Raw genomic sequence first — 72,089 nt, forward strand, 5'->3', positions numbered from 1 at the left:
GCTTATAGCTCCATCACTGCAGTTTCACCATTTTGCTGCACTATTTACTTTGCCTGTTGTCTTTCCGTTCCAGTAGATATTGAACTCATCCTTGTTACAGTTGTCAAGTGCACCATTACAGTGTCATCTCTGCATCACGGGGCTCAACCCCGCTCCGAACCCTAGCTACACCACAGAGCCCAACCCTGCTACAATCTTCTCCGCATCACGGGGCTCAACCCACTACAATCTTCTCGGCATCACGGGCCTCAACCCCGCTGCAGTCCTCTCTGCATCACGAAGCTCAACCTCGCTTCGAACTCTAGCCTCACTGCAGGGCTCAGGGCTCAACCCTGTCCTGGGATCTCATTGCCTTACAGGGCTTAACCCTGCTCTGACTACACTACCCCACAAGGCTCAAGTTTGCTTCATCTCTCACTGCACTACAGGGCTCGGTCCTGTTCCGGAACTATATTATTCTGCAGGGCCCGCTCTTCTCTGGATTTCCATTACTACAGGGTTCTACCCTGGCAAAGGTCCTCAGTGTCACCCTGAGGTGTTGGCCTCATTCTGGACTCGGGCTTCACTACCACGTTAGTTCTTATATGTTAAAGACTGCATATATATATATATATTTGGGGATTCTCTCCTATACTTATTATTGCATATGTGAACCTCTGTGCTGTTTGAGACTTTATTTGAGACCTTGCTGATTATCATTCTTTTGTAAATAAATTATATTTTACTTATATCCTGTGCTACTGAGTTTTATGGAAAGGTCATTCCTAAGACCACCCCAGTTTATTGTGCCTAGTAGGCCTGCCTCCTTCCAGGAGTCTCAAGTGTCGGCAGCCATGACAGTTTGCACAGACCTAAAAATGAATCCAGATCTGGAACAGGCTACTGGGGTACAGGTCCTTCAGGGTTTGACTGCCCGTTTGGAAGTACAGGAAAATACTCAAGTTCAAGTTTTGCAATGTCTACAGGATCGTTCTACACGTCTTGATAAATTTAAAATTCCTGTTACAAGTACATCAGGGGTTTCTGCTTCTCATTTACGCCTACCGACTCCCACCTCTTATGATGGTAATCCAAAAACATGTAGAGGATTTCTCAACCAATGTGAAATTCATTTTAAATTGTTACCTCAGAGTTTTACCACCCCTCGTGTTAAAGTGGCTTATATTATGTCATTACTGTCTGGTACTGCTTTTGAGTGGGCCTCTCCTTTATGGGAGAGAAATGATGCCTTAATGTCTAATTACCAAGCGTTTGTTTCTACTTTTAAAAGGATATTTGACGAACCTGGAAGATCAGTGGCTGTGTCTGTGGACATCTTACGAGTAAAGCAGGGAGCAGCTCCAGTTGGTCAGTATGTGGTTCGTTTTCAAACTATAGCCACAGACCTTAAGTGGAACAATGAGGCATTAAGAGCAGCGTATTGGAATGGTCTCTCTGAGAGACTTAAAGATGAGTTGGTGACTCGGGATCTTCCTGAGAGTTTGGATGAGTTAATTTCATTGACCATTAAAATTGATCTGCGTATGCGAGAACGAGGGGTTCAGAGGAATCGCACTGAGTGTTCTAAAAATTCTCTTCCCCAGTCTCGCTATGTTCATGGTACATCTGATGAGCCTATGCAAATTAATAAAGCCAAATTGTCTGAAGTGGAGAAGCAACGTAGAAGGCATTCTAATCTGTGCTTGTATTGTGCATCCTCGGAACATTTTTTGGCTAAATGTCCAATAAGGCCAGGAAACGGTCGTCCCTAGTTGATGGAGGGGAAGTCAAACTAGAGGTTCTCTCAAGTTTTCCCCCAAAAAGATTGTTTAATTTCTGTAAGCATTCCTGACTTTGGGTCTTCATGTCAAGAGTTTTCTGCATTGCTAGATTCTGGAGCAGCTGGCAATTTTATTTCATTGTCTTTGGTTGAAAAGTTGAAAATTCCCGTTGTCAAATTAACTCGTTCTTTTTCCCTTTCTGCAGTAAATGGGACAAGAATTTCTAATGGATATGTTACACATCAAACAAAGTCTATGAAGTTGAGGGTAGGAGGTAGAGTTTTTGGTATTACCTATTTCTATGTATGATATAGTTCTTGGTTTACCATGGTTAACTCTTCATAACCCTCATATTGATTGGACTTGTTCTCAAATTCTTTCTTGGAGTCCTAAATGCAAATTAAATAGTTTGATTCCTGTGGTATGATTGGCTGAAGTGAAAGTAAATGTTCCACCATCTCTCCCACAGCCTTATCATGAATTTGGTGATGTCTTTTCTGAGCAGGCGGCAGACGAACTCCCACCGCATCATCCCTGGGACTGTCCTATTGAACTTATTCCTGGTAAAATGCCACCCAAAGGTCGAGTATACCCTCTCTCTGTTCCCGAGACTCAAGCCATGTCGGAATATGTGCAAGATAACCTACGAAAGGGGTTTATCAGGCCTTCATCTCCCGCTGGAGCGGGCTTCTTTTTTGTAAAGAAAAAAGATGGCGGTCTTCGTCTTTAGAGGTCGACTTTAGAGGTCTAAATGAGATCACGGTAAAAAATAAATATCCTATACCTCTCATTACGGAATTGTTTGATAGAGTTAAGGGTTCTCGACTATTTACTAAACTTAATCTACAGGGATCTTATAACCTGATCAGAGTTAAAGAGGGTGATGAGTGGAAAACTGCGTTTAATACGTGAGATGGCCAATACTGCGGTGTTCCAGGAGTTTGTGAATGAAATTTTCCGAGATATACTTTACCAGTTTGTTATTGTTTATATTGATGATATTTTGATTTTCTTCCAGGAATCTTTCTGATCATCGTACCCATGTTAAAGAGGTATTAAGTTGTCTTCGAGCTAATAAGCTTTATGGTAAGATCTCCAAGTGTGTTTTTGAAGTTTCAGTTATACTCTTTTTGGGGTATATCATCTCCGGTTCTGAGCTTCAGATGGACCCTGAAAAGTTAAAGGCTATTCAAGATTGGGTTTTGCCCACTTCGTTAAAGTCTATTCAGAGATTTTTAGGCTTTGCCAATTATTACAGAAAGTTTATCAAAGCATTTTCAACGATTGTAGCCCCAATTACTGCTATGACAAAAAAGGGGCTAATCCCAAAGTATGGTCCCCAGAGGCATTGAAAAGGGGGGGGGGTACTGTCAGGACTGCGACTATTTCAGTACATAAAGATAGACTACCTTTGCCAAAATTCCATTGTGGTCGTTGGAGTAGCTATCCTGCTTGCTGGTATGTTCTCATTCAGGGGATAGAGTGTTAAAGTAATCATCTGTTTCCCAGGTGTCATCAGGTTGTGGGATTCCTAGATTGCTCATTATTTCAAACCTGATTCCATTTGGGTCACATTTTCTGAAATTTCCTATGGATCACAGACCTCTAGTATAAAGCCTGTTACTAACTGTGTCTCAGTGTCTGTGCAACGTTGCTTTCAGGTCTTTTCTTGGACTCCTGCCAGATCCCTGCTGTGCCTGTGGATTGCTGTGGACTTTGTCATATTCCAGATGAACTTCTGATGTCAGTCACCTACTGCACTACAGGGCCCAGCATTCCTATTGCCTAAGTATTGCTTATTGCTCCATCACTGCAGTTTCACCATTTTGCTGTACTATTTACTTTGCCTGCTGTCTTTCCATTCCTGTGGATATTGAACTCATCCTTGTTACAGTTGCCAACTGCCCCGTTACAATGTCATCTCTGCATCACGGGGCTCAACCCTGCTCCGAACCCTAGCTACACCACAGGGCCCAGCCCTCCAAAAATTTCTCTGCATCACGGGGCTCAACCCCACTACAATCTTCTCCGCATCACGGGGCTCAACCCTGCTATAATCTTCTCCGCATCACGGGGCTCAACCCCGCTACAATCCTCTTTGCATCACAGGGCTCAACCTCGCTCCGAACTCTAGCCTTGCTGGAGCGCTCAACCCTGTCCTGGAATCTCATTGCCTTACAGGGCTTAACCCTGCTCTGACTTCACTACCCCACAAGGCTCAAGTTTGCTTCATCTCTCACTGCACTACATGGCTCGGCCCTGTCCTGGAACTATATTATTCTGCAGGGCCCGCTCTGCTCCGTATTTCCATTACTACAGGGTTCTACCCTGGCAAAGGTCCTCAGTGTCACCCTGAGGTGTTGGCCTCATTCTGGACTCAGGGTTCCCTACCATGTTAGTTCTTATATGTTAAAGACTGCATATATATATATTTGGGGATTCTCTCCTATACTTATTATTGCATATGTGAACCTCTGTGCTGTTTGAGACTTTATTTGAGACCTTGCTGATTATCATTCTTTTGTGAATAAATTCTATTTTACTTTTATCCTGTGCTACTGAGTTTTATGGAAAGGTCATTCCTAAGACCACCCCAGTTTATTGTGCCTAGAAGGCCAGCCACCTTCCAGGAGTCTCAAGTGTCGGCAGCCATGACAATTTTGTTTCTCCGTCATCCACCACCCTCAATTTGGATGGATAAATCATAGCATATGGTATGTTGAGATCTCTCAGGCGCCTTTTTATAGTTGAGAACTGTGCCCTCTCCTTCTGAATCTCTATGGCAAAGTCTGGAAACATGGAAATCTGAGACCCATTCCACTGCAGGGGGCCATTCGTACGGGCCAAATGAAGGATAGCATACCGATCTCTGTAGTGAAGGAGCTTTGCAATAAGCATGCGAGGTGGGGCCCCCAGTGGCAAGGGCCTAAAGGGAATACGATGGGCTCTCTCCACTGAAAATTATGGTGAAAACGAGTCTTTACCAAAAGTATCGGTCAGCCATTTTTCAATAAATTGCTCTGGATTACTGCCCTCTTCCTTTTCCGGCAGTCCCACAAATCTCACATTATTTCTTCTCAACCGACCCTCCATGTCTGACAGCTTTTTCTGGACCGCTGACATCTGTGCATTTAGGGATCCAACTCTGACACCTAGGGGTGTTATTTGATCTTCTAAAGTGGATGTACGGGTTTCAAGCTCACCCACTTGTTCTCTGACACATTGCAGACACTCTCTAAAGATTCCTCAGTTACTATTAAACCTGCGGACAAGGGTGGGGGGTTGTAGTGCAGGACTCTATCACTTATATTTTAGTAGCACAGAGACAGCTGTCAGATGAACGGTTTTATAAGATTCTCGCTTCAGATCCCACCAAAAACTTTCATGGTGATCTGAAAGTATTACTAAGTGATGCTGTTGCTAAGGGTGCTATATGTAGAGACGAGGTTGATTTCCTGTATCCTCTCCACCCAATCACTCCTGTTTATTATCACCTCCCTAAAATACACAAAACACTACACGATCCACCGGGTCGTCCCCTCATTTCTGGGAGAGGGGGTCTCACTTCTAATTTAATATCATATGTTGATTATTTTTTGCAGCCACATGCTGCCTCCCTGAGATCACATACTCGGGATAGCACACATTTTATCGCTAAAATTGAAGGGTTTAAATGGAAGCCCAGTTTACGATTAGTTACTTGCAATGTGCAAGCGCTCTATACTACCATACCGCATAAGCTGGGGATTGAAACTATAGAGATGTATCTATGTCAAGATGAGGGAGTCTCAGGGGCAGCGTGAATTAATTCTGTCTTCCATTGCATTTATTCTTTCTCACAATTATTTTCTGTTTGATAACGTGCATTATTTACAGGTCCTCAGTACAGCGATGGGGAGCCGATTCGCACCGAGTTTTGCAAATTTGTATATGGGCCACCTGGAACAATATCACATTTGGGACAGCCCATTCGATGCGAATATCGTGCTCTACTGTCACTATATCGATGACCTGTTTTTTATTTGGGATGGTGATGGTGATTCTGTCACTGCTTTTGTCGAATTTTTGAACACTAACCCTCTTGGTTTGTCCTTTACTTGAACACACGACCCCATTCACATACATTTTTTAGATATTTCAGTGGAGGTGATACAGGATGTCATTTGCGTTTCCTCTTTTAGAAAACAGGTTGTTGTATGCAATTAAATCCCTTTCTCCAGTAACCATAATAAGAGCTGGTTAAAAAATGTACCCAAGAGTCAGTTACATCGTATACATAGAAACTGTACATCTGATGAAACATTTAAGATACAAGCATTGGGTATTATTGAGGATTTTAATGAAAAAGAATATCCAAAGGAGATTTTAGATGAGGCAATGGAATAGTCCAGTATGTTGGAAGGTCATCCATATTGAAGGGGTCTATTAAAACTAAGATAGGAACAATGGTTTCACATGATTCAGGGTATATTATTCCCAATTCCTTTAATGAACCATCACGTTCTGGTTCCCAAGGTGTAGTGGATAGGAATAAAAATTATCATGCAGTAACTATAGGGGCTGAGGGAAATAGAGCCCAGTCCACTGTAGGAAACTCTGGAAATTCAGAATATGGTCTATCGTTTATTTCTAAATATAATATAGCAGCTAATAAGATTACAAATATAGTTAAGACTAACTACAAACTGTTATTCACTGACCCAGTGTTGGCAAAAAGCCTAGAAAATAAACCTAAAGTAGTCTTTAAAAGAGCAAAAAAATGTAAAAATATCTTAGCTCCCAGCTTCTTTGTTAATCCTTTGAACAAGAAGTCTGGTCCTAAACAAAGTACCATACCTGGTGAAGTGATACAGGGCTTCTTCAGATGTAATCACAATAAATGTACTACCTGCCTACACTACATGTGGTCAATAAGACAAAATCAGTGTTTTCAAGTGTCTCAAGAAAAGAATATCCAATAGAGTCATATATTAATTGTATTCTGAGTTATGTTATTTACATGCTTTGCTGCCCATGTAACATGTATTATGTGGGTCGCACCATGAGGAAACTTAAATATAGATTTATGGAGCATAGGAGAAATGTTCTAAATAAATGTACTAACCACAGTGTCCCCACACACTTTTTAGAGTTTCATGGAGGGGAGCCTACGAGCTTACATTTGATTGGATTAGAACACATATCCACCACGGTTACGGGAGGGGATATGTATAGAACACTGTGCCGCCAGGAGGCTGCTTGGATCTTAAAAATCCAATCCTTGCAGCCTCAGGGACTCAATGAGACAACTGATTTAGAATTTATCTGATGTGGGTCTAGAAGGGTGAGCATTGTTCTATATGTGATATGTCTTGTATATAATTATATGTTTGCTCCTAAAAGTGAGTTATAGAGGAGCAAATTAATAATGTATAATATGACTGAACTAACAGTTCATGTGCAGTGTACTTAGGTGACTTCTCTCATATACATCTTGATTGTCGTCTTCATGTTTATAATATCTGAGGGTCTCTTTCTCATATATGGTATGAGAGTTATAGCCTGTCTTTATCTGTCAGAACAGTGTGACATAGTATGGGGTTTCCCTATTGTCAAGTATCTCTCCGTCTACTTTGCATTTTTTAATTTTTAATGTATTAGGGGCCCTTTGGACTCTTTTGGTATATTCATATGTTTATTACTAATTTTATTATTAGTTTTATGCATTCTGGATAAATCTAGCACGTTAAGTTATGTTTATGCTTAAATGTTTGCATTTTTTATGGGAGTTAGCAGTAAAAGATGATCATAAATAAATAATATAAATAAACAAATAACATGTGTATGTTTAGCATAGATTAATATGTATACCTTGCTGATTGTTTATGGCTGTAGGGATGTGACCAGATAGGTCCTTGTTATGTACATATATGGTTAAGAACCATTTCTATATTGTTCTTATGGGCCAGAGTCTCACTAATTACAGACATCTGGAGTCAATCTATTAAGCTGATTATTTGAGCTATTTAGCTCTGACCTGACCCATAGATTCATACTTCCGCCTCTTGAAAAAGCCGCTGGTGTGCGGAGAAATTAGTTGAGTACACGGACCACTTGTGAGAGCTGAACCCAATTGCTGCCACAGACTCATCCCCTGTGACTATTTCCATATATATCTCCCGCTCATACATCATACACACAGCTGAAGCCCTGTGTGACCCACGCAGCCTCCTGTGAGTGAGACACTCGGAGGACTGCGGACGGATTTCTCCATCAGAATAGACGGTGGTTTTGTGTGCTATATATTTTTCATGCTGCTGGAGTCGGAGCTACCATCATCTGTAAGCCGCTGGAGAGGCGGGACCGTCAAGAGGGGAGTGAGTACAGCGGAGAACTGAGTTCTCTCATTCCGCATTATTACATTGGAAGCGCATATTCACAGCGCATTGTGGAACATTGTCAGCTATTTAGTTTTATTGGGCCATTCAGCTCTCAATTTACTGCTGTCTAGCAGCTTTTTTCTCAGTTACTGGACACGCTGTTGCTAATTGCTGTGGAACACTGGGCCTGATTCAGACCCGCTCGCGAGCGCTCGATGTTGGCCCAGTGCGCAAGTGCACGATGGAGCCGGCTCCATCATACGCATGCGCGAGACCCGGATAGCAACGGGCAAACCGTCGCTCCGGGCCTCGTACCAAAGGGGGAGTGCTGTCGATGTTGAGTGGACATGCCGGGGGCATGGCTGCCCAGACGGAGGCATTCCCATGGGAACGGCTACCATCTGGGGCCGGCCCCACTGACATCACAAGTGATGTCAGTGGGAGTGCTTTCGGCTCTGTTTGAGCCGAAAGCTCTCTAGGGCTTTCGGCAACGAGACCCTACCACAAGGGTCTCATCGCAAGCCCGATGGTCGCGATGGTCTTGACCATTGCAACCATATTCCTGGCCGCTCGCTATAGCTGTGGGTGGTCACCCACAGCTATACGGGCGGCCAGGAGGCCGCTCTAAAAATCAAGGACGGCCCTGATTCAGAGCGAGTGCTCTGTCAGAGCGTCCGGCTCTGAATCAGGCCCACTGTCAGCTACTTAGTTATATTGGGCCATTCAGCTTTCAATTCATTGCTACATGAAAACATTTTTTTTTCTCAGTGATTCAGAACATTGCTGCTAATTGGGTCATTTTCACTTGGCTCATTGAAGCATCAGAGCTCAGATGTTCAATCCATCAATTTGAGAATAGAGATATTTTATTGTGATTGTTTATCTTTTCATTGTAATTTTGTGCTTCATTTGAAGACATGTTATTCATTTAAATACATACTGTGTGTATAGAATTTTCTTATACTCCCGGGAGTTTTATTGAGATTTTTGAAAGTTTATATATACTGATATTTTAGCCTTCAATAAAGGTGATTTATAAATACACTCCCTGATATGTGTTCTTAGACGCCGCCTACTTTTTTTGTGTATTTCTTTATTGTTGTTGGTAGTGTGGCAAAAACTTCCTGTGGGCGTGCTGCAATCTACACAAGGAGGGGGGTTAACAGCACACCATTACTAGCGCTTGGGCTATCTATCTTTTTTAAACATTGCAGATCATGATGTATTAACAATAGATTCGACTGGACTTTACCAAGTTTATCAGAGAGTCTGGTTTCACATGCCGTAACTGCATCGATAACACGCTGCATTGCAAGGTCTGAAGGGGTATCTGAAGTTGAGGCCGCAGATTCAGTGAGGAAAAGAGGAGGGGATTCACTCCCATGATCAGCAGTTTTAGGTTGAGCACCAGAGCCTTTGGCGTATTGTACTATTTTGCAGCCGCAGCTGATTGATGCTGATGCTTCACCATATTTATATATGTAGATAGTACAGTCTGCACAAGTATGCACTTATGCACAGAAAGGGCACAGGGTGTTGGAGATGATTTATATAAAACACATGCAGGTCTATAGTGAGAAGTCTCCCCTGTAGCAACAAATACTGGCTTATGTTAATAGGATCAAGGCTTATTGTCACAGAGCCTGATTGTAGGGCACTGCAGGACTCCAAGGAGCATCAACAGATCACACAGGAGATAGGAATATAAGAATGAGCTACTCCGGATAGCTCACCTGTCACTAGTCTCCATGCAGAGCGTTCAGAGCGCATAGCCCAGTCTCCTGACTCAAAGGAAGATGGCACCAGCTACAAACGTGGTTAGGCTAGCAAGCCCGGAGTATGGAGGCGCCACAGACTAGGGTTCCGCGCCGCCCGTCTGCCCCGCTGCTCCCAGCAGAGTCCAGATGCTTCACCCAGGCAGCAGGCAGGACGACTTGCTGTCCAGATGTACTGCAGAGTGGGCAGCCCGACGAAGACGCCGCCAGGGTGTCACATGGCTGGTCCCGGTAGCAGGCCGCAAGACGCGGGCGTCCCGGCAGCACCAATAACGTGGCGCCGCGGCTCAGTTGTCGCTCAGGAGGATCCCCTCACCTTCCACCGCCAGCCGGTAAATGTTTAGGTCCCGGGGGAAAGCAGGATATTTAGTCAGGATAGTTGAGACCTGGAGAGCACTTCAACCTACCTGCTACTCCATGCGCTCCTAGGCCACGCCCCCAAATATTTTTATATTAATAAAAATATCCCCGCTGTGTACCAAGGGGAACTTTTATGGACAGTGGTTATAGCCCCGGCAAATTGTAGAAATCTTTCACAGAAGTTAAAAGACTCCTCCGGGGGAAGAAGACACTGCACAGTGTCAGCTTCCGGAGCCGGCCGGGGGCTGCGTGGAAGAGATCGAAAGATCTCTCTCCTGCACCTGGAGCCTCCATAGGCTTAAAGCAGTTTACACCATCTGAAGATGCTGTAAACTACCAGGGCTAAACTCCAAAAAGCTTTGATTTCTGGAGTTTAGTACATAGGGGTCAGATCGTAGTCCCTATTGATAATAATGGGGACTGCGATCTGAAGTGCTAATTAGCACTTTGCCGGAGATTTCTGTGAAATCTCCTGCATTGTGCTATTAGTTCATAGGTGCAAAACATAAAATTAAGCAGAAACATCCAATAAGTTTCTGATATTTTCAGCACTAAGAGATCAAAGAGTGAAAAGAAACTTACAATAATTAGCACAACATTCCTTTAGTTCTGTTTTGCATAGTGCTATTAGCTTGCTTGCATGGGAAGCTTGATTCATGTCTGATGTGTAATTAACAGAGTCCAAATATAGAACTCTAGTTTCTGAAAGTTAATTATTATAGCATTTTGCAATATATGTAAACTCCTGTTGAGACTAGAGACAATTATTTTTAACACGTGGTTGAAAGTTGCATTACATAGAGCAAGTTTTTACTATTCGTGAGAGTGGCTACAAAATTGTCAAGTCATTCTGACAAGGATTATGCCTTTTTTTGCTTGGATTATGTAAGGCATGAGAGCGATAGGCTAATCATGAATAAACAAGAAGAGCTTAACCAGAATGAATACAATCAGCATGACCGATTTATTGGGCCATTCCCACTGAAATATAAAGTGCATGCGGTTGTGTGGTACAGAATACTGATTTCTCTGACAAGAATTACATCTGAAGAGCGAGCTAAGCAGGTAAAACAAACACTTTGGGGCAGATTCTGAGTTGGGAGCAAAGCTAAAAAAAAGCAAGTAACTCTGCACCTTGGCAAAACCATGATGCACTCGGGTGGGGCAGATGTAACATGTGCAGAGAGATTTACAGTTCAGAGGGCCGCGTCCTAGCTCAAATCTAAATTGCTGTATAAAAAGAGAGCTACATGCAAAATCAGACAGTGTTATCCCTACATGCCGAAAAACCAAACAAAATTAAAGGTATTTTGATTGCATTGGAATGTGCTTTGTTCCAGGACCAAAGTTACTTGCTTTATTCCTTTTGCTCCAAACTCCGAATCAGCCGGTTTATTTCTAACTTTAATTCAAATCAACTTTTTTTTAGGAACTAAAGACAATATTTGAAAATATCTTTTGGTAGTATATATGGTAAAGGCGCATATCCACTACATGATAAAAATGACCGATTGAACGATTAAGACATCGTTATCGTTCAATTGTTCATTAATCATGCAGTAAATATGCCGGCAACAACCAGCAATGCGCTCTGATGCTGGTCGTTGCTGGCATTTATCGTCGCCTGAACATGCAGGCCAACCTGCCGATATCGACAGGTTGCGCATGTTCGGGGATGAGGGAGGGTGCCTGCACTGAACGGAATATCATTCAGTGTAGGCACAATATCCACTGCACATTATGATGAACGATTACGATGACGTAATCGTATAGTCATTCTACACTCGTGTAGTGGATATGCACCTTGAGACTAAAGGGAGGTATCCAATTAGTTGTGATAATGATAACTTTTCTCCGGAGAAAACTTTTCGCACCTATCGCCCGAATTTGCAGCTTATCGCATGTTTGCGTGCTCCCGTTTATCATATATTCCTATTCCAAAACCGGAGATAACCAATTCGCACAATATTTCTTGCATGGATAACAGGCGATAAGTACAAATGAAAATGGGGAAATAAGCCTGTACCCCCAAAAAAGGTAAACTAAGGTATGGTAATGGTATAGGAGTGTGCTAGTGGCCATAATCCATGGGTTTCGGGTTATTAACCACTTGCCTGGCATGGACATAAGCTTCTGGGCCTGATTCTGACCCGCTTGCGAGCGCTGAGTGCTTGCAAGCGGGTCGATGGTGCCCAAGTGCGCATGCACACGACGGAGGCGGCTCCGTCGTGCGCATGCGTGAGACCCGAATAACGACGGCCAAGCCGTTATGGGTCTCGCACCAAAGGGGGCATGCTGTCGATGGTGATTGACAGCACGCCCCCTTTGGTGGGCATGCCGGGGGCGTGGCTGCCCAGACGGAGGCGTTCCCATGGGAACACCTACCATCTGGGTCCGGTCCCACTGACATCACTAGTGATGTCAGTGGGAGTGCTTTTGGCTCTGATAGAGCCAAAAGCACTCCTGGGCTTGTGGCAGCGAGACCCTACCGCAGGGTCTCGTAGCTGTGGGTAGACACCCACAGCTATGCGAGCGGCCAGGAGGCCGCTCCAAAAAGGAGCAGGGACGACCCTGATTCAGAGCGAGCGCTCTGACGAGAGCGCTCGCTCTGAATCAGTGCCCTCCTACCTGAAAATGGAGCGGCCTCCTGGCCGCTCGCATAGCTGTGGGTGACCACCCACAGCATGTGCGAGCGGCCAAAAAGATGGTCGCGATGGTCAAGAGCATCAGAGCCAAAATCACTCCCACTGACATCATTACTGATGTCAGTGGGGCCGGCTTCAGACGGTAGGCGTTCCCATGGGAACGCCTCCGTCTGGCAGCCACGCCCCCGGCACGCCCACCAAAAGGGGCGTGCTGTCACTCACCATCGACAGCACGCCCCCTTTGGTGCGAGCCGGGTCTCGCGCATGCTCATGACGGAGCTCCCTCCGTTGTGCGCATGCGCATTCGCACAACATCGACCCGCTTGCGAGCGTCCTTTGCTCGCGAGCGGGTCTGAATGACCCCCTCTGTCCACACCAGGCAGTTCTTTATCTGTACTGTTTGTCCAGACAGATAAACATGAGGCCTGCTGCAGGAAGAGAATCTTTCCGCAGCTGCTGCTCTCAGAGGGACCTCCTGGTCCCTCTGCTTGTCAGCACCCTCTCCCCCACTGTCTGCTGTGCTGCCGATAACTTCTGATCGGTCAGCAAATCAGGACCCCCTACCCAGCGCCTGCAGAACTGAGCAGCCGCTGGGGAAAAGTAAGTTAACTGCCCCCCTCACTCCCCTTACGTACCTGGAGCCTGGATCCGGTCTCTAATTGAACATCACGATGGTCGCGATTTTCCGATGTTCCGGTATTTGAAAAAACGATTTTTTTAAAAAAAATCTTAAAAAAAAACAAAACTTTTTTTTGATGAAACCATTTTGAATAAGTTAAAATGGATGTTCCTCACCTAATTCACTAAAAAAAAAAAACCTGACAATTATGGAGCAGTTTTTAGAAAAAAAAATCATCATTTAAGTGGTTAAATTGTGTCCAATGGCTGTTATGTGCATTTTTCTCTAACAGTGAAAAAATTATAGGAAGCAAAATTGTTTGGTCAAAATAAATTCTGTACTTAAATTAGGGGTACATTAAAATGGGTGTAAGTTATCTTTGTGTCATTATAGGGCATTTTTTTTTTAAATGTTAAAAATAAACCTGTCACTTGCACATGCAATGTTTAAAACACGTGTCCCATCCATACAGCACCCCATATACCTGTTTCACTACTTTAAACCCATTTTCCAACACACATTAATTTTTCACCACATAAATGACATCATTATTGGCCAAATTAAGCTAAATAAAAAAATATTTTTACCTAATTAGTCATTAAGGATAGTGTCCCAGTGGTTCTGCACCAAGTCCTGACACTTTTAGCCAAAAATAAGGGTTTTGCACAACTTATCACCTGCTCAGAGGTGGTGAAAAGAAATTTGCGATAATTCCTATACCACTTTTCACATATGTGAAAACCGCGGCTATTAGGATAGCCCGATAACAATTTTTGGAGAAATGTTTTCACAGGTTTAATATTTTCAGAGAAAAACAGGTTATCGCAGCTAATTGGATACCCCTGTATATATTATTACATCCATATTTGCAAATGAAAGCCTCTAGGACAGGGGTATTCAACATGCGGCCTCCCCAGGGGCGCATCTTTAATGGGTGCAGGGTGTGCGGGGAACATGGGGGGCCCCGCACCGCACACCCTGCACCCATAGTATTACTTACCTCCCCGGAGTCTCACGTCGGTGCGGGGGTCCGGCGCTGTAAAACGACTGGAAAATGGCTGCGGCAGCCATCTTCCCGTCGTTTGCGCATGCACAGTACAGGGAAAATGTCCGCCGCGGCCATTTTCCTGGTGACCTGTGCATACACTATAGACTCTGGGCATAATCTAGTGCCCAGAGTCTATAACTCCGGCACTGGCCGCGCACAGCTCAGTGCGCTGCCGGCTGCTGGGCGGAGAGGAGGGGGCCCGTGTCGGAGACTGCACATGGGCCCCCTCCTCTCTAGATATGCCCCTGGGCCTCCCAGCTGCTGTGGAACTGCAAGTTCCAGCATGCCCTGCCACTTTAGAATGCCCTAATACAGGGCATTTCTTTGTGTGCTGAGGCTCGTAACAACGGCCCCCTACAAACCCTGCAGTGGCTTGGGGGTCCATTGCTACGCTACTGCAACTGTGAGCACAGGCCTCTGAAGCGATCAGAGGCTAAAGAAGTCTCTGATTGCTTCAGAGGCCAACGTTCCCAGTGATGCAGTGAGCGGGTGATGTCATGACTTCACCTGCGATGTGAGAAGCCTGCGCGCCCTGCTGGATCCAGTTAGATCCAGCAGTCAGCGGGAGTGACAGTGGGAGTGGTGCCCAGTGTGAAGTCAGGTAAGTACTGCATAAGAGGCACAACTACAGGGGGCACTGCATATGGGGCACAACTACAGGGGGCACTGCATAATGGGCACTACTACAGGGGGCATTGCATAACAGGCACTACTACAGGGGTGTGACACATGGTAATGCTCCTGCAAATGTCATACGAAAAGAGGGCCTGATTCAGAGCCGGACGCTATTTGCGCTCGCTCGTTCAGAAAAAGGGGCCGGCTATTTAAATTGAGCGCTCGCTCTTTGCGGTCTGTTGACGCCTCTATGTCTGAGCGAGCGAACGAAACATGCGCTCGTTATTTTGTAAAGACGCCCCTGGCCGCTCGCATCCTACGTCATCTCCGCTATTTATTTGATTAATCGAGTACATCGACAGGCATCTGAACTGCTCGCAGTGCTTGTGGTTGGATTTTCCTGCCGCAATCATGCGAACAGTTCAGGCTAAGAGACAACCAAGTGACGTGGCCGATGACGCTGCTTTGTTAATTATGCACACCCTTAAAACGCCCGTTTTGACCTTTTGGCACGCCTGCGTTCGGATCACCACTCCCCGTTTTCAAGCACCTTCCCCTGTTACCACCCACAAATGCCTCATCCTGTCACTCAAATTAGCAGGCACTTGCTATTTTGCGAGCGCTCGATTTCCGACCGCAATGACTGGTTGGCGCATGCGCATTACGACCCATATGCATGCGCAGATGTGCGAACATCGCTCGGAGCGAACGAGCGGCCGCTTACGAGCGGCTCTGAATCAGGCCCAGAGTGCGCACAAAAATGGGGCATGGCTTTGTGACAGCTAGACCATGCCCCATTTTTGAGTACGCAGCTTCGGCTCTTTAACTTGACTACATATATTTTTTGTCTCTTTGCCTCTGACTGGTTGGCTACCCCTGCCCTAATAGCAATACTGTGGCAGTGCATGCTGGGAAGTTCGTTCCATAGAAGCTGGAGGGCCATATGTTGAATACCCATGCTCTAAGAAGTACATTTATTTGATAATAACTGAAGTGCTAAAATGTTGCAAACAGTTGCTACTATAATATACAACTTATGGAGCGTACACACGGTCAGATTTGTCAGACTTGTCAGATTTGTCAGATGAACGACTGAACGATTAAACGATTTGAACGATTTGGACGATTTGACCAAAGTTTTGAACGATTTGAACGATTGAACGATTTTTGACTGCATTAAAATGAATGGAATCGTCCAAGTCTGACTGCAAACCCATCAGATGTCAGATATCGTTATCTGACAAACGGGAACGCGCATCGTTGATCGTCCATCGTTCAGGCATGTCAGATATGAACGATTTTCCATCAGATATGAACGACTTTTAAATCGTTATCGTCCATATCTGAAGAAAAAATCTGATCGTGTGTATGCACCATTAGTTTGGGAGACAGAATTCAGAGTATAATTAGACCCTATTGTGACAAAACCAAAGCAAAACTGACAACTGAATCCAGTCATTGTTTACAAATAAAGCGGCTCTGAATGGTAACACTGAACTTTCTGAGTGTATTAAATTTGGTTGTTGACTCTACATACAACCTTTGCCCAAGGCATGCAGCCCCGACAGCAACTCAAGCTGCCTTTTTATTACACCTACTATGGGTCCAGTACATACTGCTGTCTTCTTGGCACAGTGACCCTGATTCAGAGCCGGACGCTCTGACAGAGCGCTCGCTCTGAATCAGGGAGTTTTTTTGTTTTTATGGAGCGGCCTCCTGGCCGCTCGCATTGCTGTGGGTTGCCACCCACAGCTAATGCGAGCGGCCAGGATGATGGTCGCGATGGTCAAGGCCATCGCGACCATCGGGCTTGCGACGAGACCCTTGTGGTAGGGTCTCGTGGCCGCAAGCCCAAGAGAGAGCTTTCAGCTCAAACAGAGCCGAAAGCTCTCCAACTGACATCACTTGTGATGTCGCCCCCAAACGGTAGGTGTTCTCATGGGAACATCTCCGTCTGGGCAGCCACCCGCCCGGCCCGCCCACCAAAGGGGGCGTGCTGTCACTCAACATCAACAGCACGCCCCCTTTGGTGCGAGACCTGGAGCAACCGATTGCCCATCGCTGTCCGGGTCTCACGCAGACACACGACGGAGCCCACCATCGACCCGGTTGCGAGCGCTCAGCGCTTACGACCAGGTCTGAATCAGGCCCAGAGAACCTAGTGGTTTACCCTGTTATCAAACAGAAAAAAACATACACAGGCACTAGTTATGACATGATTAGCACATTTTATAGGAGATACACTTTTCTGCAGCAATCTAGTAGGGCAACTGACCCCTACATGCAAGGTAAACACTACATTAGTCAATGACCAAAGCACTGACAGGATCTACTATTAACAGTATTAATTTTGTTAAAATAAAATCAGTAATGTACATGTTAAGTACTTGTATAACACTTAAAATAACACAATTGGTTCAACCACTGGTATATGACGTTTTAGGGGTGTGACTGCAAGGGGACGCCCTAATACTTGTCATGCAGGGGGCTTGCCCAAAGCTTCGGGAGCTGCTGGGCAGCCCCCAGCCTCTCCCTGCACAATGTGGATGACACATGCATTCACTTCTGCTCTGCAGCTGCACTACTGTGTGGCGTAATGTGAATAAGGTTACACTACTGTGTGGCGTAAAAGTGAATAAGGCTGCACTACTGTGTGGCGTAAAAGTTAATAAGGTTGCACTACTGCGTGGTGTTATGTGAATAAGGTTACACTACTGTGTGGCATAATGTGAACAAGGTTGCACTACTGTGGCGTAATGTGAATAAGGTTGCACTACTGTGTGGCATAAAGTGAATAAGGTTGCACTACTGTGTGGCGTAATGTGAATAAGGTTGCACTACTGTATGGTGTAATGTGATTAAGGTTGCACTACTCTGTGGCATAAAGTGAATAAGGTTGCACTACTGTGTGTTGTTATGTGAATAAGTTACACTACTGTGTGGCGTAATGTGAACAAGGTTGCACTACTGTGTGGTGTAATGTGAATAAGGTTGCACTACTGTGTGGCGTAATGTGAATAAGGTTGCACTACTGTGTGGCGTAATGTGAATAAGGTTGCACTACTGTGTGGCGTAATGTGAATAAGGTTGCACTACTGTATGGTGTAATATGATTAAGGTTGCACTACTGTGAGGCGTAAAGTGAATAAGGTTGCACTACTGTGTGGCGTAATGTGAATAAGGTTGCACTACTGTGTGGCGTAAAGTGAATAAGGTTGCACTACTGTATGGTGTAATGTGATTAAGGTTACACTACTGTGTGGCGTAAAGTGAATAAGGTTGCACTACTGTGTGGCGTAATGTGAATAAGGTTGCACTACTGTGTGGCGTAATGTGAAAAAGGTTGCACTACTGTGTGGCGTAAAGTGAATAAGGTTGCACTACTGTGTGACGTAAAGTGAATTAAGGTTGCACTACTGTGTGGCGTAAAGTGAATAAGGTTGCATTACTGTGTGGCGTAAAGTGAATAAGGTTGCACTACTGTGTGGCGTAAAGTGAATAAGGTTGCACTACATGTGGCGTAAAGTGAATAAGGTTGCACTACAGTGTGGCGTAAAGTGAATAAGGTTTCACTACTCTGTGTCGTAATGTGAATTGGGGTACTATTGTGTGACCAAAATAAGGGGGGGCACCAATGCTTTTTCTGGCACAGGGCACCAAAATGTCTAAATAAGGCTTGGGCTGCGGGTACCACCTCCAGGAACACTTTGTAGTGCCTCATAAATAGTTATTAGTTAATAATAATAACCTTCAATTAAGCAGTCTAGCTGCATACATACACGATTTAGTAAATGAACGATTTTAGTAAATGATTTTCATTCATTTACTAAATGTAATGAACGATTTTTTTTTAACTACAAACGATTTTTGCATATTCCCTTACTGAAAATCGTTGCGTTGGTCAGTCTGACTGAACTACAAACTACAAATGTGAACGTGCATGAATGATAATCGTTCATCGTTTTAACTCAGAAAGTGAACGATTTTTTTCAACGATTGAACGATAAACTATATCATTATCGATAATCGTTAAAAAAATCGTTGAGTGTATGCACCTTCTGCCTTGGATACTGGGCCTGATTCAGACCCGCTCGCAAGCAGATCGATGTTGGCCCAGTGCACATGCGCGAGACCCAGATAGCGACGGGCAAGCTGTCGCCCCGGGTCTCGCTACAAAGGGGGCGTGCTGTCGATGTTGAGTGACAGCACGCCCCCTTTGGTGGGGGTGCCGTTGGCGTGGCTGCCCAGACGGAGGCGTTCCCATGGGAACGCCTACCGTCTGGGTCCGGCCCCACTGACATCACAAGTGATGTCAGTGGGAGTGCTCTTGGCTCTGATAGAGCCGAAAAGCACCCCAGGGCTTGCGGCAACGAGACCCTATCACAAGGGTCTCGTCGCAAGCCCGATGGTCTTGACCATCGCGACCATCTTCCTGGCCGCTCGCTATAGCTGTGGGTGGTCACCCACAGCTATACAAGCGGCCAGGAGGCCGCTCTAAAAATGAAGGACGGCCCCGATTCAAAGCGAGCGCTCTGTCAGAGCGTCCGGCTCTGAATCAGGGCCACAGTTAATATGAAATGCACAAGCAGCATGGTTAGCTGTGCTAGTAGCAAGCTCAAGAGGATAATATGTAACTCAGTTAATGCTTAAGCAGTAGGTTAGTGTCAGCACTGAACAACTTAAGGGGCCCATACATCTACAGCCCCAATTCTCCCTTCTGATGATTGACCCAATCCGCGCATCTGCGGTCATCGATGTTCGGCAAGTCTTGGGAAATTCAACTTGTAAAAAATCGAAGATGCTCTGATTCTGACCATTTTCAGGTCAGGATTGAGGGAATCGAGATTTTTTAACATGTTGAATATCCTAGGTTCCCTGCCAATGGCAGAACGGGGAATTGCAGCAATCAGTGGCAAATGTATGGGACTCATAACTTGTTATATTGGCCACAATAAGCTTCAATCTATAAAACTTCTAAATAATTTTTCACAACACGAGCAGCTTCTTTCCCACATAAAGCCAGTTCAGAAAGTAAATACTACTAAAACCAATTTAACCATCAGTGCATAGGAGTGTTGACACTCACTGACACGAGGCCATTAACTTCAGGAATTTCCTCCCCTCCTCTTGTTTCACTGCACAAATACAGATTGGAGTTGCAGGTCACTGTGTGAAGCTGTGCTGCTGCATTTGATTGCCTGGGTCTGTGACTGTGTAAGTGCTGTATAATCGATCCGGATCTTCATCTCTCGTAGACTCAGAGCAGTAGATCCAAGGTATTGTATGTAGCCCTTTGATTTCAGTGCTGATGATGCTAATCCATTTTTTACATAATTGAGACCATTTTTTGCTTAATTGAAGGCAACTTAATGAACCCTGCAAAGGACTGTGACCTGGTTTTGTCATAAAAACATTCCTGCTTTAAATCTTGTTGCTAAATGGCAGAAATCCATAAACTTATGCTGGGTACACACTAGACTAGACTATGGGGCCCATTTATCAAAGTGTATTTGAGGTAAAATCCTTGAAAACACTCGTTTAGGGGGGTTTACCTCAAATACTAAGTATCCCCCGGATGTGTTAAGGAGGGACCGCAGCAGATAACTCTGATACCTGCTGTGAACCCTTGTATGTCTATCTCCGTTAATTACCAGATTTTTCTCTCCAATATTTTTAAAACAAGCACCTTATGTGAAAACTGAAAAAAGGGTCTCAATATACAGCAGGCATGTTATGGACTACAATTATTTTTCCATGAATCAGTTCTAGATCTTTTTTAATATTTCCTTACTTTCAGATTCCCAATGGCTAACGAAGCACAACCATGTCCATGTGAGCTAGGAGATCAGTTTGAGTACAAAGCACTTGGACAAGAGGTACAGATTGAACATATAAAAGCATATGTAGCCAGACCACAAACAAGCACCGATAAAGCCATAATTGTTGTGCAAGATGTCTATGGATGGGAGCTCACAAACACAAGATATTTTGCTGATCTACTTGCTTCTCATGGATACACGTAAGCCATATGCAAATTGTTACTGACTTGATCACAGATTTATGGGAAACACACTTGTGTGACTTGGTGGAAATACACACCTAAGCCGTAAATGTATTTGTAATGCAAACAAAATTAATTTGCCCGCTCATCTCCCTATCCTGCCCTAGGAATGAACTATCTGAAAAATGCAGTTTGAAAACTAAAATGCATACATTTTATTGTGGTCGTCAATTAAAAATAAAGAATAGCACAGAAGTTGCACCCAGTATAACAACTATTTAGCAATACTGAATTACAATGAGACAACCATACTTCTAAACACAAAAATATTCATTTATAAAACAACATTAAGTAAGCATAAACTGGAACAAATACAGTTCAAGGATGGACACAGTAGCACAGATGCTTTTGTACACAGCTGCTGTGCTACAATATGCAAAAGCTGCAGGAGGCGTCTTCAGTAATAAGATGCCCACTGCCAGCATGATCCGATGCTGCGTCAGGAGAAGCTGCCATCAGATCTGCGTGAACATCGGTCATTTGAGTCACCCTCAGGTTACACAGGTTGGCTGTGTACTTTATGCTGCCAGGGCCAGTGAAGTTGCATTCAAGTATGCAGCCACTGACCTTGGCACGCCCAGAAACTGGGCCGACACCCCCCCTATTTTATGTAATGCTGGACGTCCCCACCTCCAAATGGCAACAGCATGTCAATCATGCTGCAGCATCAAATCATCTGCATGAACATTAGCAATTTGAGTAACTCTCAGGTTAATCTGGATGGGCGTGTATTTCACACTTCCGGGCCAATGTAGCTGTGTCCAAGGACGCTATGCCCCCGTTTGCTGTAAATCCGGACATTACCGGCTCTTCCCCTCCCCCAAACAGCGACTTAGGAGGTAGTGCGACTGTTATTGCAGACACAGATCTGCACATGCGTATAAAAGTTTCTGCGCATGTTCAGATCGCCAAATACAGATGTATGGAAACATTGGGTTTACCTACAATTCTGAATTAGGCCCTCTGTCACTATGATGGCCCGCCCTTCAATATATCTACATGTGGCCGTGGGGTCTCTGTACTAAGTCTTGGAGAGAGATGAATTGATCATAAATAAAGTACCAACCAATCAGCTTCTAACTGTCATTTTACAGGCTGTGTTTGGTACTTTATCTCCATCCACTTTATCTATTTACAAGGCTTAGTACATAGACCCCGGAGCAGTGGCGTAACTAGGGTATTTGGAGCCCAGGGCAAATTTGAAAACGGAGCGCCCCCCCCACCCCCCCCCCCCTAACACACCGATTTGGGTGCGCGCCGATGGCGCGCGCGCGGGAAAAAATTGGCGTGGTCACTTAAAAATGGGGCGTGTCAACATGACACACCCCTTTATTTTCACGCTGAACATTCCTATCCATATGCACCTTAACCCCAGTAGTACCCCTTATACAGTACCCCCAGTATGCAGTTGTGGTTCCTCTTATGCAGGCCCATAGTAGTGCCCCTTATACAGTACCCCCAGTAGCAGTCCCCACAATGCAGTGCGCCCAGTAGCAGTATCTCCTTATGCAGTGCCCTTTATATGGTGCCCCCAGTAGTAGTAGTCCCCCTATGCAGTGCCCTCTATATAGTGCCCCCAGCAGTAGTCCCCCCGCCCCCCCCCCCATACAGTTTTCCCAGTAGTGGTCTCCTTATGCAGGCACCCTGTAGTGATCCCCCCTATCCAGTGCCCCCTGTAGTGGCCCTTCCTATTATTGCCCCCAGTATTGGTCCCCCGAGTGCAGTGCCTCTAGTAGGCCCCTTTCATAATGCCCCCAGTGGTAGTTCCCCCCCAAGTAGTAGTCCCCAGTAGAGTAGGTGCTCCCAATGGTGCCCCCCAGTAGTAGCCACCCCTCCCCCAGTAGAGGTCCCCCCAGTAGTAGCCACCCCTCCCCCAGTAGAGGTCCCCCCAGTAGTAGTCACCCCTCCCCCAGTAGAGGTCCCCCCGGTAGTAGCCACCCCCCTCCCCCGTTGTGCAGATAGGTTACAAAATATATATATATATATATATATTTTGTAACCTATCTATAAAAATATACTTGCCTGAATCTCTGCTCCTGGTCCTGATCGCGACGCCGCTCCCGCCCGGGCGGGCGCGCTCAGCATTATGGGACAGACGTCATGACGTCAGTCCCATTACCCACTGCAGGAGCCGGACGGAAGTCCGGCTCTTGCAGTGGGTGCTGCAGCAGTCAATCAGAGTCTATCTGACTCTCATTGGCTGCTGTGTAACACACGCATCGCCGCCAGCGCTGACGGCGATGCGTGTGTTATGCACAGCTGGAGCCCGCCTCCTGGGGGAGGGAACGGGCTCAGGCGTGCAGCACAGGACCGGCGCTGGAAGCCTAGCAACGGTCCTGTGTAAATGTGTAGCGCTGACCGCACTCATTGCGGTCGGTGCTACACTGGCTAACTAGGGCGGGCCGTGGCCGGCGGCGCCCCCCCCCCCCCCCGCGCCGTCGGTCCTACGGCGCCCAGGGCACGAACCCCGCCCGCCCTGCCCTAGTTACGCCACTGCCCAGGAGTGAGTGTTTCTGCACACCATATAGGTCTGCTTAGCTGCAATGGTTTAAACTGGCAATTACACCTAGCTTCATATAGTTAGAAATACCAGACCTCATATGCAGGAGCAAATGGCTCCAGGTGTCTGACTCTAGTTCGTGAGGTTGTGCGTTTGAGTACCCAGTATGGCAGGGGGTGTATACATATACAGAACTACCCCCCCCCCCTCCCATCCCCTTGCATATCCTGCAATTGCCCTTTAGAGTTGTCAACTCAATTCAAATTGACAGAATGGATTAATTTCCCCTTAGTGTTGCAGGCCAAATATTGCATTTGTACTTTAGCACAGAAGGGAAAGGAATCAAACTTGTTAATTTACTGGCAAGTCTCTCACCTTTGCAGCCCTTGCTTTCATCAGACTCCTATGTAATCGGGGACTGTTTGTTAGTTGTTTGTGTCAAAAAGGTGAGAAAACCACTCTTCTGTTATTTTCCACAGTTCTTTACGTTTTATTTGAAACTAATATGTTTTGATGCACAAGCATTCAGTGAGCATACTCTTTTAGTATCACTGTTTCAAAAGTCAACAAGGTTTGTTTTAGCTAGATCTACGTAGAAGTAGATAATATGTGCATGTTAATGTGGACCTTCCTGTGTGCTCCGCTAATGACAAATCTGATAAATAATAAAAAATACTTCTTAAAGGGAGAGTAATTCTCAGACTGCAGCACACACTGCATGAATACTATTCATCAAGTACCATGATTTGGTCTGTAGCTAGGCGCAAGAATACTGAAGGACAAGGATTCATGATTGACGACATTTGTCAGACCATGGGGTAAATGTAATAGTCTATGCAATGCAGGCAACGGCAAAATTAGCCAATGATTTTAAGGGTTAATTATTTAAAAGTAAAAAAGATCTGGTTTTGCTATTTAAATTGTCCCTTTTATACATCGGCTATACTTGCTGGGAACTCGCTGATGCCTGCATTGCACAGACTGTTACATTTATCCCCATATCATCTATCATGTTTAGAAGGCTAATGCTGTACCCTTGTAATTGAGACAAAACATTTTGTTGTAAAACCCTGTGACAAAAATCTTGTTTGAACCAGAAAGATAAGATGTATGGCTTTACATGTCCTAATATTTAATATGTTGTTCTTTTTGTTTTACACTGTTATAGCGCTGTTGTTGCTGATTTTTTCGTTGGGCAGGAACCATGGAAATCAACCAATGACCAAACTCAATTTTTTAAATGGCTTGAAACTCGTCCAGCAAATAAAACATACAAGTAAGACTAATCATTTCTAAAATGATAACTTATAATTTGAGTTTACATTATGTCTCTAAATAGAGTTAGTGTCTACAGTCATTTAACTATCACTAACTTAGCCACCTACTTCTCTGATACTTCAAATCCAGGAGGCCTGCTCCCCGGTGATGGAGAGATTTGTTGGCTGGGACAGTAGTGCTAAGTTCCGATGGCATGATGAGAATGCTGTTGACCAACTTTAAACTACTGGTGTCCTTACTGTGATGAGTGACAGTCGCCAGGGCATTGCTATACTAGAGACTGACTCCACTATCTACCACCTTTCCCCCTCAGAACTATATAATTTTTTTCTTTACGCTCCCCATCTCTTTAAAGTGTGGCCAAGAGTTTACCAGGGACAACTGTAGACTCATAGATGTCTGGGTTTGAATACTTTGCCAATTTCTGCATTGCATACTGTTTTTATCACATGGGATATCATAAAATACAATGATGTATTTGAAACCAAAAAGCAAAGTATGGAAAAATGAAAAAATAACCATTAATAAACGAGTCCTTAAGTCTTCCTTCTGGGAACCTGGAAGCACTGTGCTGAGGTGGAGGATGCTCAGGCTAGCAAGTCCTCAGAAGTGCTTTGCTTGTGGATAATGGCCCTCATTCAGACCCACTCACGAGTGGCTGTCCGCTCGCAAGTGGGTCGATGGTCTGCACTGCGCATGCGCACGACGGAGGGAGCTCCGTCGTGCGCATGCGCGAGACGCGACGAGCGAAGGACTTTCCTTTGCTCGGAGTGTCTCATCAAAGGGGGCGTGCTGTCGATGTTGACTGACAGCACGCCCCCTTTGGTGGGCGTGTCGGGGGCGTGCCTGCCAGACGGAGGCGTTCCCAAGGGAACGCCTACCGTCTGAAGCCTGCCCCACTGACATCACTAGTGATGTCAGTGGGAGTGATTTTGGCTCTGATAGAGCCAAAATCACTCCTTGCCTTGCGGTTGAAAAACTCAACCGCAGGCTTTTGCTCGCAGTTTCGATGGTCGCGATGGTCAAGACCATCGCGACCATCATCCTGCACGCTCGTATATGCTGTGGGTGGTGACCCACAGCTATACGAGCGTCCAGGAGGACGCTCCATATTAATGGAGGTGGGCCCTGATTCAGAGCGAGCGCTCTGGTCAGAGCGTCCGGCTCTGAATCAGGGCCAATATCCCAATATGTTAGATTATAAATATGGTGTTACTTGAAAAGTTGGGAAACCAGACTGGTTTGAAAGCCATGAAATCTAATGCTCAGGACACTAAACTATTTTACACATAGACTGTCCCAGTGAAACCCAATTATTTTTCTGTAATAACTTGGGCTGAGTTTCCTTAAAGTGTTGTTGTTTGCTTGTTTTTTTACATGGGATAGAGGCGGTGTGAACAGTACATAATAAATGATACGCAGTAAAAAGTAGGAGACAAGCACTGTGCCTTAAATGTGTTACTATGAAAGCAACACTGACCCCAAGAAATGCCCCTGCAAACAACCCCTTCCAGAAGGGGCACACTCTTGGTTGTGTTTAATACATGGTAGCTGGGGCAGATCATTTAACTAATTTCTTGTTGTATTTTAAGATATCAGCAATGTGTCTATAAGCAATAAGATATTTTTTCATTCCACTTGATTGCATAAATTACACACTGCTTTCATAAATTATGCTTTTTTGTTTCAACAAGAAAAAAGCAGACTGAGAATAAATGAATGACAAATTAAACATTGTGAATACAAAAACCAACACACGTCCAGGGACTCATTTAGCAATGAACACATTTGTCCTGTGAATATTCCCAGAAAGATGCATGTATAAAAAAGAAGACACGTACAGCAGTAGCATTTGCGCCAGACGTCTGTCAGACCTATAAGTGTGTTTACTTACACCCCATGATAGCGTAGGCATGTGGCTTGATAGTGTTACTAGTAAATGCAAAGATCCTCTCATCTTTGTGCACAATATAATATAATGAAGCGTTATATACACAAGACGGTATTGATTGATGAGCCATATAATAAAGCCAACTGATAGTGGAAATGATGTCATCACGTTTGTGGGCACACTTAACACCTAACATGCACGGATACCAAATATATACATTTGGCTGGCTGTCCCCAAAAAAGAAGACTGGGGAGTACATATAATAGGGGCGCGATGGGATGTGGAGGAGTCAGAGTAGGGGTGACTGAGGTGACCTGGCAGATGCTGGGTTATTTACTAGTTAATATTAAACGTGAAATTCATATTTTAAATATAAAATGCCATTAAATACATAAAATCAAATAGAAACATCTATTTTTGCTTTTAAGATTCAAAAAGGAATCTTCTTTCCTGCTGTAGTCCAAATCAAAATGGCAAATAAGTTGTGTGAATAGACTTGGTATAATATAGTCACAACGTGATTTAAGTAATATCAGTTTGATGGGTCTTTATCATGTCTCATTGTACCAGCCCTCCAGCATCCACAAAGGATACGCACACTAAATGGTGTATCTTCCGATGCATGCATGTCTATTTTGTCACAGTCAATTGAACACACCATTAAACTACCAACATTCATAGGGTGCGCAAATCAGCATTATGCAAAAGCTTATATACAGATGCATGCATACACATGTGTGGAGTACATGTCACGTGGTAATGCATATCTTATAATGTATACTTCAACATTGGTTCTTTATTTTCCAGGGAAGTTGATGTTGTGCTGAAATATCTAAAGGAGCGATGCAGTGCAAAGAAGATTGGAGTTATAGGATTTTGCTGGGGCGGAATTGTAACCCATTATCTTATGCTGAAGTATTCTGAGCTGAAGGCTGGGGTGGCTTTCTATGGTAAAATAGACCTCTTCTATGAAATTACAAATGTACTGTACAGTATATAATAGGTTATGAGACCATGGAATTATTTATCAAACCTGTAATGACCAGGAACTATTGCAGAAAATTACTGCACTATGTACAATTTTCAAAGTGTTGCAGCAGATAGGGGGTAATTCACTAAAGAGTACAAATTTAATGATTCAGAAATGGCGTCTGCAATTTTAAGCAGTTCCAAAGCCCTTGGTACACCTTTCTCAATAAATAATAATGCACTTTGTCGGCATTTAAATAGAATATTTTGGCCAATAATAATTTTTCATGAGATTTTCTCAAGAATGCAGAAAAATGGGTTAAATAATGTGGGATTTATTTTGAAGTGTTCTACTGATGGGAAATGGGTATTTGAGCTTCCAAATGTGAGTTGTTAGTGCTTTTGCCAACTTTTTAAAGACCTGTATTTAAACAGACACAAATAGTAAGAGACGTACCCTTAATTACTCTAAACACTTGTATTTGCAGAAATACACTTGTTGGCTATATATCTTTTTCCATTTGATACCTTTTAACAGCCTCCAATTGTATGCTTATGTTATATTGTTTGCCACTTTTTGGGGGTTCAAGATGATTTCCCCACTTTTTCATCCACTTCCCCCAGCTTGCGCACTGTGAAAACGTTTGAGCTTGCTATGGTTGCCCGTGAATTGCCATTTACAATTGCATTACTCGATTATTGGGAGTGTGCTTTAATGACAGCTGTCATTTCGCACTACAGAACTACATTCACTCCTGAATGAAATGACCACATAAGGCTTCCTATTATATTTACCACTTTTCCACCAAAATAATGGGTCCAGCCCGGGACACTGAACACGGGTTTCAAGCCGTGTCACAGAGGCTTAAACCCCCTTTACACCGCAGGCTAGACCCGGGATATTGCCGGGGTTACCTCTACCAGTGCTTGGGGATTACATCATTTCCAAGCGCCGGGAAATCCGTCTCTCCCTATGCTGTGAACAGGACCCGGGTCGGATTACCCGGGATACCCGTTTCCACTGAGCCTTACCCACGTAGAACCCTGCTCGAGACCAGGGAAGGAATGCTGGTTCAGTTGACCCAGGATTTTTTCGTAGCAGCCTTTTCCATTGAGCCACGGCCCGGGTTGACACGGCAATAACCTGGGTTTTAGCGGCAGTGGAAAAGTGGTCAACTGTTGCTTATATGCCTAAATGCTTATATACCAGCGGTTCCAAAACTCAGTCCTCTAAGCACCCAGGGTTTTCAGGATATCCATACTTTAGTACAGGTGACTTAAATAGCACCTCAGTCAGTTCGATTATACCCAGGTGTGCCGAGAGGGGGGGTAGCGGGTACTAATTATCCCCCTCCCTCTTACATCACAGCAGCCCAGCACACGCTGCTGTGTGCTGGGCTTAGCTGGGAGACTGCTCGCGGCTGCTGAGCAGCCGTAGCAGTCTCCTATGCCTGTGGGGGAGGGACCACACTGATCGCTCCCCCCACTGTCTATGCGCTGGGCTGAGGGGCTCACAGCAGTGCTGCAAAAAAATTGGCCGCTGTGCAAAAACCATTTACACCCACTATGCACCTCAAGGCACATGGGTTTCTGGAGTACTTTAATGGCATTTTCAGAGAAGCAGAGGTTTGCACAGGTAGATGTCAGGAGTTGAGCAGAGAGAAGGCAATACTAGCAAATGCATGTGTGTTAGTGGCATAGGGCAGAAATCAGTTTTTTCTTTAATGAAGTAAAACTATTGTATTTATATAAATAGTTGAAGTAGCTCTCTTTAATGGGCCCATTTATCAATGAGTTTTATCATAAGCAACAAGTTTTAAAACTTATAATAAATGGTGCTGAAACCAAGCAGCTCCCAACTGTCATTTTTCAAACAGATGACCGTTAGGAGCTGATTGACTGAGGACCATTATCATACGAGTTTTAAAACCCGTTGCGTATGATAAAATTTGTTGATAAATGGGCCCCTAAGCGTCATTGTTTCCCATGCCAAGGGTTCACAGCCATTTCCACTAAATGAAATGTCTTCTGTTTTGCACCAATTCAGAATCTGTCGCCTAAGGGGGAAATTCAATTGCCCACGATGTCTTGTTTTTGCCTCAAAAAAAAATTATTACAGCAAGTTTTTTTCTCGGACAATTCAATTATGTATTTTCTGCATATAGGATCCATGTGTTTTCACGACCACAGGCTTCAAAAAATGGCACTTATCGAGGGTTTTATTACACCTGCCTTCGGGCCACACGCTGAGTAGCAGTCTCCTCTCCTCTGCGGTTCTACACCCGGCTTCAGCGCTGCCGTTGTTTTGTTTCTCTAAGGGGGGCATGGCCACACCTCCCACGATTAGACCATGCCCCAATAAGGTCCGAGTTTTCGGAGCTTATTGAATAAGCCTGGGGAATCAATTAGCCGGTGGTAAAGTACTGTGGCTAATTGAATTCCCCTCTAAGGGGCCTACTTATTAACATTATTTTTACTAAACTAAAGTGAAAAAAAGGTGTTTTCACACCCTGTTCACATTATTTTAGCCTCACCTAAATTTACTAAAGGGCAATTTGAGTAGAATTCGTAAAATTTTACTCCAAGCTCTAATTATCACATATTTTTAGTAAGCAGATTGCATTTCCCATAATTGTAATGGGAAATGTGATCTGGCCAAAGTTACAAAAAATATATAATTTAAATAATAACGCCATCTGGAGATGGTGTTATCCAGGATTTTCCCCATTTCCCCGACTCTGACAGGCAGAGCAGCTGTGTGGTCTACTCTAAACAGACCACACGCTGATCACTGTAAAAATAAAAAACTTAGCTGAGTCCAGGGCCGGTGATCAGTACTCCGGTGATGTCCTCCCTCCGGGGCTCCGGTCAGCTGGTCTCCTAGCTCTTGCACTGTGACCCTGGTCAGCTGCTGCATTAAACAGCTGACTGGGTCACAGTGCAGGATGGGAGACCAGCTGACAGGAGCCCCAGAGGGAGGACATCACCGGAGCACCGATCACCGGCCCTGGACTCAGCTAAGTGGTATTTTTTTGTTTGTTTGTTTTTCAGACTACACAGCTGATCACTGGGGCCAATTTTTTTTTTTTTTACAATATTTTTTTTTTTTTGCAGGCATCCGAAACACCCCTCTCTGGAAGAATTTGATAAATAGTAGAAAATAGGCTACTATAGGATAATACCATCTCCTAAAGATGGCAAGAAGGCCAAGCTCCTAAATGCTTCACAATATGCTGGTAGAAAAACTGGGCCACTTGATTGTGTTTGCCCCCCGGGTTGAAAGTTGCCAGCCAGCCCCTGGTTATACTGCAGGGGAAAATATTCTCATACTTCCCAACATTGGCCTGAAACTTGGGAAGTTTTGGAAGCGATTCAGAACCCCCATCCACTAAAAACACATTTTAAATACCATGCATTTGAGATCCATGTACGTTTAGAGCTCGATCACTACTGTGAACTTGGTTGAGTAAAATGACCGTAAGGAAGAAATTTAGAATGCATATTTGTACTATACCTGTGTATGCACACCCCTGTTATTTAGGTGCATTTGCACAAAACATTTGCATCTAGGGCCTGATTGAGAGATGGACACTAATGTGATCGCACCTGTGTTTTTCGTATGCAACGCAGCTGCGAAAATATGCTAATGTTTGCAAAGATCACCTGAGCATAAAGACGCCCATTGCTGCCTTCTTACCTGCGTGCGACGAAGCATACCTGCATAAATATCGATGCACATCGGCTGCCATCTTGCCTTTGCGGCAGGTCTGACTAGCCGCAGACTCGGGAGCTCTCCTCTCATGCAGAGAGTTCTCATGCTGCCTAACCATTTGCAGTATATAATTTATGCACGCCCATGTAACAGCATTGAAACGGACAGGCACGCCTGCATTTTTCTGACCACACCCCTGTCGCCACCCCCAAACTCTGAGTACCTGTCAATAACTGTGTGATTTATTCCAATGTGGATCCATAACCGCAATGCAAGTGCAGTGCATTTTATACGCATGCACAATGGTAAATAGTCGCTAGATCTGCATACGTAATCGCCATTGCGTTCATCTCTGAATTATGCCCTTAGTCTACTTTTTTTTATGTTTGTAAGTGTTCTACATTGTTTAAGTTACAGCTACATATGTGTCCACATACATCTATCCTCCGTACGCTACAAGTCGTGCTGCACATAACGTGGAAGCTCCATGTGACTCTGTAGCGCCGAGCGTCTTTTTGTGCGTCTTTTTATCTTCAAATGCATTTTATTCACACAGCGATGCAAAAGAATAGCACAACTTCTGCTGATGAAAATGATATGCAGCATGCCTATGTTCTGTGGGTCTCATTTAGACCCGCTCGTAAGCGCCTATGCGCTCACAAGCAGGTCGATGTTGAGGCCCTGCGCGTGCGCAAGCCCCGGAGCAAGAGAGAAATTCTCTCTCTCCGGGACTCACTACAAAAGGGGCGGCTGTTGATGTTGAACGACAGCTCGCCCCGTTTTGTAGGCGGGGCAGGGGGTTGGCTACACAAACGGAGCCGTTCCCGACGGAATGGCTGCCGTTTGGGGGGAGGCCCCACTGACATCACTCGTGATGTCAGTGGTGAGCTTCCGGCTCTAATAGAGTCGAAAGCACACTGGGGCTTGCGGTAGACGAGACCCTACCACAAGGGTATCGTCGCAAGCCCTGATGGTCCCGATGGTCTTGACCATCGCGACCATCAACCTGGCCGCTCGGTCAGCCACAATCTAGCGAGCGGCCAGGAGGCTGACTCTGTCCATAGAAGCGGCCGCCCTCATTTAGAGCGAGCGCTCGCATTTTGCGAGTGATTCTGAATGAGGTTCTGTGTGCGACTGCGGGTGTATCTGCATACAAAAAGCTACTTTACAGTGTTACAGCCGCTGACACTGTAACATAGCGTTTCGCATGCAAATACACCCGCAGTCGCACACAGAACATAGGCATGCTGCATATCATTGATGCATTTGAAGGTAAAAAGACGCACAAAAAGATGCTCGGCGCTACCAAGTTACACCACGGCATGGTGCGACTAGAAGGGCTGTTTAACGCGCAAGGAGGCAAGTTGTATGTTGACCCATCTGTATGATTCACTGTACTGCCAAACATCACAAACTGTAGTGATAGATCTGTAAAATACAAGACACACAAGATCTTATTTAGACTAATAAAAAAGATCTAGAACTGATTCATGGAAAAATAATTGTAGTCCATAACATGTCTGCTTTATATTGAGACCCTTTTTTCAGCTTTCACATAAGGTGCTTGTTTTAAAAATATTGGAGAGAAAAATCTGGTAATTAACGGAGATAGACATACAAGACATATAAAACTAATTCTAACAATTTCTTTATTAGGTTTAGTCCGTGAAGACATTGACAAGTATGGGTTACTAAATCCCACATTGTTTATTTTTGGTGAGAATGACCCATTTATACCTCTTGAACAAGTAAGTGCATTTTGTGATCAATATGATATTTGTTCAGAGCTAGTAGACCAATCTGCAAGCCTTCTGACACATGATATAATATAGATTTCTTAGTGAATATTTTGGGGTTCAGTAGAATCAGTAGCTACCTCAAAATAGGGGGTAGTTATCTGCGCTGTTCTGCAGCAGGTGTAGGAAAATACTGCCTCTTTCCGGAAATAAAAAAGGGGAGATTTCCCACCCTTTGGTGGTAGTAAAGACCATTAGAACAAGTAGTTTTCCCACAGTGGAATGTGTCTATATTGGGACACAATGGGGCATATATTCTAAATACAGAAATCACTAGAAACAAGTTAACTAAATTGGAAATTATGGGGCTATTTAATAAACATAACTATCTAATTTTTCCAGCATAATAGCTGGAAAATGTGATATTTCTGTTTTCTCCATATTTAAGAGCAGTGAAAAGTATGGAGATGTCACTGATGTCACAGACTTTCCACTGTTTCCTGAACAAGCTGCCTCTAGAATCTAATGGGGGTTTTCTCCTGGTGATATTTATATAAACTGCAGGAGAGATATTTATCTTTTTTTTTTTTCATAAACAAACTTCTCTCCATCTCCAGATAGTGATACAGGTATGTAGCCTTTCCCCTTCAGTGCTGAACTGTCAGCACTACATTTCCATACATATATAATGGGCCCCTGTACAGTGGCGGAACTAGCGGTGGTGTAGTGTAGTGCAGACCGCAGTGAGAGCGGTCTGTACTTCACAGTAACAAAAACACCGCCAGGTAAATTTTGTGGGGGGGGGTTTGTGTGTGTGTGTAAGTGCCAAGCAGTGCCACTGACTGTGGCACTGCATGGGGGGGATGCTACTGGGGGCACTGTATAGGGGGGTGGCCGCTATTGGGGGCACTGTATAGGGGGGGTCCCGCTACTGGGGACACTGTATAGAGGGGCTGGCCACTACTGGGGCACTGTATAGGGGAAACTACTACTGGGTGCAATGCATAGAAGGGACTACTACTGGGGACACTGCATAGGGGGGACTACTACTGGAGGCGATGCATAGGGGGACTATTACTAGGGGCACTGCATAGGGGGACTACTACTGGGGGCACTGCATAGGGAGGACCACTTCTAAGGGCACTGCATAGGGGGACCACTACTGGGGGCACTGGATATGGGGACCACTACTGGGGGCACTGCATAGGGGGTCCAAAACATATTCTTGCACCTGGACCCACCACTCTCTAGTTCAGCCACTGCCTCTGTACCAGATAGTGATAAGTAGCCTTTCCCCTCAGTACCATAACTGTCAGCACTATATTCCCATACACATATAATGGGTCTGATTCAGAGGTGGATGCAGCAACGATGACAGACGCAAACGTCCAATGTTTAACATCTGCACGTGCATCTGAGTCGCACTGCACATACTTCCCGATTATTACTGCCAGTGGACGCAGAACAAATTTGGATGCAGAAAGATGCAATTTTGGGGGCATTTTTGGGGTGTAACAGGAGGGTGGCTAGTCAGATGCAGGCGTGTTGTGGCCAGCAACTGCGTCCAAAGACGCAGTAACACTGGAATCAGCGTCTATGTTCCGATGGACATTCTGCTCCTCCATAGGGTTGTGTCCGATGTTGCGACCGATGGTACGCCAGTGTTGGATTTTGCTATGCAGCAGGTGGGTTGCTCAGTAGGAAGCCCATTGGTTGTGGCATTAGCATAAATTCCAAATAATTGCAAATTACGTCACAAGGCCACTGGTGTAGGATACATCACAGCTCGGAGTGGCTCCGGCACGGTGATACTTTCCAGGAGGTGTTTTGCAGTGAGTTAGGAGTACCTGGACAGAGCAGTGCAGGTGTTTGTCCCTACTGGTGCAGTATAATATATATCTAATTATATGGGTATATAGCATAACATACATAGGAAGGGATCCAGTCAATATCCTGGCATGCGGGATGCTGGCGCTTAGAATACTGGCACTGGATTCCCGACACCTGTCAGAATCCCAATTGCCAGCATCCCGAATGGAAGTAGCGTGGTTAGGGAGAGGGTTGGGCACTAGTGGGGGAGGTATCCTAAACCTGTCGGGATTTTGACTGCCGGGATCCCGAGTGCCTAGCAACCCGTACCCAACTCCATAGGATGACCCTATGGTATATTCTTGTGGACATATATACTTTTGATGCAAGTTACAGTTTTGAAATAATGTTTTGCACATTACTAATTTTTTATCATATATATATATATATATATATATATATATATATATATATATATTATAATATAGCGCTTTTCTCCCATAGGACTCAAAGTCGCTTTACAGACATCAGAAAACATGGTACATTGTACAAGGATTTGGTGTTGCAAAAAACCGCACTGATATAATTAAAATCAACCGAAACCTAGATAGCACAATAAGCATATTGTGGGGTTGGTGCAGACATTTTGGGAAAGTAACCTCCATGGGTTATATATTCCACCCACAAAAGGTACCAAATGAGGCAGCCGTCTTGGGCGCATTATGTGGGATTACCCTGGGTGGAATAGGGGAATAGGTTACGCCTAGAAGAGATGACACAAAATGGGTGGTTGCAGCTTCCTGATGCTAGGAGTAGGGTCCCAACATAATTGTCATGTCCATGTATTTTTCATCACATCCACGAGTGTACCAGGTGAGGCAGCCATGGTGGGCGCACTATGAAGGTTGCACTGTGGGTGATAAACCATACAAGGACCCAAGGCATATATGGGAAAACTGACACGTGTGTGGCAGTATGATATACCCTTTGTGAATAGATCCACATGAAGTACATCCTGCCCATGGAGGATGCACTTCAGTGGATATATAGCACACCAGTATAGCATACAGTGGGGTGGAAGTACATTTTACATAACCGGGATTAGTAAATACAGCAAACAGAGCTGCAGTTCGGGCATGAGCTTTACGGGTGACTGAAACACTTGAAATATGAAATGCACTGAATTAATAGATCCACGTGTTTGTGCATCCTGCCCAAGAATGAATCATCCGAGACAGTCATCTGAGGCGCACTGCGTAGGTTACATCTGGCAGGGTGTGCAAGTAGCGGAAATATATATATATATATATATATACATACACACACACACACACACACACATATACACACACACACGTTCAATAGTCCGGCACTCGTTCTGGTAGTATGCAACCACCTGGGTGCTCCTGCAATCAATAGTATAGCAGTGTTTTTCAACTCGAGACACACTACACAAGATTTTAAAATTGCCAAGGCACACTATCCGGCGATGCGGTGTGCGCGGACTATGAAAAAACACACTACGTTGGTTCCCACAGGAACAAAACACACTACATTTGCCCCCACAAGAATAAAACAATCCCATTGGCTGGCCTCCACAGAAAAAAAAAACCCACATTGCTCCCCACAAAAAAAAACAACCATACCACATTGCGCCCCACAGAATTGCTCCCCACAGAAAACAAGTTCCACATTGCTCCACACAGAAAAAGAAACCCATGGTTGGCCCCACAGAAACAAAAACAAAACACATTGCTCCCCACTAAATAGGCAAATATATGGCTGGATAACATATGGCTGGTCAAAAATGACATGACTGGTCCCCACTAAAAAATAAACTATGGCTGGTATCCACGAAGAAGAAAAAAAATATGTCTGGTCCCCACCGACACAAACAAAACCCACATTTCTTCCCCCCTTGTCACTCACATTGCAGCAGGATCGCGTGCAGGCTTCCAGGCAGGCTGCCGGGCAGGAGGTAAAGAGAGTGCATGCTGGCTGATTGGCGCCGGGCAGGTGGTAAAGAGAGACAGAGCGCAGGCTGGCTGATTGGCGCAGGGCGTTGGCTGGCGGAGCAGGCTGGAGGGCAGTGGACAACGCGGCGTGCGTGACCTGTGATGTCACGCCGCTGCGTCTTTGCAGGTAACTGCCCGGGCGTGCCTGAGTCTCCCTGAGGAGTTCAGCGGCCCGGGATGCTGAAGTACGGTTTAATGTGCCCGGTGGCTCTGACAGCCCCGCGGCACACTTCACAACCGGCCACGGCACACTAGTGTGCCACGGCACACCAGTTGAAAACCGCTGGTATAGCAGTCCAAGGTAAGTTCTAGAACCAGTACAAACCACACCAGTCACTCCAGGTTTTTATGAATTTATATTTTATGCAAAAAGCATTAGACCGACGTTTCAGGACTTCGCAGAGTTCCGTCTTCAAGGTAATAACTGTAGAAATGCAATGTAAATTGTGCTTACCTTATATCCCCTTGTGTACACAATTCTGTGACCTAGCAGCTCCACCATTTTTTGAGTGACCGCAATCTCACTCTGTGAGAGTGCTGAATCTGCAGTTAACCACAGGGTGTGATGGCATATCTGTATTGCGCAATGAACATGTCCATTAAGACATCAGCCTTAATGATGGGAATTTCATTGCTTTTTTAAGCTTGTGGCACAAATTCAGTAGGTTTTGTGAAATTTCAGATCATGTCCCATTAAGGCTTCGTAGACATGTGAAACCGTAAGGTTTTTTGTGTATGGAATTTCATTGCTTTTTTTATAATTTATTAGCCATCAGGGTTTTGAGGAGCAAACTGGGCCACCTGCAGGGCAGAAGGACAACAAATAGGTACACTAGCACGGATGGAGGAGCGGACAGCACACAGGAGGTGTTTTGGGGGTGCAGAGGGAGAGACAGCTGGGGGGGCCGGCTGCAGGTGTGTGGGGCAGTGGCAGCAGCGGGGGTGCGGAGCAGTGGCAGCAACAGCGCCGTGCACAGGAGCATCAGTGGGAGACAGGGACTCACTGGCGCTAGCCATGCACCTGAAAAAATCAAAGACACAGATGGATGGGCGTATATGTGAGATCCATCCATGCATCTGTTAAAAAATGAATGTGTAATATAAAAAAAGGGACATGCTCCCACAACACAACTAGCACCGGGCTTTGGAGCCCCAGTGCTGGTTGTGCTAAATACAGGGGACAAACGACGTAGGGGTCCCCTGTATTAAGAACAACCAGCACCAGGCTAATCGGAGCCAGTCCTGGTTGCCAAAATACAGGGGACAAACGACGTAGGGGTCCCCTTGAAAAAAATAAATTCTCCCATATAGAACTCCCGAGGAGGGGGCATGGTGTTTAAGGGTCAACACCTCAAAAGCTATTGGAGGTACCGAGCTGAAATGAGCATGGGCATGTAGAACTGTCGCTTGGTGCTACATGCCAAATTTCAGGGCAAAAATTTAAAAAATTAGGATTTGGGAGTAATCTAAAGTTCCAATTGTCAGTTATTTCTGACACTCTCAGTTAGGACCACTTTTCTGCTGTTCTCTTTGCAAGTTTTTTGGGAAGGCATAAGTCAGGGTACAGGTCTAATTTAGACTTGGGATTTGTTTTATTAGGTTACTATTGTTCCAGGGTAGGTACTTTTGGGGTTTGGGTAAATTAGAAAGTTGCAGTTTTTAAACTATTACCTCACAATATACAGATTGGAAGCTTCAACTTGTTGCGCAGCCTCAGTTGGTGCCTTCAGCAGGTGTATGCATTGTGGCTTTGCTTGGGTGCACAGAGATGGGCTGGCCAGTGCGGGCGCTAGCAGCGGTGGGACTTGAGGAAAGAAAGCGGGTGTCAGCTGTGGCCGGGAGCTGGGGGTGAGGGGGGGGGGGGGGAGTAGCGGGAGTTGGCAGACAGATGCATGTTCGGTTCAGGGATATCCGTGATGCCTGCATCTGTGTGTGATAAAAATAAACACAGATGCATGGACAGATCAGTGAGATCTGTCTGTGCTGCTGTGTTAAAAAAATATGAAAGTGTTAAAATAATCACCCCCCCAACAACAACCAGCACCAGGCTGTGCAGACCCAGTACTTGGTGTGCTAAATACAGGGGACAAACAACATAGGGGTCCCCTGTATTAATCACAACCGGCACTGGGCTATTCAGAACCAGTCCTGATTCCCAAAATACTGGGGAGAAATTACGTAGGAGTCCCCCGTATTCAGCGCAACCAACATTGGGCTCCGAGCCGGTCCTGGTTCTGGAGATATAGGGGAAAAAATTGCGTAGGGTTCCCCTGTATTATACAGACACTGCACCGGCCTTTTTCTAGTGGGGGGCTAATGCCACAGCCAGGGAAGCCCTATCACTGGGTCACCAAGCCGAAGCATCAACCCAGACCGCTAGTCAGCCCAGGCCAGGGATCCCTGGGGAGCAGGGGACCCCCCCAATAATGGGGTCCCCCTCTCCAGGGCACCCCAGGCCTAGGCTGATAGCCCGGGGTTATCCCCGGCACCCCTAGCCGGTGGGTGCCAGGTTGATTTGTGTAAAAGTGTAGTGCAAATGAAGGAGTTAAAATATTGCAGTAGAACTACAGACCCCAGCAAGCCTCCCGCAATGCTGGTATTTGGAGAACCACAAGTACCAGCATGCAGGGCATTAAGACAGTTTGTTTTAATATTTTATTGTTCTGCACCTTCACCTGGACGGCAGCCTTTAAGCTCTTTTACATGGCTGCCGCCTCCCCCAGGACTTCCACAAACTGCTTCACCTGGGGGGTGGCGGCCCTTGAGCTCTTTTGCATGGCCACCGCCCAACCAGGACTTCCCCGGTGTCTTCTTTCTTCGGCAGCTCTTCACTGCTGCCCCTCCGCCAACGGACTGCCGTGCCGCTGCCTTTTCTGGCTTATATAAGGGGTGAGGGGGGCGGGGCGATGACGCGGCGGCCATCTTTGAATTTCAGAAATGGCGCCATTTTTTAAATGGGCATGTGCGGTTCTCACCTCTCTTAGCCAGTGAGTGCTCCACACTGGGATTTCTGTAGTGAAATGCTGCGAAGCTGTAATTCGGGTAGTTCTGTCCTTAGAGGATAGTACTAAGGGCCTGATTCAGACCCGGTCGCAAGACTGCGTTCGCACGCGCTGGTCCGCATCCAAAGTATGCAAATCCTGCGATCACTAGCAAGACATTAGCACGCCCACTATGTATTGCCGTGCGATCGCGGTATGAAATTAGACGCCCACCAGCCTGACACAAGATGCCCACTTTCCCTTAGTAACATACGTCATCTCCAGGAGGTGTATTAAACAATTGGTAACATCGAATAACACGATGGTCAAGGCCATCACGACCATCGGGCTTGCGACGAGACCCTTGTGGTAGGGTCTCATGGCCGCAAGCCCCAGAGAGATTTCGGCTCTAACAGAGCCGAAATCTCTCCACTGACATCACTTGTGATGTCAGTGGGGCTGCCCCCAAACGGCAGGCTTTCTCATGGGAACGCCTTCGTTTCAGCAACCACCCCCCCCCGGCCCGCCCACCAAAGGGGGCGTGCTGTCACTCAACATCGACAGCTCGCCCCCTTTGGTGCGAGACCCGGAGCGAAGCATTGCCCGTCGCTAGCCGGGTCTCGCGCATGCGCACGATGGAGCCGGCCCTGTCGTGCGCATGCGCTGTGGGCCACCATCGATCCGATTGCGAGCACTCAGCGCTTGCGACTGGGTCTGAATCAGGCCCTGAGTTATGTAGGCAAAACAGAGAGAACTATCGGAGAGAAGATGGCCGTACATAGTGTTTATGTATTTGCTTTATCCTGATAACGAGACAATAAAATCTCGAAACGCCTTCATTCTATTGTATGTATATATGTATGTGTGTGTGTATATATATACAGATGTAGCCAGCCTCATCGCGCAGCAATCGCCAGGCTTTGAGTACTCGCAGCCGGCGAGTACCCCATTCAAGTCTTTAGTGTGCATGCGCACGCAATAGCCATAGCCGTGGACATGCTAATTACTGCATCCATGCCGCGAGCTCATCGCAGCATAGATGAGCGTGGCTACATCTGTATGTATGTGTGTCTATATGTATGTGGGTTTATACTGTGTGTATATATAATTTTGGAGCGGTTTTTGGAAAAAATATTTGTCAGTTAAGTGGTTAAACACAGAAGCACAGACGGATCTCACTGATCCATCCGTGCTTCTGTGTTTGTGTATTTATACACAGATGCAGGCATCACGGATCTGAGCCTGCATCTGTCTGCTGCTATCTCCCCTGGGTCCTGTAGCCCACACCACCGCCGCTCGCACTGCCGCTGCCGCCCGCTACCTTCCCCGGGTCCCGGCCACAGCTATCGCCCGCTACCTCCCACGTGTCCCACCGCCACTATCCCGCACTGGCCAGCCATCTTGGTGCACCCAAGTGAAGCCACAGTGAGTACACCTGCTGAAGGCACCTACCGAGGCTGCACAACATGTTGAAGCTTCCTATCTGTATAATGGCGCAATTGTGAGGTAATGGTTTAAAAACTGTAACTTTCTAATTTACCTAAACCCCAAAAGCACCTACCCTGGAACAATAGCTACCTAATAAAACAAACCCCAAGTCTAAATTTGCCCTGTACCCTGACTTATGCCTTCCCAAAAATCCCCCATAGATAACAGCAGAAAAGTGGTCCTAATTGAGAGTGTCAGAAAATAATGACACTTGGAAGTTTAGATTACTCCTAAATCCTAATTTTTTATGTATTTGCCCTGAAATTTGGCTTGCAGCACCAAGTGACAGTTCTACAGCCCGTGCTAATTTCAGATCCGTACCTCTAATAGCTTTTGAGGTGTAGCCCCTTAAACACCATGCCCCCCCCTCCGAATTTCTCTATGGGATCCAGCCTTAATATAAGGGCACAACTGTGCCCTTATAATATATATGGGTCCCGTACACATCAACTGCAGCGGCTGGCAACCCCTTCGTAACCTAGTACACTGCAGTCGTCGGATCCCCCACCCACCCCTGTCGCACACATATAGGCATAGCAGCCGTCGGATACCCCCACTGTACAGACATAGCAGCCATCGGACTCCCCATGCAGCACACATACAGCGGCCGTCAGTTCTCCTTCCCCTGTCGCACTACATACAGGCAGCAGCGTCTTCTCCCTCCCAACATCCCAGATCACAGACGCGGCTCCCCCTACCAACAACACATGACACACCTCACCCCGCTCTCTCCCGCAGCCAGGCACACAGCCAGCTCTGGGATCCCTGTCTGACAGCAGCCTCCGTACCACTACTGTAGTGAGTAACAACTCGCCGGGACAGCCCGTTATCGCTTTGGCTGTCCCGGCATCAAACTTTATATAAATATTGAGATATAGAAAATGCGATAGAAAGTGAAGAGTATGGGGAGAGAAAATTAAGTTTATTAAATAGCCCCTTAAGTACCTTAATGGATCTAATATGAATGATAAAGTTACAGAGGTCGGTGGTGGAATATAATTTGTGTGTGTAATAAATATATATATATATATATATATATATATATATATATATATACACACACACACACACAGTGGGGCAAAAAAGTATTTGGACAGCCACCGATTGTGCACTTTAAAAGATGAGAGACGTCTGTAACTTCCATCATAGGTACACTTTAACTGTGAGAGACAGAATCAGAACAAAAGATTCTGGAAATCACATTGTATGATTTTTAAACAATTTAGTTGTATATTCTTGCGGAAAATAAATATTTGGACACCTACCAACCAGCAAGAATTCTGACTTTCACAGACCTGTTACTTCTTCTTTAGGAAGTTCATCTATCCTCAACTCGTTACCTGTATTAATGGCACCTGTTTGAGGGTGTGGACAGGTGTCTTTTATACAGTTAACCAGTTCAAACAGTCAGACTGCAACCTCTCCACCATGGCCAAGACCAGAGAGCTGACTAATGACACCAGGGACAAAATTGTAGACCTGCACAAGGCTGGGATGAGCTACTCGACAATAGGCAAGCAGCTTGGTGAGAAGAGATCAACTGTTGGCACAATTATTACAAAATGGAAGACATACAAGATCACTGACAATCTCCCTCGACCAGGGGCTCCATGCAAGATCTCACCTCGTGGGGTATCAGTGATCTTGAGAACAGTGAGGGATCAGCCCAGAAGTACACGGGGGGACCTGGTCAATAACCTCAAGAGAGCTGGGACCACAGTCATAAAGGTTACCATTAGTAACACACTAAGTCGTCATGGATTCAAATCCTGCAGCGCCCGAAAGGTCCCCCTGCTTAAGCCAGCACATGTCCAGGCCCGTCTAAAGTTTGCCCGTGACCATCTGGATGATCCAGAGGAGGATTGGGAGAATGTCATGTGGTCAGATGAGTCCAAAATAGAACTTTTTGGCATAAACTTCACACGCCGTGTTTGGAGGGAGAAGAATGATGAGTGGCATCCCAAAAACAACATACCCACTGTGAAGCATGGGGGTGAAAACATGCTTTGGAAATACTTTTCTGCAAAGGGGACAGGACGACTGATCCGTATTACGGAGAGGATGAATGGGGCCATGCATCGTGACATTTTGGGGAAAAACCTCCTTCCCTCAGTAAGAGCATTGAAGATGCAACGTGGCTGAGTCTTCCAGCATGACAATCACCCCAAACACACCGCCCGGGCAACTAAGGAGTGGCTTCGTAAGAAGCATTTCAAGGTCCTGGATTGGCCTAGCCAGTCTCCAGACCTCACCCCAATAGAAAATCTGTGGAGGAGTTGAAAGTCCGTGTTGCCCAGCGACAGCCCAAAACATGACACATCTAGAGAAGATCTGCATTCAAGAGTGGGCCAAAATACCTGCTGCAGTGTGTGCAAACCTGGTCAAGAACTACAGGAAACGTTTGACCTCTGTAATTGCCAACCGAGGTTACTTTACAAAGTATTGAGTTAAACTTTTTGATTGTCCAAATATTTTTTTTCAGAAAGAATATACAAATAAATTGTTTAAAAATCATACAATGTGATTTCTGGATTTTTTTGTTCTGATTCTGTCTCTCACAGTTGAAGTGTACCTACGATGGAAATTACAGACCTCTCACATCTTTTAAAGTGCAACAACCTGCACAATCGGTGGCTGTCCAAATACTTTTTTGCCTATATATATATATATATATATATATATATATATATATATATATATAGGAACGTTGATATCCGCACTCAATGTAAATATAAGTCAGCAGTGTGGTGCTCCTCAAAGATCCAATAGGAATCCAAAACACAGTTTAACAGAGAAGGAGGGCACTCACCAGGTAAGGTAGTAGAATAAAATCACATCCTTATTACTTAACTTGATTAAAACATTGGAGTCGACGTTTCAATCCGCCTAGGGACCGTCTTCAGGACACAAACACACAGATCTCTCCACAGCTGTTCCCTCCTTCTCTGTTAAACTCCATATATATATATATATAATGTGTAAAATACGGAATAGTTTTAGCATGACTGAGAAAGTGAAACCTTTGCTTTCTGATGGTTCAATGCACACAAACTTTGTTTAAAGCATTATTAAAAATATTGTAGAAAATTACCTTCAGGCTGTGTGTATAAGGTGTATATGAAACATAAATGAATTTCATGTATGTACACAAACTTTTTTTGATGCACAAAATTATTAAAAATATAGTATAAAATGACCTTCAGACTTCATGTGTATAAGGTGTGTATAAAAAAAAATGCATTCTGTGTGTAGATTTGGGTCCCATTCCCAAGATATTTCATTATTTTATGCAAATATTCCAAAATACAGAATATTCTGCTATCCAAAATACCCCTGGTCCCAAGCATTTTGGATATGGGAGACTCAACGTGTGTGTGTGTGTGTGTGTGTATGTATGTGTATGTATGTATATATAGAACATGTAGAGGGGCACTCACTATTCCAATGCGATAATGCCGGGGTGCCTTCCTTAGGATAATATAGAAATGCGAAGTCTGTTAAAAAACAGCAACAGGCGGCACTCCATGGACTTTATAAATGAAGAAAAATGACTTTATATATATATATATATACACACACACATGGTTTCTGTACGTACTTTAGCCGCCTTGATAAAGGCGTATGTTTATTGCTGGCACGGTACCCCAGCACCTTTTTTAGGTTCAAGGATCACAAAGGTACTTATGAGCATGGTCTGGTACTGAATAATGGTGGAAAACCCAGCGTGAGGTCCCCCTACTAATGCTCTAAGTGATATGTTGCACACTTGCTAATATTGCTTCCTCACATGTTCTGGATTTATTTTCGAAAAACATACATGTGTGTCTGTACTAGTGAATTTAGACTATAAGTCTAAGTCTATAAGCTTATTAGTGCAAGCTAACCCTAATATTGTACATCATTATGATACCTTGACTAATTCTCTCCTGTAGGTTTCATTATTGGATAAAAAACTTAAAGAGCACTCCAAGGCCGACTTTAAAGTTAAAATATTTCCAAAGCAAAAGCATGGTTTTGCCCATAGGAAGAAGGAGGACATTAACCCTGAGGATAAACCATGCATTCTAGAAGCACGGAAAGACATGCTGGAATGGCTCAATAAATATGTTAACTAATTCAATGCATTATTTACCATACTGTTTTATTAATGCAAACAAGAAGTGTGGAAGCTGTGGTTTTGTTGTCCCATTTTAAATCAGTATGTAATCCATATAAAATAAATCTCTACACAACAGTTGTTAACTTTTATGTATCATAAATATGGCTTATTATGCACATTAGGAGAAAATGCTGATTTTTGTTTTATATAGTTTATGGAAAAGTTCAAACGGAGCATAACCGCCATAAACACATCATGCAGAAAATAAACACCAAACATTAAGCACAGTACAGATTTCCCAAGGTGTCATACCGTAATGGGGGAAAGTCATTTTTAGCAAGGAAACTGATCACCCTCCAACTAGTAATAGTGTATAGCAGGTAATGGTGCAGGGTATGGAGGGGCCAGTCATGAGCCCAGAAGTTCAAAGCAAGGGAATGCCAGTAATCAACATTGCCATATTGTACCAGGAGGTCAAGTGTACATTAGCTTTTAACAAGTTGACTAAAGCCAAATACGACAGCAAATCACATGTGAAACACAACTTCACACTCCAATACACGGCAATACACCATCGGACAAAACATTACATGATTAACATTGACAAGAATAGAAATCATGGATTTACTAAGAATCAAGTTAGTCAAATCAATCAAAATCATAATGCTATCGCAGAACAATGCCCCAAAAAATAGACCTGCCTGTGAGCAGCATGTTTGTCCAAAGCATTGCACAGATCAGTATGATCTATGCAGACTTAGGTGTTTCAATGATTAAATAAAGGGCACTTTTTTTTTTTTTTTAAGTGTGTGGGGTCCCCCCCAAAGCATAACCAGCCCCGGACCTCTGAGCCCAGTCTGGTACTGGAAAATCAGAAAAAAAAACGGCATGGGGTCCTCCTGCCATAATGTAAACCAGCCCCAAACTGGTCAGCCCAGGGCTGAAAATCCTCAAAAAGTGGGGACCCCAAAAATAAAATGGGGTCCCCCTCGTGAGGATCAGTCAGCACTGGGCTGAAAGCCCCAGGCTTTTCCCCACACCCCTGAGCATTGGGTGTGGATATAACGGTGTAAAAGGGTTGGGTACAGGATGCCGGCACTCAGGATCGCAGCGGTCAAAATACCAACGCTGGCATCCCGATATAGTTAGGATACCGACACCTGTCAGTAAGTATCCTACCCCTAAACCTAACCTTCCCCCCTCCTGCAGCCTAACCCTCCCCTAGTGCCTAACCTTAGCCCCTAACCATCCCTTTAACACCAATACTTTCTGTCGGGATGCTGGCACAGGGATTCTGATTGGTGTTGGGATTCCGGTGCCGGCTATCTGAGCTCCGGCATCCTGACAGCTGGGATATAAACTACATCCCATGTAAAAGATAGATTTAATATTGTTCTTTAGAGAGGAACTACAGGTCCCAGCAAGCCTGCTCCGGTATGCCGGCACTTGGAAAGCCACAAGTGCCAGCATGCCCAGACATTAAGGGCCCACTGGGACCTATAGTTCCACTGTAAAGAAAATATTACAAAAAAACGACAGGACACACACTGATTTCTGTAACACTTTATTACAACACTCACACTTCATACTTACCATCCATTGACTGTAAGGAAGGCCATTGGGTTACAAGGTTACAGTATAAAGTCTGAAAAATCCTAATAGAATCAGGAACAAAGCCTTGGTAATGCAAATCCTACAGTATATGTGAACACAACACACTGTCAAATGCCTTATCCACATCACAACTCCCAACAATATTGTATTTTTTAGCAGCTACTGTATATGTATAGAGTCATGGCTGCTATCAACTGTCTAGCATTGTGCACCAATGGTCTGCCACTCACAAACCCTGTTTCAGATGGGCAAAGTAAAGAAAAGGAATAAAGTCTGCAGTCTGAGAGCAACAAGTCTGGAAAAAAATCTATAAGTCCTGGTTCAATAAAGATATGTTTGTAAGACTGTACGATAGTGTGTGGAATTTGTATAATCTCCCTGTGCTTCCGTGGGTTTCCTCCTACACTGCAAAAATATACTGGTACGTTAATTGGCTCCCAAGAAAAATTAAGTGAGTGCATGTGATAGATTATAAGCACCAGTGGGACAGGGACTAATGTGCATGGCCAAATTTTCTCTGTAAAGCGCTGCAGAATATGTGCATACTATATAAATAACTAGTAATAAATCAAATAATATTTGGGTTACTAACCCAGTTTAGGTAGCATTATAATCTTAGTCTGGGGACCCTTTACCATCAATAATAGGATGTTACATGAGGAAGAAGATGAACAGATGTATAGTATGCAGCACAGACCATCGGGTCTTGGCCTTTTTACATTAGGAACACATTTAATAATAAATTGAACCTCCCAGTCAGTAACTGGTGGTGTCAGAATCCCTTTCAGACTCCCGAGTGTCACGGGAGACCTACTTCCCATATAAATTGCATACAAGATGCAGGAGTGACAGGAGTCACTGCATAAAGTGATTCCTAATATTTCACCAACAATTCTGATATATCACTAGAGTCCAGAAGTTGTGTGTCAGGGGTATGTTTCATTTTTCAAATAGAATCTCTTAACTATAAAAACTCTGCTTAAAAATCTCAGTAACGCTGCTAACATCTTGATTCCAACCCACTGGCGGTCACCCCTCCCCTTTCCATTCGGGAATGGTTTCACCACATAGTAATGTCGTACATGGACATGTAAAAGTCTATGTTAGTGGTGTACAGATTTTTCCTGAATTTTCTGCCACTTTATTCTCCTGGATGGAATTTAAAAAGTCTCCTTCCTACTCCTTTTTTTTGGTTGTTCTTCCTTGGGTGATGGCACCAGGTGATGAGTCTTTATAATGTGTAATGTTGCTATCCACATCCCTCCAAGATTTGTCATTATTCTCATAATTCGGAAACTTTGCAATCCCGTGGAGCCTATGTGCCTATTATTCCACCCTCATCCCTTCTCAGTTTTTTTCATTCCTAATAGTTATATAATAGTTTTCATGTCATGCTAGATCTACCAATTATTTTCTTCTGTAGGTGTATGTGTTGACCATTACACTTCTATGATATTTCACTTCCTATATATACACATACATACATATCTATTACAGATCAGCACTCACATTTAGTTTGATGATGGGCTAAATTTACTAAGCGGCGGTTTTGGTGTCATTTAGAAACCAATGGGGGAACGTGGCATGGAGTAGCAAGGAGTAAGCAGCTTTCTTTAGCTCTCCTGCACAAATATTGATATAATCATGTTTTCTTGGATATTTATGCTTCAAACTCGAAGATCTGCTGGATCACTCCCTCCTGTATGTCCTGGAGTGTTGTGGTTGCCTCCTGCTGTGTTATTTCTAACAATCTTTCCCAGCAATTTGTGGTGGCTATCTCCCTTTCCTGGTGGCCTGGAGTTTCCATTCCTGCTCCTCACTACTGCCTCTCAGGATAATACTTGCCTATTGGTTTTCTCTCTGTACCCGGGCTGTCGTCCCTAGTGTTCCAGTCCCTCCATTGGTGGCTGCTTGTCCAGTCTCCACTCCCAGCTGCCTTGCTTCGGCATGCTGAAGAAGATGGCTGCCATTTTGGGACTGCTCCTTACCTGAAGTAGCAGCGCTGATGGTCTTGTTGATACGCTGTTCTTGCCATTGCTGATCTTTTCTCTGTGGGTCTCTCCCTATTGTTGGTGCCTCCGATCTCCTGCTGTTCCCTAAGGAATTCTGGAGCTCATTCAGACCTGCTCGCTAGATGCATACACTCGCACCCCGTGTATGCAAATTCAGCAAAGTGACGGCATGGCAGGCAATCGCATGGCAAGGCATAAGCATGCCCACTATGTCTTGGCATGCGATCACTGTATACAGACGCCCACCAGCCAGTCTTAAGACGCCCACTTTCACACGTCATCTCCAGGAAGTGTATGCAACCATCAGTACATCAGGTACCATCAGATGTGATTGCAGCGCTTGAGGTTGACTATATACCCTGCCGCAAGCACTGCAATTACTCGAGTGTGAAATACAACCAGGTGACGTGTACAATATCAAAGATAAATAATTGTGAAGTCTGCTCAACTCACTTGTAGTTCCAAAGTCCAAAGGATTTATTTGCACAAAGAAATAAATAGCGTACTGCCCTTTACAATATGCATGCGCTATTGGCACAAATACAAGGCTTTGATTTCGGAATGCACTGACTTCCAACAGGCACTGCAGTACATTCAATACATTAGGGAATAAGATCATTGGATACAGGCAGGGATCTGTATATACTCGGCGTTGGATAGGTCAGTTCCCTCTTCTTTGTGTGTGTCATCATTAGCCAGAGGGCCCTGCTGAAACTATCCCAATTCTGGAGTTCCTTTATCTTACAGTATCGGGAGAGGGGGAAGTTTCAGGTTAAGCACATAACATAGCTTAACTGCACATAAACAGGATCTAAAACATTATATCAATAATATTACATTTATGTTTACAACAGAGATGCAGTATTTACCTATAATACACTACAGAGTAAAATAAGACTAAACATCAATATACAGTTATGTAACATTATAAATATACTAAAAGTATATTTAAAATAACTTTATTAATGATATTCCATAACCGCACGGAGTGATGGTTTCTGCAGGGTCACCAAAGTTATCCTATTGGAATACAGAACAGAACAAGCCCAAGGAATGGTGCAATATTATTACTCACAATAGCATACAATCAGATCTTATGCAAGCTGATCTCATACAATCAGATTGACCAATCAGTAATTTGTAACTTATATAAGTACATGCCTTCATCCAAAATATCTATCTTTAACAATCTACCCTTTGATAGTTCACAAAACACTGTCATACCTTCCTATGACATTTAGTCAGACATAATATTTTGTTTTATAAATATATATATATATATATATATATATATATATATATATATATACAGTTTAACACAAATCAGACATCGATCATTCACTTGAGTACTGGAGAAAAGGGTAAGACAACCCTTGTAAATACTCAGCGGATCTCCTAGGGACCATTGGTAGGATGTGGGAACTCATCTAACCTATAAAGGATGCTTTGGGGTAGGGTCTAAAGTTTATATGATGTCTGTGGTGTAACATTCACTATTCATATAATTATGTATGGCTAAACCTAATCACATGTCTTTTCTTAATAGAACCAATTTAAATATTTCAAAATATACATACATTTCTTTACCCTCCACCAATAAATACTAATCCTCTAAAGAATATTCAAATCACTATTAAGCCTACATAGACCTTTTTTTTTTCCTCATCAATTGTGGGCTCATAATATTTACAAACCCTTCATAGTGTTTCAAAATCTTAAAGTTTCATCAGGTCTATTTACTATACTAAAACTGAACAATGCGTTAAGCTGGACCAAATTTTTCTATCAATTTCCACACCTTCAGCACCACCACCAAACCCAATCTCCATCACTTGATTTCCTTTCCAAAAATAGATTGTCCTGTGGAAAAAACTAAATTTGGGAAAAGAGAGAGAGAAAAAAGAAAATAGGAGACAAAAATTAAAAAAGAACTGTGGTCTTCAATGCTGTAGAAGTAGATCTTTTGTTGGATCTTGATTTCAGGTGTTTAATGGCAATTGTCTCTTTAATGCTGGCCATACACCTACACGATTTCGGGCCGATAGCACAATTTTCGATGAGTCATAAGATGGATCTTGTGAAAATCATGTATTATTTTAGTAAGATACGATCTGATGCGCGCTCCCGCAGCTCCTATAATCGGATCTTATGATCAGATGTGCAGCACATCTTGTCCATCGTATCGTGTGCAGATCGTGCTGTTTATTTTGTTCATGCAATCCATCGTGTGGCAATTCAAGTCATTTCAATGACTGTATCCCAATGAGCGCGTGAAGCACAGGATCAATCATACGACAGATCATTTGCTAAGAAAAATAACAAACATGCTGCCAGGACTTGCAGGGATCTCTGGGGAATCGGATGGTGAGTCGTCTGTAAATGCTGGTCATGCAGGTGTATGGCCAGCATTAGTCTCATGGAATAGATTATCGGTGTAACATGTTCAATCTCTGTTTGGTCTGGAATCTTCTCAGTATTACTGACTTTCTTGCAGTGGGTGGCATGTATCCAAGTATCTCTTTCGGTTACCTTCAAGGCTGTGGTGCTGGTCATCAAAACCTGGTACGGTCCTTCCCACCTGTCTACTAAACTACCTGAACATAAGAAGTTTCAGATCATAACATTCTCCAGGCTCAATCTCATGGCATTTTGCTTCTGGCCTCTCAGGAGACAATAATTTCAAGTTCCTTTGTTGCTTCCTCAAGTGCTTACTAATTTTTTTATGAGGTACTAAACAGTCATTTCATTGTTGCATTTTAAATTTCTTAAGTATTCTTGAGGATCTATCATCTCATGGAGTTGTTTACCAAAAAGTATCTCAAAAGGTGACAGGTTAAGAGGTGGTTTTGGAAGTGGTCCTGATGCTGTGCAAGACTAGTGGCAATGCTTCTGGCCATGCTAACCCAGTTTCAACCATCACTTTGCTCAGTTTGTGCTTAATAGTCCCATTGACTCTCTCCCCACCTGTCCACTAGCCTTGGGCCTAGGGGGAATGTGCAACCTGCTACCAATACCCCTGCATTTACACATGTTCTGGAAAACTTCATCAGTAAAATTAGTACTTCAATCACTTTGGGAATACCAAATCTACACACAAATTCCTGAACAATTTTCTTATCAGTAAAAACAGCAGTATTATAGGCAGCTTAATAGGCTTCTGTCCAGTTAGAGAAAATGTCAATACAAACAAATACATGTAAATTCAAACTAATACATTTCAATTTAAATATCTGCAGGGTGATAATTGGATGAAGTCGATTTGTATTAACTGAAAAGGTCTGTCTGTAGGAGAAATATGGGATGATTCTGTATTGTTTACCCAGTGTTCTTTCTCAAGCAAGTAAGACAGAACATTGCTCTCTTAATAACCTGTGAAGAGAATCCTGGTGTGCACCAATATGCACCCACAAGCTTACACATACCTTCCTTACCCAGATGAGACAGACCATGTGCAGCCTCTGTTAGGCTTGGAAGATATGTCTTGGGGGCTACTGGCCAACCTTGTCCATCCTTCCAGAGTCCCAAGGACTCCTGACCACATTCCTTCACCTTCCAGATGGCCTTTTCCTGCTGGGAACACAAATCTTTCAATTCAATTAGTTTCTGTACACTTAGAACTTCAAACATCATTATCTTAGTATCACTTACAGGTAGGCCAGCTGCCTACTTTGTGGCTTCAGCCTGCTACCGTACTGTTGCCAAGTGACATTGGGTCTCTGTCATATGTGTGTACTTTGCAACCTCTCCTGGTAGTTGTATGGCTGTCAAAAGGGGAAGCAGTGCAGAAACCGACGGATGTAATCCCGACCACCGGCTTCCCGATTGCTTAATCCCGGCAAGGCACTAATGACAGGCATCAAAATCGCAACACTTGTTATTAGACCTATGCCGGGTGCCCGACACCCGGCTTACCGATCAAAGGTAAGCTGGGCGCCGGGCGCGGACAGCCGCGGGGGGAGGGTTAGGTTTAGGGTTCCCGGGGGGACTTAGGGTTAGGCACCCCCCGGAGGTTAGGTTTAGGCTAGGGGAAGGGGGGTTAGGCACCCCCGGGGGGACTTAGGTGTAGGTTGCGGGAAGGGGGGTTAGGTTTATGCACTTAGAGGGGGGTTAGGGTTAGACACTTGGGGGGAGGTTAGGGTTAGGCACTCCTAAGGGAGGGTTGGGGGTAGAATTAGGTTAGTACTTACCTTAGGACGATCAGGTTTTCCTCCTTTGTTGGGCTGCCACTGTCGGTAAATCATACTGATTCCATCAAAAGCCTTTGTATATGTCGTGCATGTGCCACTGGTGTGCCTCCTGCTGTCATAGGCATAAAACATGATTCTTATCTGTCATAGGACCCCAACTTTATATTATATGAAATCAACTGATATAAATGTTCCATGCAATCATGCGTATCTGTGTAACTGCTAATTCCTCGTCACTGTCCACCCTTTGTATCTTATGAGATACATACAGTATGGTAAATAAATTACAGGATTTAACATATTACATCTTTTGATGGTTATTATTTGATGATGCCATAAGGGACAACTTCCATCTTGTGCTCATTTGTATCAAATTTAGAATGAGCAGATACTGCATAGTGTGCATATAACAGATCACTCCCTTATATTGTGTTTTTTCTAAATCCTCTCCGGTGTCAAGTGTCTCGTCCCCTGGGTCCGATATGTTCCAAATATTTCTCCTTTGACCGATATGGCTGTAGCTTATCCTTATACCTTGTGTCCTGCTTGCAAGAAATGAAACAATTGTTTTAGCGTTAGACACAAAAAAATAATATCATAACAATAACTTATCCATATGACTAAGGATGGATACATATAGAGGTTATTAAGGATCTGGTCGCCCCTCTATCTACAATAAAGTTTGATTTTATACCAGAAATATAAAATTTTACATTAGGTTCATCATTGAGGTTTTCTGTCAATCTAACTAGCTGTAGCACACAGGTATGACCTAAACTTCAAGAGTTATTGACATACTCACGTGTAGTATTTGTGGCTATCATTTGTGCTTCTCTGGTATGTAGCTTGGGTATTCTCTGAATAATTCCCATGTGGTGGGCCTCTTTCTAATCCTTGATCCCTACTAGGCCAATTACCCTGTTCCTGTTTATGTATAGGGTAATTTCTCCCATGTACCTGAGAATAACATGAGTCTCTATTTTCCTTCTTGTACTGTCCCAATCTACCTGGCCATTTGTCCTATATGTAATACTTACCTGACTGTGGCTGCAGAGCTGTATCTAGACTTTTTGGTGCCCTGTGCCAGAGAGAGCATTGGCGCCCCCTCATTTTTCAAAGGGACATAATGCACCCAAAAAAGGGCCATGGCTTCATGGGGAAGGGTCAGGGAAGAGATAGGGGAGGCTAGGAGATGCTGGGGATGAAAAAAGAAGAAGCTACAAGCAAGAATGATAATAACCAGAAATTTGACAGGCCCAAACAGCGCCCCCTGACCTGCGGTGCCCTGTGCGATGGCACCGGTCATACTAGCCTAGCTACGGCCATGTGTGGCTGTCTTTCCTTACCATACCATCCAATGTACCTTTGCTGCTGTGGATGCTGTTCCTGTAGGGCCTGTATTCTCACAGTCATTAATTTCTCACTTTGCATTTCCTTTCTCTTGGTTATATTTTTAAAATCACCATAGACTTACATATGAACAACGCAAAATAGTAGCAAATTAGTGGTGTTTTCCCTGCATTCACATTAACACATACACGCGATGTTAAACAGTGCACAATGCAAAATAGCTAATGATTAGCATGAGAACACTTTTATTAATCCTTCTCAAAATCATACTGTCAGTAGTCAAAACACCTAAGAATAACATTCCAGCACACTGCAACACTTACGCAGCGCTAGTTAGCGCTATTCTCCCTGCACACTCAGTAAAACACCTAGCCGCGAGTTTAACACAAATCTCATAGCGCAGAGAGTGCAATATAGTTAAACTGTGCTGTGCATCTGAAACGCATTAGAACACTTTATACAATCCCTACACAACCAATACTGACTCAAAGATACCTTTTCAGCCTGGCGCTGCTCACTAAGTACCCCACAGACTCCCAGACACACAACGCTATTTAGCGTTGTTTTCCCTTGCAAACATACACTTAAAGCAAGAGTTCCGTAATGCAAAAGGGTTATTATGCGATTCATTCACAATGCCAGCATGTAAAGAAATGACTGTTTTCTGAAACTAAGGTGTCACGACCCTGTCTAGTTGTCACCTTTTTGCCTTGAGACTTACCCCTGTCAACTGTCCCATGGATCTGAGTTTGTAGTTCTCCTGGGGGATCTGCTCTGGCTTCTCTATGCATTCCTGTCACAATGATTATTGCACCTGGCCTCTCCTGTCTGTGAGCATTACTAGCCCTGATTGGAGTTGCAGGTGTGGTTCTGATTCTCAGTGCTGCAGAGATGAATACTCCCTCTGCATGTTGTACCTTCCACCACTCAGAATGCTACTGCCAGACCACCTGTCCGTATCCACCAATTGCTGCCAGACCCAGGGTATATATTTCCTCCCCTGATAGCATTCTGGGCCTGAACATCTCGTCTTCCCGTGGTGTATGGTTCATGCTGTTTCTGCATTCTAGTGTATCCCTGAAACCTGCTACAGCAACCCCTGGTGCAATCCAGAAAACCTGTTACAGCTATACCTGGCAATCCAGTAAACCTGCTGGCAGCAACACCCGATGCTTCCAGAAAACCTGCTACAGCTAAACCTGGCAATCCAGTAAACCTGCTGACAGCAACCCCTGGTGCATCCCGAAAACCTGCTACAGTAATACCTGGCATCCAGTCGTCCTGTTACAGCAATACCTGGCCTGTGCTCTGCTGCTAGTCCTACTCCTGGTTGGTCCCTGGCACTCTGTAAACCTGCATAGTGTCACCCTGCCTTGCTTCCTGCTGTGGATCAACTCCTGAACCTAAAATTCCCAAACCTACCCATTCCTTCCTGAAACCTGTTATTCCCAATTATCCTATCCAGCCTGCACCTGAGTTCCAACCTTGTCACAGCATTTCCGGATCACCCTGTTTAACCCTCATCTCAGCATTACCTGATTTCCCTTCAGCCATTGTCACGTTGTTCCAGTCCAGAGTCAAGTTCCAAGCTCATCAGTTCAGTCCATGTTGTTCCAGTCCAGAGTCAAGTTCCAAGCTCATCAGTTCAGTCCATGTTGTTCCAGTCCAGAGTCAAGTTCTTAGTTCATCAGTTAAATTCAACAAGTCTTCCTGCCGGCCCCAGTCCGGTCCCTCCAGTTTCTGTCATTTATCATCAAATGCAGTTTTCACTGCTACACAAGTCTTGTAAATAGAGCTATCTACATCATCTGTGGTTCCAGTCATGCTGGCCTCCATTGAAACCCGATCACCACCTGAGACAGGTAACTCGCAGACACCAATTGTGACAGAATGTTCAGGCCCAATGATGGTGGCGGACCAAGTACCTATTAAGGGACTAGATGCTTTCCGTAACCTGGTCACCCACTTGGATTCACAGGAGGCCGTACAGCATCAAGTGCTACAGCTTTTGAAAATCCTGAATAACCGGCTAGATGTTACCCAAACCTTACCTGAACCCCTAACTACCTTCCATCGACTGCTGGAACAGCTTCAGGCTCTACTCAGCAAAATTTTTCAGATCATTCCTGAATTTCTTAGAGCTGCCTCTGTCTCGACTAAAATCTCTGCCTTGGAATCCATAAGAAACGAGGATTCTTCCGAACCAAGTAATGTCAGACATCGTAGTTACCCACGCCCCAAGCTCTCTGTGGCTGAACGCCAGTGGCGCAAAGATTTACAGCTCTGCCTCTATTGTGGGAGTTCTGACCACTTCATTAAAGACTGTTTTCTTTGCAACTCCAGCAGTGGTTCCAAGTGTCAACGTCTCAGAGCCCGTTCCGGTCCCAGCCCAGATTCTGCCCATTCCGGTCCCAGCCCGGATTCTGCCTGTCCCGTTCCTGTCCCGGATTCTGCCTGTTCCGGTCCCAGCCTGGATTCTGCCTGTTCCGGTCCCAGCCTGGATTCTGCCTGTTCCGGTAGGGGACTCCAGTTGGCACCCCAGGAGGGGGTTTCAAGTCTCGCACCCCAGGAGGGGGTCTCAACTCTTGCACCCCAGGAGGGGGTCTCAACTCTTGCACCCCAGGAGGGGGTCTCAAGTCTCGCACCCCAGGAGGTGGTCTCAAGTCTCGCATCCCAGGAGGGGGTTTCAAGTTCCAGTTACCAGGGAGAAGTGTCTTGTAGTACAAAATCTGATCATGATTCCTGTTCAGCGTCTCCTGCAAATATCATTTCAGAAGATGATAATCTCTGTAGCCTGTTCTCAGCTTTGATTGTTGATGCTACTGTCTCTAGCTCCCCAGGACTCCTTCCAGTTCCATCAATTGGTCCGAATTCCGAACATGTCAGCTTCAGTTATTTTGACTCCTCATCAATCGGAGCATCCTCAAGTTTCCTCATGCCAGGCACCTGAAAGTGCTCCACAATCCTTGAACACACAGGATTCGTCGGATACTCCACCATGCATTTATTTTGATGGGGACTTATCTCAATACTATGCTTTATTGAAACAATTCTTCGGTATGATGAATTCTTCTTTGTCATGTGGTGTCAAGTCTACTAATATGGTTTATCTCATCTTTTCAGGGTAAAGCTTGGGACTGGGTTGCCCCTATTTACAACTCCAATGATCCAATGCTTCAAAATATAAAGACTTTCATTGAAGCTGTTGTCAAAGAATTTGGTCCTTACCCTGTAAACCAAACTTCTAGCGAAGTTCTCAGTTCCAAAATATTGTCCAAGCACTCTGTTTGTGCTACCAAGAATTCGTCCTCCACTCCTCTGAAATCTGAACAAGGTCAAGTTTTCAAGGGCCAGTGTGCCGAATTCCAGGCATCCCAAGAGAGCAGCACTTTTGAATCTGTAACCCAGAACATGACTTGTGCACACACCTCCTTGTCCCCTTTCTGCTACTGTTCCTCAGAAAATTCTGATCCTGTCCTTCCCAGCCACATATTTCCACAGGAGTTACCAGAGATTCCTTGTCCGTTGGTTGGCACAAAACGTTGGCCCCAGTCCGGTCCCTCCAGTTTCTGTCATTTATCATCAAAGGCAGTTTTCACTGCTACACAAGTCTTGTAAATAGAGCTATCTACATCATCTGTGGTTCCAGTCATGCCGGCCTCCGTTGAAACCCGATCACCACCTGAGACAGGTAACTCGCAGACACCAATTGTGACATAAGGTTTAGTACAAGATAAACAGACTGTGTTTGGTGTTGTAGTGATCTACTCTGTCTCAACAGATTTCCGGAACCATCGGTGAGAAGATCGGAACATGCATCTGCAAACTATGGACTATAGAGAGTTAAAACATTAAAATGTACTCTGTAATGTTAGCAGCTTAGATTTGCATGCAGCGGGAAAAATGAGACAAAAGGCTGTTGGAGGCTAATCTGTGTCCACATGAATTGACCTGTTAACTAGTCCTGTAACAGAAGCATCGTGATGGAGAACCAATGGAATCATGACAAACTTGCCTATTGTATTGCCTATCCCTGTAAGAGTATATATGTGCGCTCTCTGACCCCAATCAAGAGTCTTCTTGCTGTGCTGTTGACGGAGGTTTCTTGCTGATGCCGGTATCTGGGACCAGAGTGCGTGCGTATGTAACAACTGTACCTTGGGTCTGTATGATTTATTTTCGCTAATTGTCTTTAGATAACAGCGTGTAACCATCTGTTTTTATGGTGAATAATAACTTTTTGTGCTTTGGAAACACATTCAAAGTCTGAAGGCATCTATTTACTGTGCGACTCATTACGCTAAATTGCGACAACACTAGAAGGTATAGGCAGGATTTAGAAGGTATAGGCAGGATTGTATAAAGGTTTAGAAGGTATAGGCAGGATCGTATAGAGGTTTAAATTATGTATCGATAGTTGGGGGCTCGCAGTGTTAATCACACCACCGGTCACTCGGTAACGCTTGGTAGCGATCTCTCAGCAAAAGGGTGGAGGCGCCTAGCAGGAGAACACATTGTGCCTTCGAAATCTGTTACCACTGTTGTTGCTGAGAGTGCGCTACCTGTTACTGTGACTTTAGGAGCGCTGATTGAGAATCCAGGGACGAGGGAGGAAAAAGTTTGTTTTCCTTCATCGATAGGTTTTGTTTTGTGTGTTAAACAGGGGAAGTCGCATTATTGTGTATGCGGCTAAGTCGCATTAAAGCGTAAGAGTAATAATAGTGGTATGTAGCAGTCGCATTATTGTGTATGCGACTAGTCGCACAATAGCATATACGTATTTTCCGGTATTGCTGCCACGTGTTTTAAACAAGCCGTTGAGATTACATTATCAAGTGTTGCCAATGACTGGGTTAATGTGTATTTTTCTGCTCAGGAAAAAGGTGTGTGAGCATTTGTTGGTTTAGGGTGTAACACGTTTCCTAAATGTTAAGGGTATCTTAGGACCCTTAAGTGCCAGGCGTAAGGAGCAGCCTAGTGACTCAGTAGCAGCTTACCGTTTACTATACACAAAGCAGGTGTATGGGTTGTTATTTTTGTTAGGGTTCGGCTCTCAGTGTGATTACAGTATTCAGTAATTGGTTAGGCTTATTTGAGCACTGTAATTGAACCGCATAGTTTTGGCTAAACTGTGATTGTGAACTGATAAGAGGGTGGACAAAATCAACTGAAAAACAAAGGGTAAGTATTACCCCATAGCAGTTGAAAGGTAGTCAAAAAGGGATTTCTGCGTGGAAGCAGCTTTTCTTCCATAGGTGAGTGGAGGCGTCTAGAGGTCTTCCATAGGATTTGTGGATACGCCTTGTTTCAAAGACGTCCACAGGTAAGTGAAAGTGTCTTGAGTGTCTTTCACCGGTTTAAATCTTTATTGAAAAACGTAGGGGTCCCAAGATGGCAGCCACGCAAACAGTAGAGATGTTAGTCAATGATGTGCTGCTAATGGAAGCGCCGCTTGGGTCAGCACGCCGTATTATGCATACTAAATACGGTGCTTATGCAATTAGGTACTGTGATGTATGGTTTAAGATGACTATGAAGAGTGTTAGACAGTTTCCCAGAATTGGTAGCTTTGATAAGGATGTATTGAACAATGTCCGAGATAACATCAGTATGGTGCGTTCTCGAGTGAAAAAAGTAAAATATAACGAATGTTTAAAATTATGGAGCATGAAGGGGATGTGTGGCTTAAAGGTGTGCAAGCGACGCAAAGTAGCGTCGCAAGAACGTTACCGGAAAGTACACCCGCAGCGAGATAGCACGCACATGCAACAAGGTAGCATTGTGGAAGGTATTGCCAGTGGTTCACGCGCACCACTGCTGCCCTATGCGGATGGGGGTGCAGGTACAGTTGTTGAAAAAACCCATAAAAATGTAACAAGTAATTTGTACCCTCTCTTAAGTAGCCATAAGGAAAATGTTTATGATGCGGATGATGAGCCTATTGTTATGTCTGCCACTTCCCATGCTGTACACATGTTAGATGCTCCACCACGACAAGCACAAGTGGTGCCGCCATCTTCATCAGTGATAGTACAGGAAGTGTTAACATCCACTGCACCCATAGAGGAATTTGTTAACCCTATACATAGCAGTAATAGACTAAGGGCCTGATTCAGACCCACTCGCAAGCGGCTGTCCGCTCGCAAGTGGGTCGATGTTGTGCACTGAGCATGTGCACGATGGCGGGAGCTCCGTCATGTGCATGCGCCAGACGCGACGAGCGAAGGACATTCCTTCGCTCGTTGTGTCTGATCAAAGGGGGCGTGCTGTTGATGTTGATTGACAGCACGCCCCCTTTGGTGGGCGTGCCGGGGGCGTGCCTCCCTGACGGGGGCATTCCCAAGGGAACGCCTACCGTCAGAAGCCGGCCCACTGACATCACTAGTGATGTCAGTGGGAGTGATTTTGGCTCTGATAGAGCCAAAATCACTCCGGGCCTTGCGGTTGAAAAACTCAACCGCAGGCTCCGGCTCGCAGTGGCGATGGTCGCGATGGTCAAGACCATCGCGGCCATCAAACTGCACGCTCGTATAGGCTGTGGGTGGTGACCCACAGCTATACGAGCGTCCAGGAGGACGCTCCATAATTATGGAGGGCGGCCCTCATTCAGAGCGTGCGCTCTGCTCAGAGCGTACGTCTCTGAATGAGGGCCTAAATCTCCAGCCAGGTAATAAGGTCAAAAGTAGCAGTGCGGCCGGTCTGCATCCCATCCGGACAATAATTGTTCCGAATGGGAATGCGGATGCGAACGGTGTAGTGCCCACAAGGGAGGTAGCAATGCATTGTCCTTGGACAAGACCGGAGCTAAATTCCATAATGAATGATTTCCCCGATCCCAAAAAGGAATTAGCCAAATGTCAAAGATTTTTGAAAAATTTGGGTAGTTCTCACAAGCCAAGCAATAAAGATTGGCGAGTGGTGTTAAGGGCTTGTCTTCCACACAATACCGACATGTCAAAATTTAGCACGGATTGTGTATTGGATGAAGATGTTCCCATAACAGACAAAGTTAACCAAGGTAACATTTCCCGCATTGTAACTCAATTGGGTGTATATTTTCCAGTAGTAGTTAACTGTAGCAAAATTTTCACCATAAAACAAAAAGAGAGTGAATCTGCAGGAGATTATTGTAACAGAGCTCTGCAGGCTATCACCCAGTACACTGGGTTAGAAAATATTAAAGATAGCACTCACTACAGGGGAATAATTGTCACCATACTTATGGATGGTCTAAAAGAGAACCTAAAGACCCGGGTGCAGACCTCACAGCCTGGCTGGAGGGGAGTCACTGTAGACACCCTCATAGAATCTGCAATTGAACATGACAAGAACATCTGTAAAAAGAGAGTGACCCAGAGTGAGAAACTAATGGCTGTTAGTATTCAAGCTCTAGAAGGAATGATGGTAACATCACAGCCAGCAGGCACACCTACACCTGCACCTGAACAGCTAGACGTTCTCACTAATCCTACACCACCACAAACACAGCCCTATCCCACTTATCACACACAACCACAACTCCTATACTATCCACAACCCCCATATCTCCCTCAATATCCTTACCCATACCGACCACCTTTCCCTCCTGCTCAACCCACACAGCAATCCTTTCATCCACCCCACTCATGGAAGTGCTTTAATTGCAATCAGCCAGGACATGTAAGTAGGAATTGTACAGCAAAGAGGGTAGGACCCCCTAATCAGGGAGTACCTGGATATCCCCATAAGTGATATACGCAGAGACCAGCAAATGTCCAATAGACACCAGCTCCAGTTGTAGCAGTTAATTTAGAGAGGGAGTCAACGCTACGGGTCAGGTTATACCCATAGTCTACAGATAGTCAGGTTAACGGGAAGTACTAGGGAAGAACCGATAATGATGGTTGAAGTAGCTGGTACTAAATATCCTTTTTTTGTAGACAAAGGGGCGACCAGGTCAGTGATAAAATCTCCCGTTAATTTACAGATAACCAACGAGACAGTACCAGCAATGGGCGTAACGGGTAAAGTGCAACATTATCCTTTAACAAAACCCACAGAGGTCACTATCGGGCCATTGCATACCAGGCATTCTTTTCTCCTGGCAGCAGCGGCCCCTACTAACCTACTGGAAAGGGATTTGTTATGTAAGATGGGATCTGTCATATATTGTACCCTTGATGGTGTATTTTTAGTTATCCCAGAGAGAGTTGTGCACGAGGTGAGGGATGTGTTGGACATTCCCCAAAGGATAATGTATCACTCTACCAGTTTAAGTGAGACTCCATCTCAGGTAGATCTAATGTTGTCCCAAATTCCAGATTCACTTTGGACCAAGGATGGATAAGACACTGGATTAATGGCAAACGAAAGTCCCGTAATGGTAAATTTAAAAAGCGTTAGGCAAGCTCCTAAAATTCCCCACTACCCACTAAAGCAGGAGGTAGAATTAGGGGTTTATCCCATAATTGAGCGATTGTTACAGCAGGGAATTTTAGTTAGTACAGCTAGTGTAACCAACAGTCCCATCTTTCCTGTAAAGAAGAGTCGTGGGAGGGGTTATAGGCTGGTACAAGACCTTACAGGTGTTAATAAGGTGGTAGAGAGCCAATTTCCCGTAGTGCCAAATCCAGCTGTCATTCTCATGCAGATCCCACCAAATGCAACCCATTTCACTGTCATTGACCTATGTTCTGCTTTCTTCTCTGTGCCTCTTCATCCTGACTGTCAGTACCTATTCGCCTTCACATACAGGGGTGTACAATACACATGGACACGATTGCCCCAAGGTTTCATAGACAGCCCCAGTATCTTTTCCCAGGCCTTACATGACTGTTTACAATCTTTTCAACCTGCCAATGGATCTGTTCTAATATATGTGGATGATTTATTGTTATGTTCTGACTCGTTTATGTCATGTTTAAATGATACTAACTTTTGTTGCTTCATCTCTCGCAAACAGGACACAAGGTTGCTAAGGACAAACTACAGCCATGCCAGTCCAGGGTTAAATATTTGGGACACTGCCTAACTCAGGGGTTACAACATCTCACAAATGACAGAATCCAGGCCATACAAAACATGACACTGCCTCAAAACCAACAGCAAATATGTACCTTCTTGGGAATGTGTGGATACTGCAGAATGTGGATCCCAGGTTTTTCTATTTTGGCCTTGCCATTACAGGACTTAGGGCCTCATTCAGAGGCGGTCGGAGGATGCAAGCGGTTGCTCAGAAACTGGGTGGCCACTTGCATCCTGACCGCCCGCCTCTGTTGCGGTCGTTAGGCTGTGGGTTAACACCCACAGCTCTAACGACCACTCTGGTGATGGTCGCGATGGTCAGAGACCATCGGGGCTTACGACGAGACCCTAGTGTAAGGTCTCCCGTGTCGTAAGCCCCGGAGAGCTTCTGGCTCTGTCAGAGCCGGAAGTTCTCCACTGACATCACTAGTGATGTCAGTGAGGCTGCCCCCAAATGGTAGGCATTCCCATGGGAACGCCTCCGTTTGGGGTGCCACCCCCCCGGCCCACCTTCCAAACGGGGCGAGCTGTCAATCAACATCGACAGCTCACCCCCTTTGGATAAAGACCTGCTACGACCGGCGCTGTCAATTGTAGCGGGTCTCACGCATGCGCACGACGGCACCGGCGCTGTAGTGCGCATGCTCTGTGGGGGGCCATCGACCCGGTCTGAGCACATCGGCGCTAATGACCGGGTCTGAATGATCCCCCTAGTCTCCTCCTCAAAGCCTGACCATGTCATACACACAGAGGAATCAGAGCAGGCTTTCCTTAATCTTAAGGATAGTCTGACAAAAGCACCTGCATTGGGAATACCAGATTATGAAAAACCTTTCAATTTGTATTGTACGGAAGCTGATGGGTGTGCAGCAGACGTCCTCACACAAAAACATGGTGATGCCAGTAGGCCCGTAGCATACTACAGTGCACAATTGGACACTGTGGCAAGATCACTCCCAACGTGTTTAAGAAGTGTAGCAGCAACTGCTCTATTGGTCAGTAAGAGTGAGGATGTGATACTATGCCATGATATGATTGTCTACACTCCCCATGCTGTATCTGCTTTGCTAAACTCTGCCCAAACCAGACATGTCTCCTCAGCTAGGTTCACAAAATAGGAACTAGCCTTCATAGCACCTGCAAACATCACCATCAAAAGGTGCAGTACGTTAAACCCAGCTAGGTATTTACCATATGTGCAACATGATGCACAAAGGGTGGAGAGAGGTGAGCCGCTGGCAACAGGTGAGTTCTGCAGGTATATTGATGCACATGATTGTATGGAATATCTAAATCAAACTTTTACTGCAAGACCTGACATACGGGATACACCTTTAGAAAATGTAGATGTGACATTTTACATGGATGGGAGTTGTCATAGACAGACTGATACTGGAGAGTTATGTACAAGTTATGCTGTTGTAAATGACAAGGACATCATAGAAGCCAAACCTTTAGGACCACCACACTCGGCCCAAGTGGCGGAACTGGTTGCACTAAAGAGAGCGTGTGAATTAGTGGAAGGTAAATCTGCTAATATCTATACTGACTCTAGATACGCCTTCGGAGTAGTACACGATTTCGATGCCTTATGGCGTCTCAGAAAATTTATGACGGCAGCAGGAACACCAATTGCACATTCCAAACATATAAAAGGACTATTAACAGCAATCCAATTGCCAAAGGCAGTGGCAGTAATTAAGTGTAAAGCCCATACATGTGAGAATGATCCGTTGTCACTGGGCAACAACAGAGCAGACGAAGCTGCAAAATGGGCAGCAGGGTTAAAAATGAATGTACCCACGGAACAAATTATGTCTTTCCAAACAATTGATATGTTGAAATTAATTGAGATGCAAAATTTGTGTTCTACCAAGGAAAACTCAGTTTGGAGGTCCAAGGGATGTGGGCAAGAGTCCTCCGGGCTCTGGAGGGATGGACAAGATAAGTCAGTAGCTCCCAAGGCATATTACCCCAGCCTGGCTGAGGCAGCGCATGGTCTGACTCATTTGGGAAAGCAAGGTGTGTGCAAATTGGTGAGAGCATACTGGTGCGAACTGGATTTTTCTTCTCAAGCAGAAAAGAGAGCAATGTCCTTTCTGACCTGCTTGAGGAAAAACATTGGGAAAACGATCCCTACCAAACCATCTCACATTCCACCAACTGACGGACCTTTCCAGGTAATACAAATTGATTTAATCCAATTACCACCCTGCAGGAATCTCAAGTATGTATTAGTGTGCACTGATGTGTTTTCCAATTGTGTTGAGGCATACCCAGCTGCCACTAATACTGCTGCGTTTACTGCCAAGAAAATTGTACAGGAGTTTGTATGCAGATACGGTATCCCTAAACTTGTCGAGAGTGATAGGGATACTCATTTCAGAGGTGATGTTTTTCAAAATATGTGTAAGCTGATGGGTATTAATAGTCGACTTCACACCCCTTACCGACCGCAAGCCAGTGCCAAGGTAGAGAGGATGAACGGAACTATTAAAAACAAACTCCATCCCCCCTCTAAATTTGTCCCCCTTTGAAATACTGTTTGATTATAAGTCCAGAGGAAGACTTGAAGGGTAACAACGAGGTAACTGTAAGGTATCTTATAACAATGAGTAAACAGTTAAAGCAGCAACAGCAGAAGCTGAAATTGTTGTCCCATGATTTGCCTGAAACAAACTGTCATGATGTTGAACCTGGAGAATATGTTATGATCAGAAATTTCTTGCGTTCAGGTTGTTTGACTGATCGTTGGGAAGGTCCATATCAGGTGTTGCTGATGAGTACCACATCTTTGAAAGTGGCTGAGAGAGATACCTGGGTCCATTCCACTCCCTGCAAAAAGGTCAACTAACCAGTGGAGAAACAAGGTGGAGACGAGGCTGATAACACGGACCTGCTGATCGCGAGCTTGTTCCAGGAGGATTAAAAGGTGGCAGTGAGATACCTGAGCTAAAGAAATTTGCAGGTCCCTGCTACGGCGATGGACTGGTCTGCTGTGTTCATTTTTATATTCTCTTCCAGAGTTTCCATCATCCTGCTTTGTTCGGGGATTTTGGGTTTCTGTGATGGGGGACTGTTAGAGGAGATGGGAGCTGATTGCAGAATTGATGGAGTGGAGTCGAAAGGAGGAATGCTATGCCAATCAGGGGAGTGTTTGACCAATTTTAGTACTGTAATTGTTAAGAGATCTGCTATTTTGGATACTCAGGGAGTGTGAAGGTCTATCATCTGAGGATTATTGTATGTGTGAGTTCTGTGGGTCCGTAATTGATGAGAGATGCATCCAACGTTGTCAAACTAAGTATAATCAGTATTGGTGTGGGTATCCTCTAGAGGAATATCACACCATGGTGGGTAAAATTTTGGACCAAACTGACTGTTGGGTGTGCTCTCACATGCCCCAAGGACAGCATAATGTAGGATTAGTGCCCTTCCTGTTAAATATCTCTGAAATTCTAGAATTGCAAAAAGGGAAGACACTGGATGGAAAAATTCTTAATACCAAACCACCCATTTTAAGCTTCACCAGTACCAAGCAGATACAACACTTTTATGTTTAAACATCACAAACTCCAATGAACCAGGAAGTTGGGAGGTGACTGGGAATAATTAGATGATGACCTTCTCAAAAAGATCTGACCATGAGCCTAAGAATTATCAACTATTATGCAAAATTAGATCAGGTGGAAGACACTTCCTGTATAAGTATACCCTGAGTAACACCAAAGAAATGGTTGGTAGAATACCAGAAAAGTAGTGTGCTAAGATTATACAACCAGAAACATGTATTTGCCAGATGGGAGAACCTGAGATAGGATAATTTGTGAGGGAAATGTGTTTGATGATCATGATGCATACTATTCCTTATGTTCTCCCCGATTATGTATATTTTATATGTGGAAGGAAAGCGTATAAGTGGCTCTCCCTGAGTTCTGAAGGTTTGTGTTATCTGGGAAGAGTAGTCCCAGAGGTTATGACCCTCACACATGTATGAACACATAGGCAAAAGAAATATGATACCTGGTGATGTGCATAAAGACACACAGTTAATTAGTGAGACAACTGGCTTTCAAGTTTTGGTAGCACTGGATCCCACCAGGATCGCTCGGGGTACACTAAATTTTAGATATATCCAAGATCTTGCTAAATTAATAGATAATATCACCGAGATGTATGATGACACATTCAGGTATACAGGTAGGGAGTTGCAAGCGTACAAGAAAAAACTCGTGCAACACAGACTAGTGTTAAATTATTTAACAGCTGTCACTGGAGGGTATTGCATAACTTTGGCCACCCAATTTGGAGTAAAGTGTTGCACTTATGTCACAAATGATACCACCGACCCCAAGGAGGTGATGGACCAGAAGAGGAATGAAATTCTGCAGCTAAATTGGGAATTTCAAAAGAACCATAATGCTTCAGTGGCTGAAGTAGAGGAGAAGGTAGAGGAATGGGTTTCATGGTTGAACCCAGGGAAATGGTTCTCAAGTCTAGGAGAATGGGTCCAGGAAATGATTGCAAGTATAGGTAAACTCCTGATCCTTATACTGGTTGTCATCATAGTAATTGGCATATGTGCCAGGTGTGTTCCTACTGTGTTGAAGTGTGGAAAATGTAAAGATAAGGTAAACCGCAAGAACGAAATTATGATGGTGGTCAATAGGGACAATATGAATACTGAGGTCAATGTAGAACTGCATTACAACCCTGAACTAGGAAATACCATCGTATAATGTATTATATTTAGACATGCATAAAATGTATTATTAAAAATGTTATTTTAAAACACCTTAAATAATGTAAGTCCTTATCCCCCAACCAAGACTTCCTTTATAGGATAGGTGCATCCCCACATCTTTCCCATGATCTCCCAGGATCCACGGTGTGTGTATAAGGGTAGCTATATGTCCCCTCTTAGAGACCCATTTTTGATGGATTAAGGACCACCTTGTGCCATCTCATAATAATATTAAATAATATGTCATAATGTAAGCCTAAAAATTAAATTTAAGATCAGTGTATGATAGCATGTTGGTTGCTATCAAAGGGTGGACTGTTGAAGCTGGATAATTGGCTGAGACAGGATCAGTTTAAAATTAGATCGGAGCGACGCCATCTTGCGAATGGCGACAAGACTCCATCTTAGAAATAGGTCACACAGCGCCATTTTGTCAAATCCACATAGGAAAGAAAACACAATGCTAAATTGCTAATTAATAGCAATCCAAGACTTTTAACAATCTTCCCCAAACACATACCGACAGTGTTTAACATACATAAAAATGACTTTCCAACACATTAAAATCACCACAGACTTAAATATGAACAGCTCAAAATAGTAGCAAATTAGTTGTGTTTTCCCTGCATTCATATTAACACATACACGTGATGTTAAACAGTGCACAACGCAAAATAGCTAATGATTAGCATTAGAACACTTTTTTTAATCCTTCTCAAAATCATACTGTCAGTAGTCAAAACACCTAAGGATAACATTCCAGCACACTGCAACACTTACGCAGCGCTAGTTAGCGCTGTTCTCCCTGCACTCTCAGTAAAACACCTAGCCGCGAGGTTAACACAAATCTCATAGCGCAGAGAGTGCAATATAGTTAAACTGTGCTGTGCATCTGAAATGGATTAGAACACTTTATACAATCCCTACACAACCAATACTGACCTTTTCAACCTAGCACTGCGTGCTGAGTACCCCACAGACTCCCAGACACACAATGCTATTTAGCATTGTTTTTCCTTGCATACATACACTTAAAGCAAGAGTTCCATAATGCAAAAGGGTTATTATTATGCGATTCATTCACAATTGCCAGCATGTAAAGAAATTACTGTTTTCTGCAAATAAGGTTTAGTACATTATAAATAGACCATGTTTGGTGTTGTACTGATCTACTCTGTCTCAACAGATTTCTGGTACCATCGGTGAGAAGATCGGAACATGTATCTGCGAACTATGGACTATAGAGAGAGGTGTGATATGTATTACCGGCGGGCGCATGGCCGGCAGTTCAATTTCCTAATGTGGCTACCCGACAGCATTGGAAATCCCGATCGTCCTAAAGGTAAGTATCAACTAACCTAACCTAATTCCCCTAAACCTAACCCTCCTTAGGGGTGCCTAACCCTAACCTCCCCCCCTGTGCCTAACCCTAACCTTTCCTCTAAGTGCCTAAACCTAACCCCCCTTCCCCGCTGCCTAACCCTAAGTCCCTTGGGGGGGTGCCTAATCCTAACCTCCCCCTGGGGGTGCCTCACCCTAACCCTCCCTCCCCCTAGCCTAACCCTAACCTCCTGGGGGGGTGCCTAACCCTAAGTCCCCCCCCGGGAGCCCTAAACCTAACCCTCCCCCCCTGCAGCTGTCCGCTGCGGCACCCGGCATCCGCTCAATCGGGATGCCGGGCGCCGGTCTCCAGGCGTCGGGCAAATTACAGGCATCTACATTTAGACGCCTGTCATTTGTCCCTAGTCGGGATAAAGCAGTCTGGAAGCCAGCAGTCGGCATTTACACCGTCGGGTTCCAGACTACATCCGATAGAGAGTTAAAACATTAAAATGTACTCTGTAATGTTAGCAGCTTAGATTTGCATGCAGTGGGAAAAAGGAGACAAAAGGCTGTCAGAGGTTGACCTGTGTCCATTTGAATTGACTTGTCCTGTAACAGAAGCTTTGTGATGGAGAACCAATGGAATCATTGCAAACTTGCCTATTGTATTGCCTATCCCTGTAAGAGTATATAAGTACACTCTCTGACCCCAATCGAGAGTCTTCTTGCTATGCTGTTGGCGGAGGTTTCTTGCTGATGCCGGTATATGGGACCAGAGTGCGTGCGTATGTAACAACTGTACCTTGGGTCTGTATGATTTATTTGCACTAATTGTCTTTAGATCACAGCGTGTAACCATCTGTTTTTATGGTGAATAATAACTTTTTGTGCTTTGGAAACACATTCAAAGTCTGAAGGCATCTATTTAGTGTGTGACTCATTACGCTAAATTGCGACAATTCTAGAAGGTATAGGCAGGATTTAGAAGGTATAAGCAGGATCGTATAAAGGTTTAGAAGGTATAGGCAGGATCGTATAGAGGTTTAAATTAGGTATCGATAGTTAGATATTCCTGTATACTTGGCCATTTCCAACAAAGCTCTATGGAAATATTCTAAAGCATTTTCATTATCTTTTTGCTTTATGGAGAAAATGTTATGCCAATCAACAACTACAGGGAAGTACAGTTTTAACTGGGTATTAATGTGAATAATGTTCGTCTGACTATTTTCATCAGTTAAAGGTTTGTCTTCCTCAAGTTGACTATCCTCAATAAAATTTTGCACATTAATTGTGGGAGGAAGACATGCCCTTATTACTACTCTCAAATCTTTATTTGTGGATTCATGGGCATTACCCAAATCCTTAATACATTTTTGACAATTTGTTAGATCTTTCCTAGGATCTGGGAATTCAGTAATAATTGACCGTAATTCAGATCTACTCCACGGACAATGCATAGCTGCATTTCTAACAGGGATCACACCATCCTTATCAGGCTTACCATTAGGAACAGCTATTGTGCGTACAGGATGTAATCCTGCAGGTTCACTATTGTTTATGCTAATTGCAGGAACTATTGTTTCAGTAGCATGTATGCTCCTGGGTTTAGTAGCATCTGAGAGCACCTCATGATCCTCAACAATGGCCACTGGAGCAGAAATCACGACAGCGGCTGGCCGACATGGCTGAAAATCCTGATCGTCCTCAAGGTAAGTATTAACTAACCTAACCACCCCCCTAACCTTAACCATCCTTAGGAGTGCCTAACCCTAACCTTCCCCCCAGTGCCTAACCCTAATCAACCCTCTAAGTGCCTAAACCTAACCCCCCCTTCCCCGCCGCCTAACCCTGAGTCCCCTGGGGGGCTGCCTAACCCTGAGTCCCCTCCGGGGGTGCCTAACCCTGAGTCCCCTCCGGGGGTGCCTAACCCTGACCCTCCATTCCGTTAGCCAAACCCTAACCTCCTGGGGGGTGCTTAACCCTAAGTCCCCCCTGGGAGCCCTAAACCTAACCCTCCCCCCTCCTGTGGCTGTCCGCATCTAGATTTAGATGCCTGTCATTTAACCCTCACTGGGATAAAGCAGTTGGGAGGCTGGCTGTCAGGATTACGTCTGCCAGCTTCCCGACTGCATT

At 44.6% G+C, this 72,089-nt stretch overlaps 1 protein-coding gene across 3 annotated transcripts; it reads left to right on the forward strand.

Annotated features, from left to right (window-relative positions):
- The first annotated feature begins 11,235 nt into the window (after nt 1-11,235).
- On the forward strand, nt 11,236-45,855 carry CMBL (carboxymethylenebutenolidase homolog). Of its 3 annotated transcripts, none has more exons than XM_088442284.1 (6): nt 11,236-11,319; nt 20,979-21,200; nt 24,911-25,018; nt 27,719-27,861; nt 33,249-33,340; nt 45,554-45,855. In XM_088442284.1, exons 2-6 carry the CDS (start codon nt 20,986-20,988, stop codon nt 45,734-45,736), a joined length of 741 nt encoding a protein of 246 aa, XP_088298410.1. In that variant the 5' UTR covers nt 11,236-11,319; nt 20,979-20,985; the 3' UTR covers nt 45,737-45,855. The 3 variants fall into 3 exon arrangements, with proteins under 3 accessions (XP_088298410.1, XP_088298409.1, XP_088298411.1); XM_088442283.1 differs by lacking the exon at nt 11,236-11,319 and adding an exon at nt 20,319-20,457; XM_088442285.1 differs by lacking the exon at nt 11,236-11,319 and adding an exon at nt 20,345-20,395.
- Nucleotides 45,856-72,089: the final 26,234 nt, after the last annotated feature.

Source organism: Taudactylus pleione, unplaced genomic scaffold (genome assembly GCF_031769625.1).
Source record: "Taudactylus pleione unplaced genomic scaffold, aTauple2 ptg000309l, whole genome shotgun sequence".
Taxonomy (NCBI): domain Eukaryota; kingdom Metazoa; phylum Chordata; class Amphibia; order Anura; family Myobatrachidae; genus Taudactylus; species Taudactylus pleione.

Coding starts and splice junctions, on each gene's coding strand:
- CMBL (XM_088442284.1), top strand. CDS start 20,986: ATGGCTAACGAAGCACAACCATGTCCATGTGAGCTAGGAGATCAGTTT. Junction 21,201..24,910: donor CTTGCTTCTCATGGATACAC/GTAAGCCATATG, acceptor ACACTGTTATAG/CGCTGTTGTTGCTGATTTTT. Junction 25,019..27,718: donor CCAGCAAATAAAACATACAA/GTAAGACTAATC, acceptor TTTATTTTCCAG/GGAAGTTGATGTTGTGCTGA.